This window comes from Fundulus heteroclitus, chromosome 3 (genome assembly GCF_011125445.2).
Source record: "Fundulus heteroclitus isolate FHET01 chromosome 3, MU-UCD_Fhet_4.1, whole genome shotgun sequence".
In the NCBI taxonomy this organism is placed as follows: Eukaryota; Metazoa; Chordata; class Actinopteri; order Cyprinodontiformes; family Fundulidae; genus Fundulus; species Fundulus heteroclitus.
In genome coordinates this window covers 21,942,647-22,003,594 of record NC_046363.1, presented here as the reverse complement: position 1 = coordinate 22,003,594, position 60,948 = coordinate 21,942,647, and the positions used below count along the sequence as shown (strand labels likewise).

At 40.0% G+C, this 60,948-nt stretch overlaps 3 protein-coding genes across 7 annotated transcripts in view; 2 read left to right on the top strand and 1 right to left on the bottom strand.

Annotated features, from left to right (window-relative positions):
* Positions 1 to 895: 895 nt before the first annotated feature.
* Positions 896 to 4,927, bottom strand: LOC105926302 (uncharacterized protein C7orf31). Its single transcript, XM_012862555.2, has 8 exons — positions 4,815 to 4,927; positions 4,654 to 4,725; positions 4,507 to 4,536; positions 4,217 to 4,407; positions 2,345 to 2,433; positions 2,087 to 2,261; positions 1,852 to 1,940; positions 896 to 1,774 (listed from the first exon to the last, which is right to left on the bottom strand). The coding sequence occupies exons 1-8, from the start codon at positions 4,904 to 4,906 to the stop codon at positions 929 to 931; spliced, it is 1,584 nt and encodes a 527-aa protein (XP_012718009.2). The 5' UTR covers positions 4,907 to 4,927; the 3' UTR covers positions 896 to 928.
* A 4,586-nt stretch (positions 4,928 to 9,513) lies between these two features.
* pde11al (phosphodiesterase 11a, like) lies at positions 9,514 to 35,610 on the top strand. Of its 3 annotated transcripts, none has more exons than XM_036132930.1 (20): positions 9,520 to 10,866; positions 12,433 to 12,591; positions 13,654 to 13,743; positions 13,847 to 13,987; positions 14,126 to 14,190; positions 15,423 to 15,543; positions 15,632 to 15,707; positions 15,790 to 15,857; positions 15,951 to 16,043; positions 24,252 to 24,302; positions 24,463 to 24,609; positions 24,705 to 24,812; positions 25,144 to 25,253; positions 25,332 to 25,422; positions 28,024 to 28,124; positions 28,313 to 28,390; positions 28,528 to 28,579; positions 30,752 to 30,826; positions 30,957 to 31,040; positions 32,056 to 35,610. In XM_036132930.1, the coding sequence occupies exons 1-20, from the start codon at positions 10,093 to 10,095 to the stop codon at positions 32,386 to 32,388; spliced, it is 2,817 nt and encodes a 938-aa protein (XP_035988823.1). In that variant the 5' UTR covers positions 9,520 to 10,092; the 3' UTR covers positions 32,389 to 35,610. The 3 variants fall into 3 exon arrangements, with proteins under 3 accessions (XP_035988833.1, XP_035988823.1, XP_021172079.2); XM_021316404.2 differs by having other exon boundaries at positions 9,522 to 10,866; positions 28,528 to 28,591; XM_036132940.1 differs by lacking the exon at positions 30,957 to 31,040 and having other exon boundaries at positions 9,514 to 10,866; positions 28,528 to 28,591.
* A 21,524-nt stretch (positions 35,611 to 57,134) lies between these two features.
* Positions 57,135 to 60,948, top strand: part of cbx3b (chromobox homolog 3b) — an 8,975-nt gene continuing 5,161 nt past the window's right edge. Inside the window, exons 1-4 of one of the 3 annotated variants that reach the window (XM_012862667.3) lie at positions 57,135 to 57,352; positions 57,713 to 57,853; positions 57,965 to 58,121; positions 59,241 to 59,395. In XM_012862667.3, coding sequence (XP_012718121.1) covers positions 57,714 to 57,853; positions 57,965 to 58,121; positions 59,241 to 59,395 — 452 coding nt within the window. In that variant the 5' untranslated portion in view covers positions 57,135 to 57,352; position 57,713. Of the gene's footprint in view, positions 57,368 to 57,504; positions 57,628 to 57,712; positions 57,854 to 57,964; positions 58,122 to 59,240; positions 59,396 to 60,948 lie in introns of those variants that run through there. The other 2 variants (XM_012862666.3, XM_012862665.3) reach the window with 2 other exon arrangements.

Here is a 60,948-nt window from a genome sequence, read left to right as displayed (position 1 = left end):
AAAAGAAGCCATTTACGCAAGTCTGCCAGGCTGTAACAGATTAAGAGCAAAAGAGCACTCCCCCCCCCCTCCCTCACACTCTTTTATAACAACAAGTTTGAAGGTTGCCACAGCACCTGTAATCTCTAGCACAAAAGAGCTGAATTCGATAACAGAGGCATGCGGTTCTCTGAGGTTGGCTCGGTTTTAATTTGGTTAGAAAACGTTTTGCCTCGCTCAGTCATTTCTTTTCACCCTTGTTGAAATTTAAATAGAAGACATCTGTTCATGCTAATGGTTTACGAGCTTTTCCGATATTGAGTTTGAAGGCTCGCTGAGAGACTGAAAGAAGGAACGCTCTGTGTGGATTCCTATAGAATGAGGTGTGGAGGCTTTTATTTAGGCTTTTAAAGTTACAACCTAAGCTTTTGCTCATTTCGATATGTCACACCCTCAAACTTGAACACACTTGATTCAGATTTTGTTTGACAAAAATAGTGCATACTATTAAGTGCAAGAAAAAGGACGCATGATTTTCTTCAGTTTACTTTTAATAAACTGTGTGTCATGTGATCTCAGTATGAACACAGCTGCTCTGTAAAGGGCTCCCAGATTCATCTGTGATTTATTAATGCACCCAGATTTATTAGCATCATAAAGACCAGACTGTGAAAATGTTTAAAGCAGGGTCAGGCTATAAATCAATATTTCACTGCTCATCCCATCATATAAATATACAAAGAGCATTACACAATTGTAGACCTACGGAAACAAGATGTTACACATTGCTCTGAACTGGTGGTGCCTGTCTTTCGCAGGGGACGGGGAATTCTGAAATTCTGTCTTTAACTATATATATATATATATATATATATATATATATATATACATGTTAAATGTTAGCTGGCTATGGCCAAATGTCACCTGGGTAGAAAACCAGTGTTCGTATTCATCCATGGATATGGTTGCAGTTGATGCCATAAAAGCTGTGTCTTTTCCCGGTGACTACATTGTCCCTCAGGTTCACAGCTGCAGGGGTGATGGAGCTGTGGAATCTTTGATGTGCCTCTGACTTGCTGAATGAGTTTTGGAGGCTTAGCACGGTCTCAGAGGCGTTTGCATGGGGAATACCCGGCAGGGTGTGAGGCCTCGGCAGGATGCAGGCGTTAGGGAAAGAGCTTAGCAGCTCTCTGCCTTTTCTCTTATCCTCTTTAGTTAATAACTCATCATGTAACTCCGACCCGAGTGGATTTTCAACTCTGAGCTGCTCCTCTTTGCTTGGTGGATCGTCTTTTTGCAGCTCCATTGACTTTCTCTTTCTCTCTTTCAGGGAATACGGCTGGTTGTTCAGGTTGAAGTGTTGCTGTGTGCCTGAGAGCTGGGCAGCAACATCTTGGCTGCTCTTTGATTTAGATTCATGCATCAGGCTTTCATTAAATCGGATTTTGCTATTTTCCCCCTCTCTGCCGTGATCAACAGCGCTTTCAGTCCGAGCTTGTTGCTGTTGTAAGAACTCCAGGGACGGATCAGTGCGCTGTGCATCTATGAAGGCAGTTCTGGACTCTGATTGACTGTGATCCATTTGGGTCATAACTCCTGCTTCATTATAATTAGACATGATCACCTGGGGCTGTTGATGGTTTATATAAGACGAAGTAGTGCTTTGATTTGCAGCTGGCATCTGGAGTCCAGCAGAATTGGGGCTATAGAAGCTTTCACTCAGTTTGCTCTGCTGTTTTCGTCCCCGTCCTCCTTTGGGTTTCGACGGAACAAACACAGGATAGGACCGTTCTCTCTGCAGGCAAAACAAAAATGACAAAAATCAGAGTTTTATTTAACACATAACTGTCAAAATTGTAAAATGTGATTTACCAGAGGCGCAGAGTGTGTATGACACCCTCTGAGGGAAGTGATTTTCTCCTTAAAATCATCTATCTTCAGAGGGTTTGTAGGCCCTGATCCTGAAAACAAATGTTAAAGCCACAAGACTGTTAATAAACTTTATGTGACGTTTGAATCACTAAATCATTCAAAGCTTTGGAGAAACGCAAACGTTCAAATCTGTGTAAAATGTCCAGATTTCTAGAGAATCTTTTTGGCTTCATACCAGTAAAGTCCATCTGGTAAGAGGTGATCCAGAGTTTCCGCTCCAGGTTTCTCAGCATGTTGCTTGTGCGTTCTGATAATGACAGATCCCAGGCCCGGAGTTGTGGGTTGGGCAATACTGTCTTAGGAGGAGCTGGGTAGAAAATTTGTTTCTCCCCCTTTGTTGGTTTTGGATGCTGGTGAAGGGGATGTAGGTTAAGTTGTGATCTTTACTAGCATCATTAGTTTTGCAAAAATACTGAAGCTGTTAAATGCTCACATCTAAAAATCCATTTTGTCCTGTCCATGAAACAGCCATTTCCCTGTTTTTTCCTGGGGTTTCCAAAATCTCGTGTCTGTACGGACCTCCTGTGGATATAGACAGGGAAGTGGGATGAATCTGATTTTATTAATGGTAGAATAGAAATACCTTCACTGTTTAAAAAATAGGAGATTTGGGTGTGATGGTGGCAGGAACAAGTAGTCCAAAGACACTAGACTTGCACACAAGATTCATAAAAAAAAAAAACCTCAATGTTAAAGTTAAGCTGCACCGCAGAAGACAAAGACTTATCAGAAAGTGAAAAAAATACTGTGCAATTATTAATAAATAACTCATATTCAGGTAAATATGAAACGTTCTAGTTAAAAAAGAAAAACAGCAGACGATTAAAGAATTATGTAGAAATCTAGGCAATTTGCATGAATGTACAAGCAAACACTGTCTGAGAAGATAAAAAGTGTGCAAATAGACAGTATTATGTGAGAGATAATAAGAACAAGCCACAACCAGTGGCTTGTTCGTAAACACTTATGGACTTCATTGGGAGCAGCAGAGATTTTAAAGACTGCAGCAGCTGGGAGGAAGGCTCTGTGGAAGCACTCCTTTGTGCATCTAGCAGCAAAATTAGGCAAAATAGCAGATTAATTATTTTAAAATGCTCAAACATTATACAAAAAGGACAAACAGAAGTATAAAAAAATCCCAGAGCAGATGGTAAGAGACATCAAAACATGAAAAACAGCCACTAACTTTTTACCCTGTGTTTTCCCTACAGGGCAAAGGTTCCCCTCTGATTGTAAAGGCATGTGTTTCACATGAACAGTAGGAAGAGCCTGCTGTAGGTTCTATGATGACATTTAGGGTTTTTTGGAAGCTTCTTTTTAGCATCTTGCATTCTGCTCCTGAGGTAAAATAGGTCCGAGAGTCAGACTTGTGCATGTTTGCAGTTGTTTTAATTATTCTCCACTTGTAGACTATTTTACAATAGTTAAAAATAAAATAAAATAATAAAATAAAAAAATAATTTTTTTGAGTCCTCTTTAATTTTCTTATCAAACTCAAACTGCTGCAGTGTTCTTTCTGAAGGCCTCAGACAGCTGTTTCAATCTCGCACAACAACATAAATGGCTGGGTTCAAATGGGCCAACCTATCTCAAATCATGTCATTTTAGCCATTTTAGTTGGGAATAAGTGTGGGGGTGTCTTAATACAGTCCGGCAGTTATGTTTAACTACATTTCACAGACAAGTTTCAAAGGTATTTTCTTCAGTTTTAATTGTCTTTTTTTACTTTTTCAGTGATTGATATCAAACATCTGTTTGATATAAATTTTAACAACACTGAAGGCGATGTTTTCTCATGTTTTCCATCCTCCAGGTAGGAAAACACATCCGATGCCTTAATCCTTTCACACGACTGTACATATCTGTTGGTTTCATTTTTTTGTGGTATATTTCAATTATGTCTGAAGTTTTCTTGATCTTGTCAAAATTTGAGCATGGAGCCACTTGGTGAGTAGGAATTATTTAATATTAAACCATTACAAAACGGGCAGCTGGACAGGAGGCACACAGGACATGGAACCAGAGTGAATGGTAAAGAAGATACAAGCAAAGTGAAAAGGCCTGACACTAACGTGGGAGTCCAAACCAAAATGCACAGAAAGCAGAAACACAGAGAAACAGTAAGAACCTCCACATGAAGGCATGAACTTATGTGGCAAGACCTAAACAACATTTGTAAAGGACCCGGGAAGGATCAGAAAATCAACACGAGTAAAACCAAAACACATGTAATCCATATAGGTTTGTAATAAATAAATAAATAAATAAAAATCACCTACAGGAACTCCAAACAACACCATCTCACCTATAGTTTTGCTGAGCAAAGTGACATCAGGAGCTTTGTTTGGGATGACAGGGTTTAAGAAAGTCTGGGAAGCAGCTCTGACTCCCCTTTCTGGGTCATCCGGGGAAAGGAACGATGGGAACATGGCAAACCGAGAAATGTGCGACGAGTAAGGGTGCTCTTTCAGAGTAGCAGTCTTTATCCTTTTCTCCCTGTAACATAATTTATAGGCATGGGTGAATGCAAAGTAGACCCAGAAAAAGGCAAGAGAAGAAGAATGAAGCACAAGTTTCTTGACAAAATATACTCACGAAACATTTATATCGGTTGGCTTTGGTATGCTGGGGGGAAAAAAATTATTCTGCATGAAACAATGTAAAATATTTTCAGAGCACCACATTACATTTATTGAACTTCTTTGTAATCAGTTTGTCTATAATAAATGAACAGCAACCTACATTTGGTCGTTGAAGTGAACGTTGCTTTTCTTTCTGACAGTGCTGGGGTGGGACGGCTGAGTGCTAATATGTCTGCAGAGATAAAACCACAGGAAATAAATATACTGCAGAGGACATTGACTCTGTTACTGTCTCTCTATGTTGGTCAACCCTAAACCTACTCAGGTATCGTGCCTCCATACCCCCAGGCTGTGCCTCCATTTAAATTAGCTGATGTCTTTGGCTCCGTGTAGCAGCTGGAGGGTTTACTCATATTGAATCCAAGGCCAGATAAGGGTTCAGGTACCGAAACAAGATGGGTTAGAACTATAGCAAAAGTGGATGTGTTGCTTTAGATATTAGCGACTGTAAAGCACAAACCTAGAAATAAGACATGAAGTCATTTTCACTCACCTGCTACGATGTCTTCCAGAATGATGGTGTTGCATCAAACAGGAGACTAAAACGTGGCTGTCACCCAATCCAACAACAAGAAAATGGAATAAAATGTGTCGTAAAAATGTTTGGTTTAGTCTCTGTAATTCGGGGACCAAGTTGTGTGGCTGCTCCATACCACGCTTCCGCTTTTGTAGCAGCGGGCAATCACTGCCCAGGATGTTCATCTTCCGGCCATCAAGTGTGGATCAGATAATATTACATGTTCACAGCTCGGTGCCCTCATACAACTAAACATGGGGGGGGGATTGAAAATGTAGCTGGCTCCAACCAGACACTGACACCAGATCCAAGCTGGTGTTTAGTTTCAGGGGTCAAGTTTCACTGGCCCCAGTTCCTAGGCAATAGAAATTGGGTTTAGACTGATACGTCCTTACTGGAAACCAAAATAAATAACAATGTAAAAACGCTGACAGATATCAGACACATTGCAGAAGTTTATATTTGCTCCCACATTACCTCACAATTTCTTTTGTTTCTTGGACTGTGGATGCTGGGGTGTGAGCTGTCCATGGTGCTGTCGGTCTGTCCGAACTTTCTTTCTTGTTTTTTTATGTAAAATAATATCAAAAAGGTGTCATTTACTGAAGGCTTTATATCAGTGAAAACTTTTAAAACATTTATGTTTGCAAAGTGCGACAATAAAGAGCTAGATGTTGTTTTAGGAAAAGTGTTATCACTTTTTAAATGGAGCTTTACACACACCATGTTTTTACAAGGAAAAGGGGTGTAGCCTGCAAGCCTCAGAACACCATCTCAACTGTGAAGCACGGGGATGGTAGCATTATGATGTTGCAGGTAGGACGGTTGCACAAAATAGATCGAATCTTGAGACTATTACATAAAAAAATAAGCCAATTTTAAGACATCTATTGACTAAAACAAAGTAAACCCTTCTATCATTGTTGTACCTTTTTTCTTCGCCAAAGGGTGTTTAAAAGGTGACTGCAGCTAAAACATTAAGTTCCCAGCAACATTTTAACATGTTAAAAGGTAGTTTCATTTCATTTCCAGAATCTGGTGACGGTGTTGGACTTATGGTTAACCATGTGTCTTTATTGTATTATGCTTTTGGACTCTGTGTGGAACATGGTTTCTTTGTTTTGCTACTCTGAAGGTTTCTACCACGTTCATCTGTTTCCACTGACAGGGTCCTTCATGTATTATTTGTGGATTGCGTGTGAGGTTTTGTGGTATTCACACAAAGAAAAAGTCCAGTTTCAGACGACAGAAATATGACTTTAGATCCTTTAAAGGAGCAAAACGTCTCAGTCATGCCTTTCCTCTTTAAATAATCAAAAACCTGAAAACTCCACCAACGCATTAAATCAATGTAGCTCCCTCTCTCTGGACATGACACAGACTGCTTTCCAAAGCACCAGAGCTTGTCTCATTTGTAACTCTCACAAAACCCGTATTCTGCATTTTGCTTTTTAATTGGGATTCTCGGGAGACCTTGTCCAAAGTCTTTGCAACACGCCAACAAGTCCTATCAAGAAGCCTATAAGCTTAGGTCCAGTAACCAATTACTCTGCGCCGCCTGGGCAGAGCCGCCGCTGTACGGATTACAGTTTATGCTGCTGTTTTACAAATGCAGGACAGCCTGCAGTGATCTTTTGCACAACCTCACATTGTTGTACAGATAAAAGTTTATTGTTCACCCTAACAACATTTGGGAACCGGGGAAATTTGACCTTGTCATCAGGCACACTTGTAAAGTTAACAATATCGTAGTGTTGTTCCAAAGCTGTAAAAAAAAATAAAATCCCATATATATTAAATAATTTTGTGGCTTTCGTGACACTGACATGTTATGCAATCACAAATGTGTCGTATTGGACAAAAATAACCTGATTAAATACAGAAAGGAGTTTTAAAAAGATGATTTTTTTTTTCAATTAATAGAAATCTCTGGATCACTTGCAAGTGGTATTAAAATACTGTACAAATAGCCTAAGAGTACCTTTTGGTTTCTCTTTTTATTTTTTATTTTTTCATCTTGCAAAGCAGTTTGAATATTAGCAAAGGATAAACAGAAAACAATAATATCATGAGACAAAAGGAACCTAAGGACCCTGCAAATGCCTGTGCTTTGAACCCAGAAAACACTCTTTGTGAGTAAAAAAAATAACAAAAAAACAACGACAAACACACGATTTCCTACTCTCATCCATTCCCTGTTAGGGACCCAGCTGGCAGCAAGCCCCCGCTGACCATCCTTTCTTGCCTTGTCAGTGGACTGCAGGCCTCCTGAAAGCAGTCGTGCAGACGTTTCTGATGTTTCTTTCATGCCAGCGAAAGACTGAAATGACAACCTGTGAACATGAACATCAAAGCTCACAGCTCCGGAGAATTTTCTTCAGATTAATATTCATTTTAATTTCATGTTTTGAAAAATAAAAGGGTGAATAAAAACTCCTTTCAATGCCACAGAGGTACAGAGGAAGCGTAGGCGTTGGAATGAATGCGAGTGTGTGCAGCTCCAAGGTTAAACACTGATTCCTTTTGCTTCTACAAAATATTAGAAACATTTTTCCCCAGGTCAATCAATCCATGGCAGCAATGTTATTTGAGCTGGAAGCACCAATGTTCTCATATTTATTTTAAAGCTATTCAGTTACATTACACAAGCCGGAAGCTAAGTGCCCTTGAGTTATTCAGAGCTGTTCATAAGGGAAAAGAAGATAGTGTACAGCATTTATCTATCTATCTATCTATCTATCTATCTATCTATCTATCTATCTATCTATCTATCTATCTATCTATCTATCTATCTATCTATCTATCTATCTATCTATCTATCTATCTATCTATCTATCTATCTATCTATCTATCTATCTATCTATCTATCTATCTATCAGAACTTTCCCACAATTTGTCAGTCTACAACAAAACACTGTAGTATTTTAGTGGGATTTTACATGATAAACAAACACAATGTTTTGGATCACCATGAGTTTTTTTGTCACAGACCCCAATACTGATTGTTTATTTATTTATGGACCTATTATATGACTTGTGGTACTTGCTCTCACATGTAATGTGGGCAGTATTATGGTGCAATGAGCTAACTGAAGCAACTATTTTGTTCTGTACTTCAACCTGTCACACAAACTCAATCCGTTTATATAGTTACCATGACAAATGCAATGTAGCAAACATTATACATGGCATAACACTGACAATTTTATATATATATATATATATATATATATATATATATATATATATATATATATATATATATATATATATTTATATATATATATATATATATATATATATATATATATATATATATACACACATCGTGTAAGACACCTATCCCTTGTGGGGTCGTGAGGGGTGCTGGTGCCTATCTCCAGCTGTCAATGGGCGAGAGGCAGGGTTAACCCTGGACAGGTCGCCAGTTTATATATACATATAATGGTCCACTTAAGAAGAAACACTGACAATCAGTCCCCCCCCCCCCCCCCCCCATCCCCAATAAAGGCCACTTCTCTGTTCCTCTGCTTTTTGGCTGACATTTTGGTCACTTTTGAATGCGGGCAGTGCTTTCACTCTAGTGGTAGAGTGGTAACCCGGAGTCTACAACCCACACAAGTGACTCAGGTAGTGCAGCTCATCCATATGCGCACAGCCCAACACTGTGCAGGATGTTTGGCATTTGCCAGAGAACAGCAAGATTGGCAAATTTCCCACTGGTGCCCTGTGCTCTTCACAGATGAAAGCAGGTTCACACTGAGCTCATGCAACAGATGTGCCAGAGTATGGAGACGCCCTGGAGAACGGTCTGCTGCCTGCAACATCCTCCAGCATGACCGGTCCTCAGACCCATTATGAGATCATATGTTGGGGCGGTTGGCCCTGGGTTCCTCCTAATGCAAGACAACGTTAGACATCATGTGGCTAGAGTGTGTCAGCAGTTCCTGCAAGATGAAGGCATTGATGCTATGCACCGGCTCACTTGTTCCCCAGACCTGAATCCAACTGAGCACATCTGGGACACCATGTCTCGCTCCATCCACCAACACCACGTTGCACCACAGACTGTCAAGGAGTTGGCGGAGTTGGCGTTAGTCCAGGTCTGGGAAGAAATCCCTCAGGAGACCATCTGCCACCTCATCAGGATCATGCCCAGGTGTTGTAGGGAGGTCATACAGGAAGATGGAGGCCACACACATCGAACCTGGTACCCTGTCAATAAATAATGTAAAATATTGGCTGATATGTTGGTATCTCAGTAAAATCGGTGTGCCTCCAGTTAAGTAGATTTTTTACATGTTTTAGAAACAAAAGAACATGAATTTTCAAGTCTTGCTACAGATTGGATTTATCCTTGCACTGTACGCTTAAGGTCATCGTGCTGCTGGAAGATGAACCTCTGGTGTCATTACTGACCTTTTCTCTGCTTCTTTGATTAAAGCTTTCCTATGAGTTTCAGGGAATTGCTAGGTCTTGGAATGTTTGCTGTTGTGCCATACTCTTTCCATTTTCATCAGATGAGCAGTCTGCTTTGTTCCATGGTCTTCATTATGTTGTTTCTCACTGAATCTATCTATCTATCGTGGCAGAATTAAACATTACAACCAGTTTTAACAGAAGCTCTGCTGCTCTGTCTCTCCGGTGACACACAATGAAGAGAGCAAGAGAAGCACTGCCCTGCATTTTTTTCCGAGGTTACTAGGAATAATATATAGGCGCTGCATTTTTGCACACCTCTGCATACTAGCCTACCCCACCGGAGTCCACCAGAGACACAACTCAGGCTCTGCTTTGACCGACAGCTTTGGATCACTTCCCAGCAGTCACCCAGTTCGATCTAAGCAACATGACCGTGAACCACACTCAGTGTTTGAGGAGAGTTTGAGAGCTTGGATCAGACGATGCTGGGAATGAATGTATAAGTACAGCATCTGGGCTGTAGCCGCCTCTTTTCCTCATCTGCTCTAAAAAAAAAAAAAAAATCTTAACTTTAGCGCGCTTTGTTTCTGCTTTGGCATCATGACAGCGTTTGACTTCGCGGATGTGGAGGCGTTCTTGGACAGCCACCCGGATCTGTTCGAGGAGTATCTGGTTCGGAGAGCCAAATGCGATCAGGTGAGCAGGTGGCTAAAGGAGCACCAGTCCTCCAAAGTGTCCACGTCCGAGGAGCGGCGCGCCGCCGCCACGGAGCCGCTCTGGCCGAGCAGCGCCGAGGGGCTCCGGCGCAGGTCGTCTCACATGGAGCTGCGGCGGAACTTCGCCCGCTCCAAAGCCACCACCGCGCACCGCACCTACGACGAGCATGTGAGCCTGAGCGAACACGAGTCCCAGTCGAGCATGAGGCGCCGTGCCCTCCTGCGCAAAGCCAGCTCGCTGCCTCCGACCACCGCGCACATCCTGAGCGCGCTGCTGGAGTCCAGAGTCAACGTGCCCCAGTACGCGTCCAGCGCCATCGACTACAAATACAGACTCAAGGAAACCAACGAGAGGGAGTTCTTTCTGGAACTAGTGAAGGACATTTCCAACGAACTGGACCTGACGAACCTGAGCTACAAAATCCTGATTAACGTGTGCATCCTGGTGGACGCGGACAGGTGCTCGCTTTTCCTCGTGGAAGGACCCGCTCACAAGAAGACGCTGGTGTCCAAGTTCTTTGACGTGCACTCGGGCACCACAGTCAGACCTTCATCCAGCACTCTGAACTCTAATGAAGTGCAGGTGCCATGGGGGAAAGGTATCATTGGATATGTGGCAGAGCATGGAGAGACCGTCAACATCTCCAACGCATACGAGGTAAAGGACAGTAGTTCATTCAGACGTTTGGGGGTTAATTACTGAATATAAATGTTAGGCCGTGTTTATGACAAAAGAATGCACCCCAAGTCATAATTCAGTGCAATACGTCTTGCGCATAATTCTAGGTTTGTGCAGAATCTGTCATCGGAAACCACGAGGAAAAATCCAAAGGTGATTCTATGATTTTAGCTTTTAAAGCGCAAAATAATAAATTCAAATACAAGCATTTCGTCTTTTTTGTGGTCAAAGACCTGAGTAGAAATTAATCTTTTATTTAATCTTTAAAAGAAAAAAAAAAGAAAAGAAAATTGGCGGCAAAAAGAAACAAGAATTTATCAATCTCCACACCTCAACCTGCAAGCAAAGACCGCATGTATGGTATGGTTTAATGTTTTCGACCTTGATTTCTCACTGAAAAAAAATGCTGAATAAAAAATAAAACAAAACCTAAATTTCAAACGTGTTTATTTTATGTTAATCTGTTCCGGGTTTTATTTGATAAACCAACACAGTAGTTCTGCGCATAATTGTGAAGTGGAAATGATGCATGTTGTTTTTAATGTCTTCTTAATTAATGATCATTTGAAAAATGTTATGTGACATTTGCATTTAAACCCCTCTTTAAAAAAGATCCCCTAAAATAAGTGCAAACAATCGCCCTCAGCAGTCAAATGAGCAGTAAATGAAGTCCATGTGAGAGGAATTGTATCTCGCTGTGAGTCCAGCTGTTCTGTTTTGCACAGAAGAATGAGTAAAATGTTCAGACATGTATAGATCTATCACTGTGCTTCCATGTTGAAACATAGTGATAAATCCATCCAACGGTGGGGGTTCTTTTCTTCACCAGGGTTTTCCGAGTTTAAAGCATTCAGATGGGCAAAGCTCCTAGAAAACTACTCCAAAACGCTTGCTGCTGTAATACCCACTAAACACGGTTCTACAAGTATTACCGCAGGGTTCCAGCTGAATATAAATGCATATGACAGTTTTCAGATTGTTATTTGTTAAAAATGTGAGATGTATCCTTTTTCCTCCTTTACAATTACATTACACGCTACTTTGTACTGGATTCGCTCATAACGTCACTAAAATAGACTAAGGCCATGGCTAATTAGTTCAAGCAGCATGAATTCTCTTGTAAGCCATTGCATATCTAGTGCTGCATAAGAATGAAACTCCACCCCAGTTTTCATTGAGAAAAGGGCCTCTCACTGGCCAGATCCTACCTTGTGCACAGCATCATTATCTCATGGCCCTGGGCTGCTGGACCCGCTGAGGCAACATGATGATGTGGATCCCCCTGGGGAACACTCCGGCATTAATACAGACACGTCCTGGCAAATGTTGCTAATTTTGATTTAGAAAAACATCTGCTTCTGGCAGAGCTGCAAATGTAAACAGCCGAGAATATTTCATTATCAGAGACAAAAGTGTGTAAAACCTGAACTACGGCTATGGGCTCAGCTGTGCTTGTTGTATGGCATGTTGGGGTTTTTTTTTGATTGGGGGCCTTTGTGCCAGCTGATAAACGTGTAACCTCAGTTTGTATGACCTCAATTCCAGGACCACCGCTTCAGCGACGAGATAGACAAGTTAACCGGCTACAAGACCCAGACCATCCTCTGCATGGCCATCTGCAACAGTGATGGAGAAGTCATCGGTGTCGTACAAGCTATTAACAAGAATCCAATGGGCACCCCTTTTACTGAGGATGATGAGAAGGTTAAGCTCTATCATGCTTGGGGGTGGTGGTGGGGGGGTGGGGGGGTTGAGGGAGGCAGTGGCTACTAGTAATTCGTAATAACCCTTTTGTGGTTTCTGCTGCGAAGAACATTTTGTAGTGTATGAATGTGCAACTGAAGTTTTAATACTCTAAATCGTCTTAATGGCTGCAGAGAGGAGCAAATTGTTCCTTCTGAAGCAAAATACCGGAAATAATGAGACAAGAGGTCAACCTTTTAGTCAAGCATGAAACATTAAATGTGTCTTGCAGCGCGATATAAACACACACTAAAGGAACATAGCTCCTATTTAGGTATTCAGGATTGTTCCCTTAGCAATTAACATAAAATTGCTTTTCACATTGTGAATGTGTTATACCTTCATTTGTGGTTTTACGGCTTACAGATCCCCCCCCCCTCCCCCTTTTGTTTCCCCAGTTTGCTGCTTAGCAACGGATAATGTTTAGCTTGCAAATTTTGTTTCCCTATTATTTCAGCTGAAGCTCTCATCTGTTTCTCTTTGAAAAATAAAGCAAACAACTTAAACAAAGAAAAACAGCAGATAAAAACAGACGCTTAAGTATTTGCAGGTCAGCCACATTTGCTGGAAACCAACTGCACCCAACGACAGTTGTGCGTCCACTAGGTGGCAGAATAATGTTTCTGCAAGCAAATGTAACAAGTTTAGCCTCAGATAAATATACATTTTTAACATTTAGGCCTTTATTTAAAAAAAACATATTATTGAGAATGGTATACATTACCAAAATAAATAGCCCCAGTGTAAAGAAAGCATGAGGCAACCTTCAATAAGAGAAAAAATAGGCAGATAGTCTTGATGCGCTAGCTAGCACATGAAGATAATGTTGAGCTAAAGGCTCTAAATCAATACTTCATTAAGAGGGAATCTATTTGTGCTGAGATGAAGCTGACTCCATCCCAACTTTCCACTGACATCACCACGCACTATTTCTGCTTCTCTCAACCAGTTTGATGCCCTTGAAATTGTCTCAGAATTGAGGTCTACATCCCTTTGACCACTTTCATTGCTGCTCTTCCTCAGGTGTTGCAGATGTATCTGCCATTCTGTGGAATATCGATTTTCAATGCAAAGCTGTTTTCTGAGTCTCGCAAGGAGTACGAACGGAGCAGGGTGAGAAGAAGTTTCAAAGAGATGCATTCTCAGAGCCTGCACAACTTTTTTTTTTTTTTAATGGGCTGTAAATAGCTGTATGGGGTTGCTGTCATCGCCACAGGCTTTGTTGGAGGTGGTCAATGACCTGTTTGAGGAACAGACCGACCTGGAGAAGATTGTCAGGAAGATCATGCAGAGAGCGCTCACGCTGCTGCAGTGTGAACGCTGCTCTGTGCTTCTCCTTGAGGACATCGACTCGCCTGTGAGACTCATATTTTGCAGATTCTGCTGATTTTACTTACCCCTCCTCTCAAAAATGTATTCAAACCTCTAAAGTAAACTATGCAATATGTGTATATGTGTAGTCTACTGGTTGTACTGATACACACCTTCTCTGTAGGTGGTCAAGTTCTCCAAGACGTTTGAGCTGATGTCTCCCTTGTGCAACATGGACAGAGACATTAGGTGAAGGAGCACAGCAAATATTAGAGTCTCGTGAAAGGGTTCATACTCTCCTTGGAATTTGGAATATTTCCAAATCATGTTACATTACAACCACAAAAATCTGTGTATTTTATTGGGACTTTATTGGTTAGATCAATGCAAAGCTGTGGTGTGCATTTGCATTCAGCCCCTTTTACTCTGATACACCTAAAGAAAGTCCAGTCATGTTTACAGGTCCACCAATAGGTAAATAGAGCCCACCTGTGTGTAATTTTATCACAGTATAAATCAGGGCGCCTGTAAAGGCCCCAGAGCTTGGTTAGAGAACATGAGTGAGCAAACAGCATCATAAAGACCATGAAACACTGCCGACAGGTCATGGATATAGTTGTGGAGAAGTCTAAAGCAGAGTTGAGTTAGAAAACAATATCCTTTTCACATTCTATAGAATATTTTTCTATCCGAGGCGCAGTTTGTATCACTGTTGAACCAAAGCCAGGAGGTTCTGAGTTCAAATCCCAGGCCTGGTGTCTTCCTGTATAGGATTTTTTTTCATGGTCCTGCACATTCGTGGGTTGCCTCCGGGTACTCTGGCCTTCTTCCCACACTCCAAAACTATGACTGTTAGGTCAATTGATTACTCTAGGATGCCCTTAGGTGTGTGTGTGTGTGTGTGTGTGTGTGTGTGTGTGTGTGTGTGTGTGTGTGTGTGTGTGTGTGTGTGTGTGTGTGTGTGTGTGTGTGTGTGTGCATGGTTATTTCTCCTGTGTGCATTTCTGTGTAACCAGCCGCTCACCCATTGACTGCTGAAGTTAGGCACTAACCCTCCCGTGACCCTGCAAACTAAATACATGATGATTCTGAGGGAAAACCCTAGCTTAGTTTAAACCGTGCCCATGTGTAGAATGACCCAGTCAAAGTCCAGACCTACATAAAGTAGAGTCTGTCTTAAGACTTGGCAGCTGAATGCAGTGAAAATAGTGACTTCGGCTGCCAGGCCCATCACAACTTGAGGGTACATTTGGAAAAGAGTTTATTGTTTTTCCTCAACTTCCCAACTATGCACTGCTTTATATTTGCCCATCACATTAAACCCTAAAAACTACACAGAGGTTTTGGTTGTAATGCTACAAGTCCAAGGAGTATAAAACATAGCCATTATTGTTATATTATTTAAATATTATATTATTATTAGTAGTAGTATATATATGTTTTCTCTTTTTTTTTTTTTTTTTTTTTTTGTGCAAAATTAGCATGGAGAAGTTGTCCTGCTCTGATTGGCTGATCAACAACAGCATCGCTGAGCTGGTGGCTTCAACAGGGCTTCCTGTAAACATCAGCGACGTTTGTCAGGATCCACGCTTCGATGCTGAGGTTTGGGGAAAGTTGTGTGTTTATACACCTCCTGTAAGAATCCTCTTTTTAAAATGCACTCAAAATATACTGTTTTCTGTATTTAAAGGCAGATCAGGCCTCAGGCTTTCACATCAGATCTGTGTTATGTGTCCCTATCTGGAACAGAACTCACCAGATAATCGGTAGGTTGAACCAGACTTTTTATCCATATGAAAAACACCTTTTCTCGCTACACTGAAGGATCTATGTGTGTTTTTTGGTAAGGAGTCGCACAAATTCTGAACCGCCTAGACAGGAAGACGTTTGATGATGCAGATCAGAGACTGTTTGAGGTCGATTTACACACCACTGCACAGTAAATCTTTTGGTTTGTTACTAATTACGTTTGATGTAGTAACACTTCCTTTTGGGTTTTTTTTTTACAGGCATTTGTGATATTCTGTGGACTTGGAATCAACAACACTATGATGTACAATCAGGTCAAGAAGACATGGGCCAAGCAGTCTGTAGCTCTGGATGTAAGCAAATTTTTTTTCCCCACAGTGCCACTATGAATACAGCCGTCTTACAGCTTTCCTTTTTTCTGTCATACTTAAATACTTCACATAATTAAATTTATTTTAATATCAGACAAAGATAACCAGAGTAAATACAAAATACATCTTTCAAATGGTAATTTCATTTATTAAAGGAAAATGCTTTCCCAACCAACCTGGCTGTTTGCGAGAAAGCAACAGCAGAAACCTGATGGCTGACGTGTCACCCTTTGCAGCTATTGAGTGTTTGTGAAAATCCCCGTGTGAGAATTTTGGATCATTCTTCTATGCAAGACTGTTTTAATTAAGCTGCATGAGAAAAATTATTACAGTTATTTAAAGTCAAGACACATAATTCATGTTCCAAGGTGGACTTGCTGGCCTGCTTCAGGTCATTGTCCCATTGCGTAGCCCAAATAAGCTTCAGCTTAAAGGGAACATGCAGCATGCAAAATCTCCAATTTTCTTGCCCTTACATACTGAATCTGCCATTTTTGTTTTTTTGGCACAATTTTGTAGTCCAAGCTCAAGGATGTTGAAGCTACAAGTGGATAGGTCAAAATATTTGGTTATCATGTGTATTAACCCACACAATTCATTACATTGTCCCCCAGTATGCTAAGAAAAGCCCCTTCCCACATCTCCTTGCACTGTCTCTCAGGCAGCTGCAGCCTCGTCCTGAAACCCTCCCATAGTCAGAGCAATGAGAGCAGAGCGGAGAGCCTCTTCATTTCCACATTGCAAATGTATCCTGCCCTGGATTACAAAGTGGGATAAAATATGTTTTTAATGTGTCTATTTTTTTCTCTGAAACTGTTGCACTAAAATAATTCCCTGAATTTGATTCACATAGCTATAATCCCTTATTCATCTCGTTTATACTGTATGTGCCTGTGGATAACAGTTCTTTTGGTAATTTTTTTGTTGTTGTATTAAAATTCATAAATTATTTCACAAGGTTCATTTATAGATCCAAACATGTTTATATATTTGCCTGTGCAAATTATCAGTTACCCAAATCTTTGCAACTGCAAACAGGCTTATATCAGAGGCAATCAGACTTTTGGCTCAGAACTGAGCAAATGTCCAGCTGCCTCCGATTTAAGTTTATATACTGAGAAAAAATATGTTAAATTGAAACATTTTGAGATTTTATTATTAAAGTAACATTTAACACCACATGAACACACAAAGGTACCAAGAAATAGGTACCACTGAGTACCGGTACCGATTCCCAGTACTGGGTATCGATTCAAATGTGAAAGGGGCCCATCCCTAGCTGTGGGGCAACATCAACGAGGAATTCAGACCAAAGCATTGCAGTTCAACTTTCTATAGACCAAAACTGAATGATTACAATGTGAAAATGAAGGCATTACAAAGCATAATATGTCCCCTGTAAGTCACAAACTCATCTCAGACTATCGGCTTCAGGATTTTTTTTGTTTGCCAAAGAAGTCATGGTGGCTTCAATTATGGCAATTCATCCTGAAAAGCCCCCTTAGACCGTCACATCCTTTTTTATGAATTGCTGTTAGTGGAAAGCAAGATGTTACGGTGCACGCAGCTTCTACACTTCCCCTCATTTTAATCTTATTTTCATTATAGGGAAACGTCTTTTTGATTTTATTTTATTTTTGCAGGATGGAATCTGATTTGCAATTTTGTTTCCTTTTGTTCAGCAGTGGTTTTTATCTTGAAGCTCTTCTTGGATGCTGTGCTTCTCTTGTCTCGCTCATGTTGTTTGATCGTTAACACTGACCTTAGGTGGAGCAAGTGAGGCATGCAGGATTTTAGATGTTCTTCTTGGTTCTAGTGTGACTTCTTGGATGTGTTGTCGATGCACTCTTGGAGTAATTTTGTTAGACTGGCGACTGCTGGGAAAATTGTCTTCATGTTGTCAGTCCGGTTCAGTTTAAGGGATTTCTTGATTTTATAGGTCTGGCAGGAATCATGCCTGGGTGTAGCCAGTAAAATTCAAAAGGGGTAATATTTTTGTCTAATATTGAATATTTTTTGTATAATATTGAAATTAGCAAAACCATACGAAACCTGTAAGGCAGCAACATGTTTTTCATTCTTCATCTATTTAATTTATGATTCGCATTATCTCAAGTTTTACAATATAAACACTATTACAGTTTTTATAGGTTGCTTTGACACAGCAGTCAACTCAAAACCCACATTTTTCAAAACAGTTAACGCAGAGACCTAAACAGTGGCACCAATGGTCAAAATTGCAAATTTTGTTTGCAAAAGGCTCCAACTCTGCCAAAACATTTAAAATATGAACCAAAAGCAAAATTTGCCCTCAAACCACACAACTTGCACACAAATGTTTGAGCCCTTCCAATCATTCGTTACACAAGGGGCAACAAAATACAAAACACCACACTCAATGTGAATCAGTGCAGCATTGCTGGTTCATTGTAGCCAAAGACTGTACGCAGCTTACATGGCAGCGTCATTTGTAGTCAAATTTGCCTTTTTGCAAAAAATGGATCCAGAAGCAAATATGTTGTGATGCAAATTTTATTGATTCTTCATTCTTTTTTTCCAGATACAGTTTTTATTGGTTGCTTTGACCTGTTTGAAGAAACTGGCAACCTCTCAGTTTTCAGCATCACCACCTCAGCAGAGCAAAAGACACCTCTTGCAAATGAGTTAACCCATTTTCATTGGTTTGACTCATTTTCCCCACCCTTTTGCAAAACAGTTAACGCACATGTCATTCATGCAGTCCAAACTCCATTGCTTTAGCTGTGGTAGCAAAACAGAAACCATATGTTCCAAGCTCTTAGAAACTTCTTGCTCAGAATGAAATCACTGAGGCACCCGATTGACACCTCTTTACACAATTTTTTAATTTGCAGTCAGTTTGCAGGCTTTACGTAAAAGGTGCCATGTTGTGTGTTGTTCTTTGCAAGCATGGATGTTCTAAGGCAGATGCGAGTCAGAGTAAGAGGTAGATGGGTCAGGGGAAGAAGATTATGAGGAAGAGGAGTCCGTGTACGAGGTGGAGGTGTAGCTGGAAGGACTCAAGTTACAGATGAAATTTGGGCAACTATGATTGATCGTGTGGAAAATCATGGCCTTTCACTTAGAGGGGCGGGACAAAGAGTCCAACCTTTTCTCAATAGAAACAAGGTTGCATCCATGGTAAGAGTTTTTCGACGGGACAGCAGGTATTGCTGCTATACAGTATATACATCTCTATCTATTCCTATAGAGGAATTCTTCAGTGCATGGAGCTGGAAGGTATATGATCACCGCCCCTATGAGCAGATGGCCTTGCTCAATGCAATGACTGCTGCTGCCCATGATATAGATGCAGAGGCATGTCAAGGATGGATCAGGCATGCAAGAAGATTTTTCCCTAGGTGCATTGCAAGGGAAAATATTGAATATGACGTAGATGAGGCCATGTGGCCTATTCGTCAGGACAGAATGGACTAGAAGGAACAAACAGCCCTAGTATTTTCTGTTGGAATCTTTCATTTTTTGGAATATTTCATTTGTTTATCTGGAAAAAAAGAATGAAGAATCAATAAAATTTGCATCACAACGTATTTGCTTCTGGATCCATTTTTTGCAAAAAGGCAAATTTGATTACAAATGACACTGACATGTAAGCTGCGTACAGTCTTTGGCTACAATGAACCAGCAAGGCTCCACTGATTCACATTGAGTGTGGTGTTTTGTATTTTGTTGCCCCTTGTGTAATGAATGATTGGAAGGGCTCAAACATTTGTGTGCAAGTTGTGTTGTTTGAGGGCAAAATCTGCTTTTGGATCATATGTTAAATGTTTTGGCAGAGTTGGAGCCTTTTGCAAACAAAATGTTTAATTCTGACCATTGGTGCCACTGTTTAGGCCTCTGCGTTAACTGTTTTGAAAAATGTGGGTTTTGAGTTGACTGCTGCGTCAAAGCAACCGATAAAAACTGTAAACAAATGAAATATTCCAAAAAATGAAAGATTCCAACAGAAAATACTAGGGCTGTTTGTTCCTTCTAGTCCATTCTGTCCTGACGAATAGGCCACATGGCCTCATCTACGTCATATTCAATATTTTCCCTTTCGATGCACCTAAGAAAAAATCTTCTTGCATGCCTGATCCATCCTTGACATGCCTCTGCATCTACATCTTGTGCAGCAGCAGACATTGCATTGAGCAAGAGCATCTGCTCATAGGGGCGGTGATCATTTACCTTCCATCTCCATGCACTGAAGAATTCCTCTATAGGAATAGATACTGATATATCTGCATATACTATATACAGTTTTTATTGGTTGCTTTGACCTGTTTGAAGAAACTGGCAACCTCTCAGTTTTCAGCATCACCATCTCAGCAGAGCAAAAGACACTTCTTGCAAATGAGTTAACCCATTTTCATTGGTTTGACTCATTTTCCCGCCATTTTGCAAAACAGTTAACGCAGATGTCATTCAAGTTGTCCAAACTCCATTGCTTTAGCTGTGGTAGCAAAACAGAAACCATATGTTCCAAGCTCTTAGAAACTTCTTGATCAGAATGAAATCACTGAAGCACCTGATTGACACTTCTTTACACAATTTTTCAATTTGCAGTCAGTTTGCAGGCTTTACGTAAAAGGTGCCATGTTGTGTGTTGTTCCTTTTGCAAGCATGAATGGTCAACGTAAGGCAGATGAGAGTCAGAGTAAGAGGTAGATGGGTCAGGGGAAGAAGATTATGAGGAAGAGGAATCCGTGAACGAGGTGGCAGTGTAGCTGGAAGGACTCAAGTTACAGATGAAATTTGGGCAACTATGATTGATCATGAGGTAAATCATGGCCTTTCACTTAGAGGGGCGGGACAAAGAGTCCAAACTTTTCTCAATAGAAACACGGTCGCATCCATTGTAAGAGTTTTTTGACTGGAGAACAGGTAATGTTGCTATATAGTATATGCAGATATATCAGTATCTATTCCTATAGAGGAATTCTTCAGTGCATGGAGATGGAAGGTAAATGATCACCGCCCCTATGAGCAGATGCTCTTGCTCAATGCAATGTCTGCTGCTGCACAAGATGTAGATGCAGAGGCATGTCAAGGATGGATCAGGCATGCAAGAAGATTTTTTCTTAGGTGCATCGAAAGGGAAAATATTGAATATGACGTAGATGAGGCCATGTGGCCTATTCGTCAGGACAGAATGGACTAGAAGGAACAAACAGCCCTAGTATTTTCTGTTGGAATCTTTCATTTTTTGGAATATTTCATTTGTTTACAGTTTTTATCGGTTGCTTTGACGCAGCAGTCAACTCAAAACCCACATTTTTCAAAACAGTTAACGCAGAGGCCTAAATAGTGGCACCAATGGTCAGAATTAAACATTTTGTTTGCAAAAGGCTCCAACTCTGCCAAAACATTTAACATATGATCCAAAAGCAGATTTTGCCCTCAAACAACACAACTTGCACACAAATGTTTGAGCCCTTCCAATCATTCATTACACAAGGGGCAACAAAATACAAAACACCACACTCAATGTGAATCAGTGGAGCCTTGCTGGTTCATTGTAGCCAAAGACTGTACGCAGCTTACATGTCAGTGTCATTTGTAATCAAATTTGCCTTTTTGCAAAAAATGGATCCAGAAGCAAATACGTTGTGATGCAAATTTTATTGATTCTTCATTCTTTTTTTCCAGATAAACAAATGAAATATTCCAAAAAATGAAAGATTCCAACAGAAAATACTAGGGCTGTTTGTTCCTTCTAGTCCATTCTGTCCTGACGAATAGGCCACATGGCCTCATCTACGTCATATTCAATATTTTCCCTTGCAATGCACCTAGGGAAAAATCTTCTTGCATGCCTGATCCATCCTTGACATGCCTCTGCATCTATATCATGGGCAGCAGCAGTCATTGCATTGAGCAAGGCCATCTGCTCATAGGGGCGGTGATCATATACCTTCCAGCTCCATGCACTGAAGAATTCCTCTATAGGAATAGATAGAGATGTATATACTGTATAGCAGCAATACCTGCTGTCCCGTCGAAAAACTCTTACCATGGATGCAACCTTGTTTCTATTGAGAAAAGGTTGGACTCTTTGTCCCGCCCCTCTAAGTGAAAGGCCATGATTTTCCACACGATCAATCATAGTTGCCCAAATTTCATCTGTAACTTGAGTCCTTCCAGCTACACCTCCACCTCGTACACGGACTCCTCTTCCTCATAATCTTCTTCCCCTGACCCATCTACCTCTTACTCTGACTCGCATCTGCCTTAGAACATCCATGCTTGCAAAGAACAACACACAACATGGCACCTTTTACGTAAAGCCTGCAAACTGACTGCAAATTAAAAAATTGTGTAAAGAGGTGTCAATCGGGTGCCTCAGTGATTTCATTCTGAGCAAGAAGTTTCTAAGAGCTTGGAACATATGGTTTCTGTTTTGCTACCACAGCTAAAGCAATGGAGTTTGGACTGCATGAATGACATGTGCGTTAACTGTTTTGCAAAAGGGTGGGGAAAATGAGTCAAACCAATGAAAATGGGTTAACTCATTTGCAAGAGGTGTCTTTTGCTCTGCTGAGGTGGTGATGCTGAAAACTGAGAGGTTGCCAGTTTCTTCAAACAGGTCAAAGCAACCAATAAAAACTGTATCTGGAAAAAAAGAATGAAGAATCAATAAAATTTGCATCACAACATATTTGCTTCTGGATCCATTTTTTGCAAAAAGGCAAATTTGACTACAAATGACGCTGCCATGTAAGCTGCGTACAGTCTTTGGCTACAATGAACCAGCAATGCTGCACTGATTCACATTGAGTGTGGTGTTTTGTATTTTGTTGCCCCTTGTGTAACGAATGATTGGAAGGGCTCAAACATTTGTGTGCAAGTTGTGTGGTTTGAGGGCAAATTTTGCTTTTGGTTCATATTTTAAATGTTTTGGCAGAGTTGGAGCCTTTTGCAAACAAAATTTGCAATTTTGACCATTGGTGCCACTGTTTAGGTCTCTGCGTTAACTGTTTTGAAAAATGTGGGTTTTGAGTTGACTGCTGTGTCAAAGCAACCTATAAAAACTGTAGCAACATTACCTGTTCTCCAGTCAAAAAACTCTTACAATGGATGCGACCGTGTTTCTATTGAGAAAAGTTTGGACTCTTTGTCCCGCCCCTCTAAGTGAAAGGCCATGATTTACCTCATGATCAATCATAGTTGCCCAAATTTCATCTGTAACTTGAGTCCTTCCAGCTACACTGCCACCTCGTTCACGGATTCCTCTTCCTCATAATCTTCTTCCCCTGACCCATCTACCTCTTACTCTGACTCTCATCTGCCTTACGTTGACCATTCATGCTTGCAAAAGGAACAACACACAACATGGCACCTTTTACGTAAAGCCTGCAAACTGACTGCAAATTGAAAAATTGTGTAAAGAAGTGTCAATCAGGTGCTTCAGTGATTTCATTCTGATCAAGAAGTTTCTAAGAGCTTGGAACATATGGTTTCTGTTTTGCTACCACAGCTAAAGCAATGGAGTTTGGACAACTTGAATGACATCTGCGTTAACTGTTTTGCAAAATGGCGGGAAAATGAGTCAAACCAATGAAAATGGGTTAACTCATTTGCAAGAAGTGTCTTTTGCTCTGCTGAGATGGTGATGCTGAAAACTGAGAGGTTGCCAGTTTCTTCAAACAGGTCAAAGCAACCAATAAAAACTGTATTATATACATTCTAGCTATTAAAAACTAAAAGATTTTTACTTTAGTATGCATTATGGACCCTCTGATTAACACTGAATGTCACAACGGCTATTAACATTAGCGTCTCCCAGCATGTTCGGCTCTATCTAACCTGAGCGCTCACATTATCCTCAGAAAAACATGGTTCTGCTTCTCCCCAATAAATATTTCAGCTGCTTTTAATAATTCACAATAAATACATCAGCCTGTCTGCTCAACCCATATCAAAGGCAACACCTCACTGTGTTCACCTCACTTAATTCGCTTCTTTTTAATCACCAGGTGGAGGCTTTTTGACATTAGTTCACCAGAAATGTGACACTGATCTGATCCTGATTATGTAAGACGATAAGCAGGGCAGGGGAAGGATTAGGGGGAAATATTTATTATGATCTGTAGTGGTGAAAATAGTTGGATCCTGAATTTGAATCAGTTTGCTGTATCTCCTATCTCTGTGTAACGTCTGCTTTTTCAGATGTTGTCTTACCACGCCACCTGCTCCAAAGTAGAAGTCGACAGACTTAAGGTAACCAGCAAACGATGTCCTTACAGTACTTTTATGAATCCAATTTCAGTCCTGACAGCAGAAAGCCTGCCAGTCACGGAGGAGTTAATATTGGGGTTAAAAGGCTGTGGTTGATGTTCTCCCTGGTTTGACTGACAGCTCTGTCTTCTCCCTCCTGAAGGCTGCAAAGATCCCCCTGAGCAGCGAGCTGGGCATCGACGAGTTCCACTTCAACGATTTTTCCCTGGACAATGACGCAATGATCACCGCGTCACTCAGGATGTTTCTGGAACTTGGCGTGGTCCAGAAGTTTAAAATCGACTATGAAGTGAGCCAGCATGCCCGGCAAGATATTTTCTGTATAGTGTGTGTATTAAATGATATATACTGGAGGGTATGAAATGAGCACCTGTGTCCTTGCAGGTTTTGTGCCGTTGGCTTCTGACAGTCAGGAAGAACTATCGAACTGTGGCGTATCACAACTGGAGGCATGCTTTCAATGTGTCACAGTGCATGTTTGTCATGATCACAGTAAGTTTGGGGACACATATGTGTATGATTTCTGGAAAAGGATTTCAATGAACACTGGAACAGCTTTTTCATGATCTCTTTTCTACATCTAGCACAACCATACAGCATGAAGTCTCCTCTCCTCATTCCCCTTCATTCTCCTCCCCTCCCCCTCATCCCATATCTAGTAAAGTCATTCAGTTTGAAGAGGCTAAATCTGTCCTTCGTCCACACCTCTCATTAAAGCATGCAGATAAATGCATGGATATCCTGCTAATATAACTAGGCCAGATTAACACAGAATATGTTTTAAGCTTGACTTCAATTACCTTAATGAGTGACCTTCTTGCAGACGGCCACTTTCCAGGATGTGCTGTCAGATGCAGAGATCCTGGCCCTGATGGTCGGCTGCCTGTGCCACGACTTGGACCACCGAGGCACAAACAATGCCTTCCAGGCCAAGTGAGTGAACATAAACCCGCGTGATTACGAATGGATTTGCTTATTAGTAACTGAACCACTGATCCGTTATTCCTCCAGGACCGGTTCTGCGCTGGCCCTGCTGTATGGGACGTCCGCAACCCTGGAGCATCATCACTTCAACCATGCCGTCATGATCCTGCAGAGCGAGGTTAGTTAGTTATTAGGATTTATTTTTTGTTTTAATAGCACCAATTTAATTAGAATATGCTTTTAAGATACATTATATTTAAATCAGGGGGAGACTCCTTTCTGAGGGATGGGTTTTAAACCAGATTGGTTTTCTTTCTGTTATAGTGTATGGCCTAGTAATTATACTATCACAGGTTCTGTCAGCTGGGAAGGAAATGACCTGTAAACAGTAATTAGATCCCTCACTCTGAGCTTTAGACACAGAAGGCATGTTCAGTAGTTGTAAAGCTTCAACAGGAAATCACACACTGGTTGTCCCCCTTCTTGCTCTACAGGGTCTTCTTTAACCGTTCCATACTAAGAGACATAATGAATGCAGCATCATGATAAAACATAAAGCCCCGCCATAATGAGTTGAATATGGCAGCACTTTGATCTGCGCAGAGCTCTGACTTGAAGGCTGACTGCACAATAGCTTCCTGAGCAGAGAAGGCAACCATCCTTTCACTGCAGACGTCATGATGTATTTTTCTTTTGTAAGAAGTCGAAGCACAGACTATCTCCTCCTATATTGTATAAAACTTTGTGTTCAGGCTGTAAAAGAAAAAAGAAAACAAATGAAAGCACATTCAGATGTCAGTATGAAGAGAAAACCTATTTATTCTAGACTGGAATGAATGGTATCAGCAAAATTATGGGACCCAAATTTGAGAGATAAGCAGAACCAGATATAATGAAATCCCATCCTGTAAACTTTGTCTTATAAAGTAAGGTTTTATTACTGTATGATTGATGAGAATATGACTGAAAGCATTGACATTTTTTCATAGAAAGTGCAGGCCATAGCCAAGGAGAAAGGAATCCATGCCTTGAACAATCCACATTTTGCTACATTAAATCTACACACTTTAATCCATTTAGTGAAATTTTGTGTGATATAATTGTTTTTCTTGCAGTTTCTGTTTTTTTTTTTCAGGATTAAATTGAACTAACCCCCCCCCCCCCCCCCCCCAAAAAAAAAAAAAAAAAAAAACTATACATAGCGATGAAGATACAGCAGTATTGGTAATTAACCTTTTTATTAACACAAATGAAAAGAGACTAAAACATTGACAGGAGATTAAATCGAATCAGATTTAGGTGTTGTGGAATGGGCAACGTGGTATGATGCAAAGTGAGACTTTATGTTCTTGGGAGGAGATGGAGGACAGGAGTTTCTGTTGGTGATTCTCTCCATGGTCTGCAGCTGCACATGTTTGCAAGAATGCAAAAAAAAAAAAGTCTACACAACTGAAAGGAAAGGGAGAATGTGAAGGCTTCAGATTGGATGGCATATTTATGCACAGAATGTTTCCTGGAAACCCTGTACGAGACAAAGCAAACATGTGGATGGAGGTGATCTGGTGAGATATGACTAAAACTATACTTATTTGACCTACACAGAAATCTCTGTCAGCTGATGAAAGCTAACAGTGTGCACAACCCCATCCCCACTATGACGCATGGTAGTGGCAGCATCAGGCTGTGGGGATGTTTTTGTTCAGCAGGGACTGGAAAGCTGGTCAGAGTTGATTGTCAAATGGTTGGAGCCAATGCTGGGAAATCCTGGGGGGCGGGGGGGGGGGGGGGGTATCCTTTTAGAGGCTATGAACATTTGGAGAATGGGCTGGAGCTTCAGCTGCTAGCAGGACAACAACTTTGGATTAAAGCATGCTCGAGTGCTAGTGGAGTCCAGTCAAAAGTTTACACATAAATCTCACTGATGGAAGAAAATGAGAGCAAGATTACGACAAACTGCGTGTTAGTTTGTGAGTTTGAGATGATCTGTCTTAAAATCAAACCAAATCAACTGAAGGTCTTGGCTGTAGTGTGAAGAAATGTGGAGAGAAGTTCAAGGAGCATGAACACTGATCACCAGATTTTCTAGCTAAGAGAGTAAGCTTGGTGCTCACAGTAGATGCCTAACTCATGCTAACTCAAATTAAATATCTGTTCTTCAAACTAAAGGTAGAACTGCTTGGACTCTGCTGGACAGGTGTAGTGACAGCTACCTGTTTCACCATGAGACGCATCAGTCACATAACATGCCCTGCCACAAAAAAAGAACAAAACAATACCAATATAAGACATGTTTGTCTCTGGGGATGAATGCATCTGTTTAGCGAGAAAATATATGCAAATCATCTGAAGAGCAACAACTAGAAATCCATATATGCTGAAGCAAGGCAACTTTATTCTCCGACTGTCTCTGGCTATTTATTAGGAATGTGTTGAGACAACCGGGAACAATGAAACCCCCTCCAGCGCAGTTTCTCCTAAGGAACAGTGCTGTACACAAACTGCTGACTGGCAACACCAGTAACCACTGCGCTTCGTCTCAGGGGTGGATCAGTTTGATCACCAGCCGTATTCTGCATTGATTTATTTTAACCGAGGACAGAGAATAGCCATGCGCATTGCTAATTAAGTTGCTAATGGTGGCTTCGTTTGACAGTGAGCGATGGCTTTACCGATGCTCCAAATTCAAGGGGGGGGCTTTTTTTTTTTCTGCCAGTTTTTTTTTTTTCAAATCCACCCCTCCCGCCCTGCTTACGATTGTGTTTTTTTTTTTCTTTTGCAGGGACACAATATCTTTGCCAACCTCAGCTCTAAGGAGTACAGCAACATGATGCAACTATTGAAGCAGGCGATTCTCTCCACAGATCTCACTTTGCACTTTGAGTAAGTGGTCTTCTTTAGAGCTTAACTCCTTCAAAGCTAAAGTTAGATAACATTTTTTTTACATATTTCATGGTTTTGGAAGATTTAACATCATCTTATTTTATTAAAAACACACGCTGTTTAAATAATGAGTCCATTTTTGTGTCTCATTGTTTTGTGCATGCTTGACTGTCTCTTTATTCAAAAAGGCGCAGAACCAAGTTCTTTGAGCACGTTCTGTCAGGAGAATTCAGCTGGGCGGCCGAAGAACACAGAGAAGTCCTCAGGTTTCTGCACTTGTCTATCCATCCATCCATCCATCCATCCATCTGCACTTGTAATAAATAAAAATACTCAAACTGTAAATAACAATATAAAATTCAGAATATGTTTTTTCTATCTCTGCTCCCTGCTCAATCAACAGGTCCATGCTGATGACTGCATGTGATTTGGGCGCTGTCACTCGTCCTTGGGAGGTATCAAAACAGGTTTGAGTCGCCCGTGCATGCTGGGATTTGTTAATTCCTAACCAGTATCAGGAGAATAAATGTAATCATGTGTCTGTAGTTCATAGGTGTATTTAGAAGGAGTTCGGATGAGAGATCTATGCTTTAAAGGCGAGGCACATTGCAGCTGTCAACACAAGCAAAGCTGCAGTGCTCAGAGGCAATTAAAAGAAGAAAAATGTTGTTGTTGTTTTTTTTATCTTTTCCTCTAAGTCCTGGGCCAAGCATGTAAGCCTCCTAAAGCTTCTTAATAAACTCCAATTAAGTTAGTTTGGTTTGCTGGGAAGGCGCCACAGTCCAGTTATTTCTCTAATCCATTTAGCTGGCTAATCTGCTTACTGTTGGTCAGACACGGAGAAACGTTGGATTTATTTGCAAATGGTAAATACGCATCCACCCTGGGCCTGGTTGATGCTCCCTCTTTGACACTGATGTAACCTAACAGCAAACAGCAAGACCAAACAGTGAACATATAGGGTGGGGAAAAAACACTGTAAAAACAGACAATCTCTATAAACAACTGAGAAACCAAAGGAGAAAAGAGTAATATTCACAACAAACTTTGTAAACTTTAAAAAAAACCAGAGGGGACATGAATGTGAATTTATTCTGCACTTTAACTAGTTCACTAGGCTCAAATGGATAAATCTCCCTTTGCAAGCTGCAGGGCAGCCTGATGTGTTCTGTAGCCATGAATAAAATTGTTTTACAAATAATGGATATTTCTAGGCAAAAGAAAGAAGTAAAGAATTCAGAGAGAATGCTCCTTATTCATTATTCCATCCTTCTTGTGTTATTAGTGGGGACCATAGACAGTGAAGGAGACCCTTACCATGTTGTTATCAGCACCATGCTTGACAATTGGCCCAATATTCTTGACTTTGGAGGAATCAAGATGATGCTTTCAAACGCGAATCTCGTCATTGTGTCCTAATTATTCAGTCTTTGTCTCGCCCAACAATAACAACCTTTTTATAGAAGACATTCAGCTTGTCCAGGTGGAAAGCTGCAGTCTTTGTTAATGTGTCTTCACCCTGGTGTACCAGCAGGTTCCAGTTCAGGATGGGATTGAGTGTTGGTGGTTTCTGGGTAGTTCATGGACATCCTGCCTGATTTCTTTTCAACTGAATGTGGCAACTTTGGTCAGATGGTTGAACCTCAGCAACGCTGGTATTAAGATGAATGAAGGAGGCTACCATTGACCTCTGGAAAAGCACGGAAATAACCCTATCAAAAATGTATGAACTATGCATAAACGATGGGCCCTGTACCACGAAACCAACCAGTTTAAATGAGTTCTACTAATTCTGTCATGAAGAGTGATCACCTACCCAAACAGAATTATGCCCAGAGCTTATTGCACTATACACCTCACCAAATACTAATGATGCCATTTGTAATATATTTCAGCCTGTCTGTATTATTTTCACCATATAGTGGGTTATAAAAAACCTTTATATAGTTCAAACACATCCATCCAATTCTTGGTTTGGGGTGTTAAATATGTAATGTGGAAAAAGATGGTTTGTATAAATGTCTGACCAGATCTATATACATTTAATGGACACGTGCAAAACAGGTACACACCCTTAAGCTTATTATTACTCAAACATAAGTTTAGGAAACACTGTAGAGCTTTTTGGTTTTAGAGAATAAGAAAAACATACATACGATGAGTTGAAATGATAAAGATAAATATAGGAAAATGGAAAATTACAACAAAACAAACAAAAGTAGAACAATAAATCCAGATCAGATACAGCATTTTATAGCAAGATTAGAAAACCAGCAATTGTCTAAAGTACGTTTTGGGGTATATAAGCATTTTTGGAGCACTCTAATGAAAACCCTAGATTTCTAAGATGTTATAAGTTGCTGAAATTTCAATTGAATATTGTTTTGAGAAATATTTTTTTCTTGGCTTACATGTGCATCTGGCTTTTGCACTGATTGTTGTGATTTTGCAACTCGAATAAATTTCAAATCTTTGCTTAGATTAGTGTACCACCAGAGTCGTACGACAACGGTCTAAACCATTTTACTGTGAAGGTAGTTTTTAAATACAGCGATCAGCTAGCTTAAATCTTCTGATGTTGCGCCATGTATGAGTAAAGTAACAGTTGTCTCCGCTGGTGTCGGCAGGTTGCAGAGTTGGTAACAAGTGAGTTCTTTGAACAAGGCGACAGGGAGCGGTCGGAGCTGAAGCTGACCCCAGCAGTAAGTGTCAAATAATATGAAAGTCCTTTCTGTCACTCTAATGTTCTGATCTAAACATATTCTGGAACAAAATGGTTCTGACAAAAAGGTTCTGGTTGTAGGTGACAGAGAGTTTTTACTTCCCCTGTAGGCCATCTTTGACCGTAATCGCAAAGATGAACTACCTGCCTTACAGCTTGAATGGATTGATGGGATCTGTAAGCCACTTTATCAGGTGGGCCGCCGCCACTACAACTACATTAAGAGCGCTGTATCATTCATACAATATGTTTTATTGGGGTTTTATGTGGGGACCAACACAAACTAGTGGATCGTTCTCAAGTGAAATAAAGGGGATACATGGTTCTCTGATTTATTTTTCCAAATAAAAGAATCAAAAGTGTGGCAAGCCGTTGTGATTAGCCCTCCTGAGTCAATACTTGTTTGATCCACCGTTCGCTGCAGTTAAAGCTAGCAGTGTACAGTATCTACACTGCTAGCTTTGCACACCTAGAAACTGAAAGGTTTGCCTCTTCCTCTTTACAAAATGGTTTAAGCTCAGTCAGACGTGATGGTGAGTGTCTGTGAACAGCCATTTTTAACTCGCAGTTGAGTTTTGGTCTGGACCTTTACTCGGCCAATATAACACATGAACATAATTCAATCTAAACCATTACACTGGAGCTTTGACTGCATACTTTGGAGCATGGGTGTTTGGCAGTGTCTAGTCGTTTTTCTCTATGTCTGTTTTTCTTTTCTTCCTTACATTTAGATTTATCCATTTCCCCCAACAACTCTGACCAGCTTCCCAATAGCATAATGCTGCCAACACCATGTTTCTGGGTGTTGTGCTTTGATGGTCAACTGTGGTGGTGGTGGTGAACTTTAAACTTCAAGAATAATTTTAGGACTGTCTTGCAAAAAAATGGCTTTTATCTTGCTACTTCTCTTTAAAGGACATGTTTGTGAGGTTTATTGTCCAGTCAACAATGTCTTCTACCTGAGCTATTGGCCTCTCCAGCTCCTCCAGATCTAATGAAATCTAATCTACTTTATGTTGCTGCACATCATAGAATATTAAGAAAATACTTAGAAAATGTTGTCATTTGAAATCTCTGAAAGAAGACAGATATTCGGTAATTGCAACAAACTGTTTTGGTTTTTTTGAAAATGAAATGCAAAAATAAAAAAAAAAACACATATCTTCCTGATCTGTAAAAAAAAACCCTACTCTTTGGTGTCCCCCTCAGGCGCTGCTAAAGCTCAACAGGAAGTTGCAGCCAATGGTGGACGGGATAGATGGCAACCGAGTGAAGTGGCAGGGACTCTGCATGTCCTATCAGCAGACAAGAAGAGCCTCAGAGTCCAGTCAGAGTACCGACCTGGGTCGGAATACCGACTCCAGTGAAGACACGGAAACCTTCGAGCTGCCGAAGAAGGCCGAGAAAACTTCACAGGTTAAAAATGCCGAGTTTGGGTCCAGATCTGATTGCAGAGAGGTTTTGAGGTTCAGAGCCAACAAAGAGGCCTGTAACGGCAAAGCAGCGTCAGACGACAGCAAGACGTTCTCTGGAAAGAAATAAAGCAGGCCAGTTTGATAATAGGTGGATTTAATAAATGCCTCTGCGTTTCCTGTCATTTTCTAACACAAGCGCCCACCCATAACAAGATAATAGGGTGAAATGAAATGCAGATTTCATCAGCTGAGCCTGCTGCAGCATCACTGTGTTAAACTCAGGAATGATGGGCCTAACCCCAGTTTGTCATAAATCCATTTAGAGGGCAGTGTTCGTACAAATGAAGGGGTGTCATCACTGAGATAAGAAGACTGCTGAAACCAAAGAGGGACACTGATTACTGTAATGTGTTTGTAAAATCTATGTCCAAATAAAAAAAATAACCTGAGGAATGCCTTTAAAAACATCAAGGAATCACTGTGACATGTCACATACAGCGAACTGCACAATAATCTGTGCCACTGGTAAAGGTCTGTGGAAAGCTTTCAAAGACATGCATCTTTTACTGCAGCAGCATAAAATAAGGCTGGAAATAGAATATTCTAACCTTAACTTTAAGTAAAACTGCTGTGAGGGAAAAAAAACATGTTTAAAAATAGTTACATTTTTTTATTTTAAATTAGAAAGAATTGTTTTTATACAATCAAAGATTCCACAATTATTGGCACCCTTACTGTAAATACTGCACAATCTCTCTGTTGTTGAGGATTGGGTCCTTTCTAATGCTGTCTTCTCTTCTCCTCACCCCCACCAGTAATGTCTGTGTTGATTTTGTCATTTGTTTTGGATCTTTGTTCTGTCAAAAGATCCAGTGAGAACCCATTCTCAGTTTAGTGGTAGAGGCTATTACATTTTCACTTTAAAAGATTCATCATGTCAATGTTTCCAGAGCCTATGGAGGAGGAACAGATCAAATCATTGCCCTTTATTATACAGCAAACCAAGCTGCAGTGTCTGCTGCCAGAAAAAGCTCAATGAAAATGTCACCTGACCAGAGTATAAGGTTCCAGTTAAAGCTCTGGTACCATTTAACAAAGTCCACATGATCGGTAGAATGAAAAAGGCCTTATTTCTGGCTTGCCGGCCTGTTAGCGTGTAGATGAAGGTAAGCTAGTCAAGGCACTTCTTGCTGTTTTTCTTTCCAAGATGAAATTGTGGATTCTTACAAAACAGGTGTGATAGCAGCAGCTACGCGTGCGTCCTCCTGCGCTGCCATGTTTATGTTGGTTCGGCTGTGGGCTCATTAGCTCTTGCTTTAGTCGCACCAGTATATTTATCCTCCGTTTACGTCACTGTCCTAGCTCCCACTACACAATACACATCCCCACTAACTTTTCCACACAACAGTAGCCTCTATGCTGCAGTATCCCCATCTTGCTTGATGTGTGTGTTTGCACAATAAATAATCATCCTCATCCAGACCTAAAAATCTGAAGACTTTCCACAGATTCTCAGTTTATTTTACGTCCTGACTTTGGCTCCACCATTCGAACACACAAATATCCTTTGATGTTTTTTCACAGTACAAATGTACTCAAATTAAAGGGTGTAATTTTTTCTTAATTTCTCAGTGTGCCACGACACAAAAAGCTGAATTTATTTTATTGCTTTTTATGCATCTTCACCAGGATGTGCCAACAAGTGTGTAGGGCACTGTAAATCCTGTCATGAATGTAAACTGGAGCATGACCATGTTCCTGAATGTCATAGCTAGGCTGTCTTACTTTAGTTAATGAATATTAGCCTGCATGAGCTTATCTACTGTGCTGTTCTTTGACAGCCAGCTTGTTCCCTGAGTTGCATGTGATAATTCTTGCCTTTCTATATGGATTACGTGTAGCTCATTGAATCACACTGTCTAGAGTGTTTGTGCATTATCTCTGAATTTGCTAAACAGTCAAGACAGGAAAATCCAAACGATTCTGAGACTTATTTTAAGATCGTGTAAAGGAATTTGCAACAGTTCTTTGCAGCAAATGATATTTTCTTTTTGTGCATTCAGATCAATATTTTGAACTACTTCTGTTTTGTTCTCGCCTCAAATCTCCTTACAGTTAACTGTTGCAAGCAGGCTGAAGTGGAAAAACTACCTATTTGAAGTGCATACATAGCCACATGAGTTTCTGAGTTTGACTCTGAGACTTGCCTTCAGATAATTTCTGTGATCTTTAGATACAATAACTTCAATGTTTTGTCTGTATGTACTGTATATATTTTTCTTCATTTGGAAATGCATGCAGGTTTTGTTGTTACTGCATGTTTGATGTTGACACTGGTCATCCTGAGGCCTTTGATTGCCATAAGAGATTTGCTTTGCATGCAAGTGTACTGGAAATCCTATTTTTTTTCTGGTGTATTATATTGTTGCTGCTCTGTTATTGTGAATGAGAGCAGCCATAAATCTATACTTCGAGCTGCAGGCTTTACCCAAATTATAAGCTGGTGAGTTTTCATACTCTGGACCCCATGTGAACGACAACCCCTTTAAAAATAGATTCCTAAACAGGACAAGAATGTGATTTGTGTAAGAGAAAAAAGAAAAAGAAGGTTGTGAGACTGAAATGAGTTTGATAATGGAAAGTGATGGATTGTTGTCACGTGAAGTTAAAAAAGGCAAGTTAGATGTTATTGTTGAAAATATTTAATTTCAATTCAAAGAAGCAGGTACTGATAAAGTTTATACATAAAGCTGTGACAATTATGCTGATACACAGTAATATGAATCATGCTTGCTATAAGGCTGTTCTGTGTAAATCAATAGGTGGGACGTTGCCTTAATGTGGAATACTATTCATGGCCACAAGGGGCTGTTTAAAGAAATATTTTTTATTGACAATGTCATTTAAAATGCATTAAGTTATTTAATTTAACTCTGAAATAAATACATTTTTCTGTGCAAGTGTCTAGTTGTGGCATTAACCGATTTCACTCCTACAAATGAGCAAGCCGTTGGGCCTAATGGTTATTTAAAATTTAAAGAGATTTCAGGCCTCGAAGGTTGTGTTTGTGGGGCTCGACCAGATTAATATTCATGTTTGCGATCCTGGTGGAGCAACATTCACAATAAGAAGTTAATTTACCCTGAATCTGAGTCTCGCCTGTTGTCATTATTCCTGCTGTTTGCAGAGTATCTTCCACAGATAACTTCCCTGACAGTTTGTTTTAATCAGGTTTTAGCTCTCTGTACTGTTTGTACTGCTGAATTATTTGGTAAATTGGACTGCTGATGACCAAGGTGATGCATTACCCAGTATTTTTCTGTAAGTAAATGCTTATTTTCGTAATGTTTCCCGTTGTCATACTCTTTATTTGCATTTTATCACTGAGTTATGAGTTTAATATTGCGTCAGCTGTTTCTTTTTTCATCTCAGGCCAATGGTAAAAAAGCTAGGTTTTGCTAACTCCTAGGTTCTGTCAATCTCAACATGATTTAAATTTCCACTATAGTTGTCAGCCCCCAAATTATCCAAGACTAACAAAATCAAATTCAAAATCTTAAAGCCACAGCAACAAGTGCACAAACCATATTATTGTATATTGTATTGTTTAACTGAAACTAATTTGGATTTTTTTTATATTTATTTTGTTTAACCACAGTAAGACAAAAATCAAAGAACTGCAGGAAATCATGTCTTTTTGTGGATAGCATGTCTAGGTTTTCTCAACTAACATTTTTGGCTCCTCAAAGATCAAGTTGTGCCATTTACAACCATAAACTGCAGTACTGTTTCTTAGAGGCTAGCACTTGCCCAGGGTGTACCTGGCCTATCATCCTTTGACCTCAGGAGATAAGCACCAACCCCTAAACAAGGCAACTGCAACCTTATTCAGCCTCTGTTGGGCTTTCCTCCTGGATTAACCCCAATATTTAGCTCTATTCATCTTTTTAACAACTCTTACCAGTTTCCCTTTCCCCACCGAAGAAAAATATCCTTTCAGCATGCTGCCTCCAGCATGTTTCACTGTGGGGATGGTTCGTTCAGGCTGTTGAGCAGCAGTAGTTTTCCACCATACATAGTGCACACACAGCGTAAACCGTACTGAAGACATGCCACATTTTATTTTTAAACATTTTAGTCATCATATATCCTTTTCCTTCTGCATCAGAAATCCTCATTAAAGTATGCTACAGTTTGTTGTTGCAATGTGAACAAATACTTTTGTAAAGTACTATTCATATCAGATCCTATTTGCATTTCTGAGGCTCTGTCTCTGTCTCTGTGATTGCATCATTGACTTTGAATTTAATGCAGAACAGGAAATCTAGTTTTTATACCCTGTCTTTTAGGGCGCACACATAAAAAGGTTAATTAGCATTTTGGGAAACATCTCACAGAGTGAAATGGGTTTGTGAGAAACTGAGAAGTCATGCTTTTTGGGCTTTTGGTACGTTCATCAATGACGCATCACGGCATCCACATTCAGAGCATGATGAGAGCCACGTATTTATAGAGTCTCTTTCCCAGGCCGTTCTTCATCTGTGGATACTGTTTGATGTTGGTTTTAATAAGACAGAGAGGTGAAGCAACAGCAGCAGTAGAAATGTGCAAAATGCAATGTAGCTCAGTGTGCGTGCAGCCGCCAGCTCCTGAGCTCCCGCTAGAAGAACTGGGCCTTAATGTATAATTTAACACGGATTGAGTTTATTCTCCTCAGGGTTGATGATCAGTGGGAGAGTCTGCTAGAGAGAGGAGGGAGAACCTTCCAACCTCGTTTCTGACACAGAGCTTTGATCTCTCTCTCTCTCTGTCTCTCTGTCTCTCTCTCTCTCTGTCTCTCTGTCTCTCTCTCTCTCTCTCTCTCTCTCTCTCTCTCTCTCTCTCTCTCTCTCTCTCCATTCCTCTCTGGTATTTTAATTTTTTTTCTCCCTCTCACACACAGATGCTCTGGCTTTCAGTCTCTGAAATACTGTACTTTATGTACAGCCTCTGTAAAAATTCAAGCCACGGGTGAAGAACCAACACCCTGAGTAATGTTACACAAAATGTAACCCACATTAGACAATCTGTTAGCTTATCTATTATTGATTAATAAAATAGCTGTTTGAAATCTATAAGGCCTGTGGGTTAAAAGCTTAAAACTAATGAGTTAAAAACATGTTAAAACAAAAGAATGTATGAATGTGCATTTTCAAGATTTTGTTTAACAGCCAATTAAAAAAAAAAGTGGCTTTGGGTAACCTTAGCTAGTCATCTCCTCCCGACGTCATTATGTGATGGAAACACGTATGGGTAGTTCTATTTAAATCCGGCCCTTCAGCCTTTCATAAAACAACTACAAAAAAAAGCAAGTTAGACAAATGTATAGCCAAAATAAACGCGTATGTCTCATGTGTACATGTATAGTAGCCACAGCTGCCTTGGGGCAGACTGACAGAAGAGAGGCTGCCATACATCAGCTCCACCAGGACGTCTGACCATCGCCAGCAGGCAATGTGGGTGAAGTGTCTTGCCCAAGGACACAACGAATTAGACTGTTGGGGCAGGGGATTATACCGGCAGCTAACCGGTTACAGGACGACCTCCCCAACTTTTGCACCACTGTTACCCCTAAGTACATGTTTATATAAACTTAAATGAGCAATAAGTAAGATATTTACTGTCAAATCAATCAACATCGTTCTCATTTGTCATTCTGGATGGAAGAAAATTCCCTATAAACAATCAGTCCTCTCCATCAACAATATCTTAGTCACGTTGTTCTCCTTTCAAACCTAGACGTACGGTACGGATCTACTTCGGTGCATTGTGTAGCCTGTGTTTACTTCCTGGTTACTGAGCCAGTCAGAGAGTTCCCAAAACTGGGAACCCTGGGTTCCCAAAACAGAGTGCAGTATTTGGCATTTTATTTAGGTCAATGAGCAGCAGCCGGCAAATGTGAAAGCCAGTAAGAGAAGCAAACCAGAAACAGAACAGAATACATCATCATATACCTATCCTGTGTAAGTAAAATCCAGAGCAACAACAAACTGTTGAGTAAATGGCTGGTTTCCGAGAAAGGCATTGTGTATGTGTTGTTCAGCTTTTACCCACTAGGTGTCATTATTACTTATTGTTCCTTTAAGATTATTAAACTTACCCAACACTGATGCAGACGAATCTCTATGGCACTGGTCTTCTTTGCAGGTACAAACAAGGGTTGTATTACTCTGCCTACAGGCGGTTGTGAGCAAAATAGTCTTCCGCCGGTGGAAGTAGTCCTTTGTAATTTTTAAAATGTGTATATTTTGGTCAGAATTTGATTACCTAAATGCAGTGTATAAATTATTATTCCCATTCTTCCATGTTGAATTGGTTTAAAGAAGACAGTTTAACTCTAAAGTCCCTATACAAATAAGTTTATTTCTTTAGCTCCAACCTCATACTCCCACCCTTTTACCCTCTCCTTTTTTCAAATGGAGTTCAATTAAATCTTACAAATGTCCAAATAGTCAACACAATGAATAACTTTGTTTTATTTTCCCACCTTTTATCCTCTCCTCTTTTTCAACTGTTGACTTACAGACTCAAGTTAAATCAACATATACAAATCTGACAAATTTCTCAAATAGTCAACTCAATGGATAGCTGTAAGTTTAACTTTTTAAAACTCATAATGTAGAGTTGAAAATCTAAAAATTGGCAGAGCTTGTGGTGTTAAAGAAATGTAAGTGGGTTTAAATAAATGAGGCTGCTATGTTTTATAGTCGTGGATCCACAAGAGTTAATACTTTAGTAAATTTGTGAGCCACAGACAATTTGAATAGAACGTAATCTTATTGCCCACAGGATGGTAGGACAAACCGTAACGCTTTCATAGATCATCAGAAAGGTTTTTCACATACCTGCCATTCAGAGGAAGATTGTATTGCCCTATCTCTTGTACATCTTCGGGTTTGGGGACTCATCCTCTGGGCTCCAGGCATTCCTAAAATCATCTGAACTGGCCTGATTCAACCATCATATGTTCAATATTTGAACCCTACCGTGTTTCAGCTCTTTTGTTTCTTGTAAATGAGCGGCGTGTCAACAGTTACAAAAGCATTCATACACCTACTTCGTACCCTGAAGGATGTCTCCTGAGGTTTATAATGATTACAAACTGCACTTCCTGAAGTAGACTAGAAATAATAACACGCAATCTCAGAACCAATGTTCCAGAAATAGTGTAGCCCTGTTTCACTCTCTGTTGGTCATTTACTTTCCATAATAATAAAAAAGTGAGCTCCATTTGTTTCTAAAAAATAACCCTGTTGTGTGTTAAGCTGATGGGCCCCAGCAATGCATATTAAATAAGCACATTAGTAAAGTTTCATGTAAAAGGACCCATGCAGGATGTTTAGCGTAATGAGAACAAATCCAACAATTTCACACTGTGAATCAAATTGCATTAACTTTTTATTATTTTGCATTATGTCTTTGTGCTTCTTGCAGACTTTGCTTTGACAAACATTGCACATCACCAAAATAATGCCAGTCAAAGATGGTGGTGGCAGCATCTTGCTATCAGATGGAATGTTTTGCTTTTATCAAGGTGAGATAAATACCAGTCAGTTTTGATGCAAAGTTTCAAGTTCTGTGTGGAGAACAGATGTCTTCGCAAATGCATGGATTTGGAACGTTTTTGGCACAGAGTGGGCGACTATTTCCAGGTCAAGGGATTGTGTCCTGAAAGACTAGAACAAGCACAAAAGAGCAAGCAGAAATCTAATTAGACAGTGCTTCAAACAGGATCAGTTCAAGGTTGACTCGCTTAGGAAACCAGTTTATTGCTCATTTTTATTTTATTTTTTCACTTTTCCCCTGTTAAAGATTTGCTTGTTATTAAATAAAATTGTATAGGATATACACAACATTTAAGATCAAAATCAAGTTTCCACCACACCAAAGGGCGTTTTTTTTTTTTTTTCACCTCACACTAATCAATTTCAAATTAGCTTCTTTTGGTGTGTTTATGTTATTTTCGTTTATTATTTATTCATTTATTTGCAATTATAAAATTTGTATAAAGTGGTTTTATAGCCATTACTTTAAGACATTATAGCCAGTGATTGCTTTCATTCCCCTTGCATGTAAACACCAGGTTCTCTCGTAATATGCGTAATGAAAATATTGCTGTTTATATAATCTCAGAAGTAATTTTCCATGCACAAAAATTGTTAATTAAAGGGGCTTTTAAACACCAGATTGGCAAGATTAATTTTGCAAAATGTACTCCGTTATCACCGACATGAAGATTGTCTTTCCACAAAGAGATCTACTGCATAATAATAAATTATTTCTGGCCTCACGTTTGTCTGGTCTTTTGAATCCGGTGAGAGTTTACTTCACATTGAACTCTCTTTTCTTTGTTATACGGCTTCTGCACTGAGTGATTAAAGAACAGAAATGTTTTAATCATAGCTCAAGTGACACGGAAATAAAAACGACTACACTGGGACTGAGATGTTTTTTTTTTTTGTAGAGCCCAGATTTAATCAAAAATGTACAAAAGACATGAAGGACACATTTTCAGCATGACGTGTGTTGAGTTACAACCTTGTGTTTTATTGCTGACATTTTTTTTTTAGGTCTTAAGTGCTGAAATGCAGCAACAGTCCTCTTAAAAGCAAACCTTTGAACCTTTCCAACTCGCCTTCACTCTCCTCCTCTCTCTCTCTCTCTCTCTCTCTCTCTGACTTTGGGTCATCAGATAAGCTGTCCAGAACAGATGCTTGTGGTTTATTATCCTGACAGATACATTAGGATGTTTAAAATCGGATACGTCCGCGGGCTTACGCTGTGGCTCTGCCTAAATGAGGGCTGTAAAAAAATGATCGATGTCTGAAACGAGTCTGACAAACAGGAAGATATATCTTCCTCCTGCTGTCCTCCCCTGACTGACCAGTTCACTGTCAATCCCCTCTGGGTAGAGGATGTTCCCATGTGTTGAAAATGGCTGATTCACAGCAGAGGTTTTTTTTGTAGGATCACAGACAGTCAGAGAATTAAGAGTCTCAGACGTTTATGCTTTCCCTTTGTCATAAAAGCAGAGGTGTCAGCAACTGTGCCATTAAAAGCAGTTATTTCTAAATATTGTGTATGTCCTGGTCACTCAGTGTAGTCAAATGGGATATTAATTTGAAAAAAATAACTCAGTGCGAAATCATGTTGATGTAATAACACATTTTTCAAAGCTTTCTATCATAGCTTTAACAAGTTTGTCAACTTTTTCTACCACATCTGCATATTGTACAAGTCACGCTGAAGCTAAAGTGCAAAAAATCAAGAGGAATATTGCAGAGACAACAACCAGACGGTCAAAAACAAAGGAGGTGTTCATTGGAGCATACACCCCTCAGCATCAGCAACCCTGGAGCAGAGAGAGTCTATGAGTTAAAATCTGTTTTGTGGTTTTTCACACCACTTTTTAGAATGCTAGTCTCATTGTGTAGAATGCATTATGAGGAAATAGGACTGAGCACAGCAACGTGAAACCATGCAAGGCGCATAGTAGGAGGATCTGACGCTGAAGTGAAGGACGCAGGAGGCACACGTGTGTTAGGGAAATGATTACTGGGACAATTAGGAACAGAAAAGATTAATTCCTGAGCGGAACCAGTGAGCAGGAGGCTTGAGGTAACTGAAAAATACTTCAGCAAAATAATTAAACACTGCAAGAAAACACAGAGGAATTCCCTAAACAGGATGAATGTGGGCAAACACAGGTATAAGTAAAAGAATAATTAGATAGAATGTGAATAAAACAAAACATACTAAAATAAACGCAGGACACCCAAAACCAAAGTGATAACCAACCCAAACTCATCATAGCTTACTTCTGGTTGAATGTTTATTGTTGATCTGCTTTAGGCCATGGCCCACCTCAGCCAGAGGCCAGGGGAAGAAACAGTACAGCAGGTGGGCATGGTTAAAAGGAAAAAAAAGTTTAATGATAACACTAACAGTAAATAAAAAAAAAATAAAGGAATTTACAAAACTTAAGGTAAAAAAGTCTAATTAAGTCTGCCATCCAGAGTCTCATAAAGATACATTTATAGACTAAATATAGGGCTAATAGTTGTAAAAGGCACAGCTTAACCAAGGATATGAAAGGAAGACAAGCTTTCACTTTGCTGGTCAAGGTGGTCAGATGAGTTTCTGAGAAGTCCAATCAGAGCAGAGGGAAAGTTTCAAACTTTCAGTAGGCAACCAGTCTTCAGCAGGCAATCACAATGGTGAGCCGGCCAATCAGCAACTAGCAGCAACCTGGAGCTGCAGCTCCAACATAAATCTGCACGGAGGAATGACAGCACTAAAGGAGATAACTCAAACTTCTGGAAAATACACCTTTCCCATTTAGGATTATAGAGTTTTTGATTGCTCAGTTAAATAATTAATAGCGATTTATGTTGTCTTGCTATCTCAAATGTTTATACACCCATGGGAAATTATTTTTGTCTCAAGTGCCTTGTGCCTAGTTGCTCCTTATAATGTCTTGCTAAAACATTATTGAACTTTTAAAAACATTATCCAATAAGATCTGGGCAGACAACTGGCTCAACTGGAAACATTGTCCCCTGGATACAAAACGAAGTTAGCATGAATATTGCTGTATTATCATCTGTAGCGAGCAGTGAGGGAACTCAAGGAAATGAAGTGTTAGTGTAAGTTTTAACTGTTGAGCAGGGCTGACACACCACATTTTCCTTAGTTCTGCTTCCCTCGAGTGGTCAATTGGAGTAATGTCGAAAGAGCTCATTTTAATTCAATTCAATTCAATTTTATTTATATAGCACCAATTCATGAAACATGTCATCTCAAGGCACTTTACAAAGTCAAATTTAATCATATTATACAGATTGGTAAAAGATTGCCTATATAAGGGAACCAGTTGATTGCATCAAAGTCCCGACAAGCAGCATTCACTCCTGGAGAAACGTAGAGCCGTCTGCATTGTCCATGGCTTTGCAGCAATCCCTCATACTGAGCAAGCATTTAAGATTTCTATTTCTTAAGAATTGATTGAGAAATATCAACGACAAAAACCGTGTAACAACCAACCCTGAGAATATAGTTAATTGAAGTTAGTTTTAGAAATGATCAGCGAAGATGCAAAACCTTCCATGTATTTGGAAAACCGCAAAGTGGGGGAATTGCAGACCTGAATGTCCTATCTCAGTAAATAAAACAACAGGCTCTCCAAAGAGACAGAGCAGGACAAGGTGAAGCTATGGTTGACCAACACCATGAAAAAAAAGAAAGAAACAACTTAAGGAGATGATCAGCCTGTCCTCGTAATAACTGTGCTGACAGCTGGGAGTGGTCCTCGCTGATGACAGACTGGAGCTGGATTCCCTCAATGAAAAGGCCTTTAATTGTCTGCAGGAGCTGCTCTGGTTTGGGCTGAATGGCTGTCAGCTCTGTCAGGGTGATGGAAGGGTGGTTGTCCCCCCCCCCCCCCCCCCTCCTCCCCCCCTGATAGAAACAAACCCCTTCTGGTGAGCTGCAGGCTCTCAGGGAGCAGGACCTCTGCCACGCAGCTTCTAACCTCTCCCCGAGCAGATAAAAACAACCTCCAGACAAGTAGTGTAAAAGTAATCTAATTGCACAAGCAAATTCTTGAATCCAGATCCAAACAATGGATTGACCAATTTTTCTCAGCCTCCACACCAGAGGAGGTTTTACCAACCAAGGGGGCCTTGGGTGAGCCTCTCCAAGCCATACTCTCTGTTAATTTCCTTTTTATTACATAATTTATCCGAAAATTTAGCTACTAAAAAATAGCAATATGATAACAATTGATCCAGATAAGTGGATGGATAAAAACATATCTTTTCTTCATTTTTTAAACTTTTATTTAATTATTTATTACACATATTTTAGAAAGTACCATAAGTATTTTACATAAAAAGATATTTTAATGCGGATTATGTATAATCTGTTACTATGCCCACCTGTGTAAATACAAGAAATCATTGATCAGAAAAGCAATTAAAATCATTTTTATTGTGTTTAATCTTTTGTCGTTTTTAGTATCATCTTTATATTTTTTTCTTCTTTTAAAGTATTTTGATAGTCATGTGCGTTACTGTGTTGTTTTAAAGTGCTTTATAAATAAAGTTGCTATGGTATGGTAAAATTATCATAATCAGTAGTCATTTTCGCACTGGAGAAACTCAGATACAACCAGCCACAAGGGGGCGCCCATTCTCAATGTCTGGGTACGCAATAAAGTAAGGGAGAACTCTGAAGCCCCCGTCCCCAGTATATACATAACTCTAACCTAAAGCTAATTGACATATTAGTGCTAAATCTAACCCCTAGCAAAAAAAATAAAAATTTAATGCTCAGCTGCAAGTACAACAACAACACACACACATGCACACACACCCTCATCCTCCATCAGGCCAGAAACTAATTTAACCCTTTCAGACAAAATAATAAACACCATTTTGAACAGAAAAGAGCAGGTGTCCAAAAGCAGCAGATCAATATGGAGTAAGAACCCCATATTGCTGCATTATTCATTGGGCTAGATTCTATCTGACGAATTGACAGAACCCTCATTCTGTAGATAGATCATTTCAGATACAAAACCCCTTCTAGTTTGGGGGTTTGTTGCTGATCTCTACGTTTTAAAGGAGGTGATAATGAATTACGGCCTCTTAACACACCATTGGAATTAGATGTTCCGTGACAGAAAGACCTCCTAACTCTAAATCCCCAATGTTTTTAATGAGAAAACAGACCAAAAAAATAAATAAAAAAATCAACTGTGCGTGCAGACATTTTGATGTAATTCAACTCTCGGCTCAGTTGGGGAGTAATATTTATCCCTCGCTCCTCTCCGACTCGCAGATGCAGAGTTGGAGTAAATCAGCTCAACTCTAATTGTTTACTCTGACTTTAACGTAGCCCTGAGCTCTTCGCCATGAATCAGCATCACATCAAGGGGGCCCTCTCTACTGAGGTGGTCTGCTGGAATGAGGCCTGCTCGGAGGTTTGTGTGGGCGCACGGCCAAGGCCTGACTTCGGAACATGTGAATCCAAACAGGAAGTCTCTGTCTGCATTAATATAAACCACCTGTAATCGTATTTTCCACTCTCATTAGAAGGCTTCGCTTGAAGAGTAAGGTTCCCAGAATACACCATGAATAACTGGTACCTGTTTATTGGTTGATTTTATCTGCCTGTTTTGAATGCTATTCTTAGGATATACTTACAGAGGATACATTTGCTATTTTGATATATCATCAGCACTATAAATGTGGCCATTGATATTTTCCATCTAACTTTTGGTATTTAAATTTAGCATTGGATATGTGTTACAAACATATATATATATATATATATATATATATATATATATATATATATATATATAAATAAATAATTAATTTTTTGGGGAAACTAACCCAAAAAAAAGAACAATTCACATGCCTTTTGGGTCTGATTGTTCTCATGCGTTACTGTGAGGACAAAAGAAAAATAATAAACAAATGGAACCCAGCATCTCATAATAGAAGCGTGTTTTGGCAAGCTTTCCTTTATAACGCCTTTTCCCCCGTCAACTTTAATTATTGCTCATATAAAAAACACCATTTTGAAATGTTTTAGAGAAGGATTTACCTAAATATCTTCATTCGAGACCAAATTTCGAGTCAAAGCAGGACATGTCTTTGTCTTCAGCTTGTATATCTCTTGTATATTCAAGATGTTGTGTTGCAAACACAAACTTTAATATTTTTCGTTAGGATTTTATGTTATGAACAAGCACAAGGAACCGTATAATTGTAAATAAAAGGATAAAATTACACAAGGGCTCGACAATTTTTACAAATAAGAATGTAAAAATTGTGCCGTGGACATCTTTCAAGCCGCTTTGGTAGAATATTTTGTCAAACCACTTTTCACTGCGATAGTATAGGTGAGGTTTGCCAGCTTTGCACATTTTGTTGTTTGTTCTTTAAAAAATAACTCAACCTCAGTCAGATCGGATGAAGAACATCTGTGAACAACAATTTTCAAGTCTAACCGCACAACCATGCTGTGATCTGCTGTGTTAGGGGCTGAAGATGAACATCAGACTCAAGTTCTTGGCACTGTTCAACATCTTGTCTCCCATGTATGACGAATAAAACCTATATTGGTTTGTATGCCCTGAGCTTAGTTTCATCCATCTCCCCATCAACTCCGACCATCTTCCCTGTTCCTGTTGAAACAGTGCATCCCCAGAGAATGATGCTGCCACTACCGTGTTTAACATGGGGATGATTTGTTTAGGACCAGGTCCAATGTATAGTTTTCCAGAGCGCATAGTCCCAGAAAGTTCAGCTTTTCTCTGTGGTGACAACAATTCTTTGCTGTATATCTGACATGGCTTGTGGCCAAGTTTCTTTCAACAATAGCTTTCTTCTTGGCACTTTTTCAAAAAGGCCAGATTTGTCGTATGCATTGGTCATAACTCTCCTGCGGTGATCCCCTCTTCTTCCACCAGAAGACCGGATCACTGCAGCTCCTTATGGACCTCTTCTTCTATACATCTCTGATTGATAGTGTCCTTGGTCAGCCTGTCAGATTAACCGGGTCAACCCCGGGTCAACTGTGTCTTCGGGCGTCTACAGTTGTTCCAACATTTGATAATGGACTGAACATGACTCAGGGAGATGTTGAAGCTTAAAAATATTATTTCATGCCCTAACACTGCCTTAAAGTACTTCTACGGCAGTCTTAAATTCTAGAAACAAACTTTAGGTAAGCTTTGGTCAAAGCCTTTGGAGTAAAATGTTATCTAGTTAGTCAGAATTTAGTAGTCATCTGTAGGCATTTAAAGTTTAGTCTTGTTTAGCTGACTTAACAATGTTCCTCAGCTAAAGTATGAAGTCATAGAGGAAAGCATATTTTAGGGCCACGTTCAACTTAAGGGGAACATGGTTCTTTATACCTATAGGAGCCAGATTTGTCATAGAAACAATCTTAATTAATGTTGCAGTTGCAATAAATACACATTAACATTTGTTATCATAAGCAACTATTAAGTCTCAATAGTTGTTGTTTTTTACCAGCTAGTCTCACCTTTCCTCATGACTGAAATTAGATATGCTTTCATCTCGCTTAATTTTTTTAAATCGTTTTTACTAGTTGATGAAAATGTAATTCCTTTTCATCATTCTGTCAGTTAATCTGTATAAGTTTTTAATAAAGACTTATAAAGACTATGGCTATCCCTGACCTGCAGGACGTGTTCTTTGGTCTACAAGATGTTCTCTAACAAACCACACAGAAATGTGCCATGGTCTCCAGATTTCTATTGGTTAAAAATCTTCTTTTTTTTTAAACAACCTTTTCCTTACCCCTTCACCATCGGCCTGTCACATAAAAACCAAATAAAATACACCTCTGTTATGGTTGTTAGGTGACGACATGTGAACAATCTCAAGAGTTAGGAAAACTTCTGCACATCACTCTACACAGTCAGATTGGGTAAATCAAAACACATTGTGTGAAAGGAAAACTTTTTCCCGGTTGACCTGTCTTTCAGACGCGTAAAAATTTGGGTTCAGTCTGAGCTTGCAGAGAAATGTTTTCACGGTCTCTTTTTTTTGTTTTTTCTTTTTCGCTGGCAGCTGAGGGCCTTTATTCATCGCTCCAGGTCAAGGTGAAACATGAGATTCTCGGGCAGGAGTCCCACTGCAGCAAAGGTCCCACATTCCTTTAAAAAAATACGGGCATCCAGCATTGTTTATTATTATTTTTTTATGGTTGTCATGAAGCAAGCTGTGCATTGCCCCATTTAAGTATGGATATGCACGTTATCAAATCTATCTCAGCTTTTTAAAAGAGAACTTACTGGATTTTAGGACAGAATAATAAAAAAAATAAAACTTCCACAGACTTTTTAAAACTCTTTTTTTAATGCAAATCACAAAATGTGACTATATATGACCTGGTATGGCTGCTTGAACATAAATCTGTGTTGCTCTTTGACATCACAGCCCAACCCCAGAGACAGAGAGGCAAAGGGTATGAAGGCATTGGATGGGGGGATGGTTTGAGGAGCTCAAGACTTTGTGGCAACATACCACTGCGACCATCAAAAGCACTTAACGTCCTAAAACACAGCAGCCCTGTTTACTGTCGGCGCTGCAAAAACAAAGGCGGGAGCCCTTGTGTCTCCATACTAACAAGGTCCATCTAAAAGCCGGAGGACAAATCCAAGCAGGCCCGTGCGTGCCACTCCGTTTCCCTGCTGCTGAGAGCTCGTTTCCTGTGTGTCAGCCTCAAGATGGAGGCTTCACAGCCACAATTTTACCACTTGTTCTCTATCCCCTCTGCTTATGACGTTCAGCTGCAAACAATTTCTTCTCAAGGCTCGCTGAGTAACAGTTTCCAGATCAAGAATCCGACAGGGTTCAGAGTGAAAAGGACGTTTTTGGAGGTTGCAGCCTAAATCAGCTTCATGTTTGGGCAGACCTTGCCTGTAGTTCCACCCACAGGAGCAATTTTGGTTTGCCAGAACTTTAATCTCATATAGAGAAAACAAGTTGTGCAGACTGATCTTTCTAATCAACAAATTGGTGTGTGCTCAGTGTAGAGATTTATGCTTTAGGAGAGAATAGTGTCATCCATGTAGTCAGTTGTGGCTATGATTTAATTAAACCTATAACTTGTTTTCAGTTATTTCAAAACCCTTTTCTCTTTTGATGTAACAAACATCAAGAACACACACCAGCTGTGGAAAACAATCTAAAATAAGCACTCCGCAGATTGTTATTATAATTTTTTACAATCAGATTTAGTTCAAAAACTTGACTTTTCTTCAGGTGACCCAGTTGTTTTTGTTGGTTTAGATTTACTGTGATGCTGAAAATCAAAAATTTCTTCATACTCAGCTTTTTAGCAGACATATCAAAAGTGTTGACACATGAAGTATTTATTTTATTTTGTCAATAGTGCCATTTAATTAAAGTAGGCATACAGGAAGGTGGGTCCACAGGTAGATGGGTCGCGTGAGTTACCCCTGCACATCCGAACAGACTCTTTAATTGGCCATGATTGAGTACACAATTTACAAATTTACAATATCTACGGATATTTGGTAGGTTATACATATATAAACAGCTTGTTTTTTGTTTGTTGAAAAAGAGAGGTTGAGACTTGTGAACTTGTTTTGTTTCGCAGCAGTGAAGCTGACTGATCAGCCTGTAAGGTTTCCATTGTTTTCATCAGAGTAGTGAAGGAAACTGCACGCAAAATCTATTTCTGGAAGAATCCCGTTAAACTTTGTAATAATATACAACTATGTCTGGTGAGATGTCTTTTTTTGTAAGTGTTCGGGGAAAATACCGTCAGTTTTCATCTCTGTAATGAGTTTGGTGTATTTTCTCTCATTCTTCTGTCTGTCACTTTTATTCCTCATATAGAGGAAAACGTGTTTAGTTTCACTGGAAGGTGATTGACAGCTAGGAATGGAACAGCTCAGCATTTACAGAAAATAAAATGGAAGGTGATGCGTGATAAAAAGCAAGCTTCAGAAAGCAGCAGCTGTTTCCTTCCATCAAAGGTTAGTAATATAGTGAGTTTACCTTAAAATAAACACAACAATTTGTTGAGGTCAACAAAATTTTTTTCTCATTTATTGATTCACGTTAAGTTCTCCAGAACGGTTTTCACGCCTTTTAAAATAAATTAAGCTAAATTAATCAGCATATTAAAATTTCCAAAGAAACATGTTTACATTTTGTCTGTCAAAAATAGGACTGGCAAACTAAGTGGAAAAAAAACAGGACTTCATTTCAAACTCTTCCCTTGCTCTTTTACCCAGAAAAAGTGTATCAGAAAAGACAATGAGGGGAACAGCTCAGAGAGAGATAGAGAAAATGAAAAGAACAAGCAGGGGAATGGTTTGTTCCCTGTGGGTAAAGGAGGAGTCACTTGTTACCGTTCACCTGCCAATCTGAAAAGTTATTGGATGTGATGGGCTCCACACTGAGGAGCTCCAAGCTCCCAGCCAGGAATAAAAAGGTCATGTTTATGCTGAAAAAAATCCTCAGAGTCCAGAGTTATTACAGACACAGAACTTGTGCCAGGGATGATGATCCGTACCGGTTCTCTATGCATAGGCTTCCAATATAAAATAAGAGACATGGTTCGAACTAATGTAATCAAGTTTTTAAGGTTTGGATGTGCTGCTTACATTTTTAGCTATATTTCAAAGTTTTTTTTTAAAGTGGCAACTCTGATGCCTTAAAAAAGTACGTATAGCTTGATGAAATCATGGTTCAAATAGTTGAAAAAACATCTTGCTGGGGGGAAAAGCAGGGCTTACATTAGAATTAAAAGCTAAGTAAAAGAGAAAAACAAGGTTTGGAGCAATAAAGAGGTTAAGTCTTCAAATGTTCAAATGTTAGTGACAAAATCATTTTATTTTGGGGGGGAGGGAATTCCCTGTTTTAAAGACATCTATATTGATACTTTAAGGAGAATAATTATCTGCAACAGCCTGCTCCAAACTTGCTTAACAATCCGAAATCTTTAAACCTCAAAATCTTCTCAGAACAATTGTCCACTGTTGTAACTGAGATGGTCAAGTAAAAGTAAAAATGTAAAGTAAAAGTAAAAATAAAGTAAAAATGATATATACAACGTCCGTGTATATATCATTTTTACTTCTTATTTTACTGTATTCTTATTTTTTGTCTGCAACATCAATACCAAGTCAAATTCCTTGTAAGTGCAAACCTACTTGGCGATTAAACTTGATTCTGATTCTGATTCTAAACTTGATTCTGTCAAAGCGGGCCGTCCCAACACGTGTGCATCCATTTTGCAAAATCTGCTGTTATTGCCATGATGAAACGGGAATTTCTGTTTCAGACCGCAGTTTAGCAAAAGTTCAAACTCAGACTATCTTCCATTAACATGCGATTGTAATAACATGAGTTGTGTTTTTTTTTTTTAGGCATCTGTGCTTCTGGAGGTTGCGTTGATATCTGTGACCAATTACCAGTTCAGATTGCTAATTAGTGACATGATTTGGTGTTTGAATTGCTCCCTCATTTTGCTAAAATGTTTAACGTTTTTGCATCAAATGCAACCAAGAACAGAATTTATAAATTTAAAGTCTTAAAAAGATGTCTGTCCTTTTATACATTGATAGAGCTGCGTTATGTAAAATGACATTTGACACTGAAAGTTGTGGGTTTCAATGTCAAAGGTCAATAGCTTCATCCTGGCACCTTTCGACGTGACCCTGGGAGATGCACTAATGACTTCTGATTTATGATTTGTGGTGAGATTGTGATTTTATTTCCTTAACATCCAGGGGAATAATAGTGAATATCAATGTGACTGTGAATCGATGTGAATCAGTATGTGTCACATATCCTGATGCCGAAGCAGCATAGCTCCGCTTCCAGTGTCCATTCCAGATTTGGCTCAGAGGTGTACCAAAAATCTGTGTTAATGCCGACAAGGCTACAAGAACTTGCATGATTTGTCATTTTATCCTCAATTCAAATATTAAGTTGAAAATGAAAAAAGGGGCAGAGCAGACACGGGTTGCAGGCACTCTGCAGAAATGACCGGATGCTTTAGTCAGCATCCTTACTTGGCCAGATCTTAGTTTACAAACATTGTTTGTATTTTATCTAAGTAATGCAAATTGACTGCCATAACACTATTGTGCTAAAATCCAAATAAGTACTTCAGTCTGTGGAGAGATAAAGTTTTGAAATAGACCTGATGCTAAGTCATCATAAACCATCATCTAACAGAGGCATACACAGAGACTCAAATGAAGTACATCATGTTCTATCCATACTTAATTAATGTTATTATGAAACATAACCATGATTACACTGAACTCCCTGTGTGGTATTTAGTAGCAGCATTTATCACAAACACAGCCAACTTTAAACCCATACAGTTAGTAACGCACTAAATACAGTTTCTGAAAACCAAGACAAAAAGTACATTCTTCATGTCCAAGCAGGAAGCTTCCCTGTCCGAAAAATGAACTGTTTATGTTTTCCTTTTAAATTACTTTATTTTTTATTTAAAAAAGAATGGCATCAAGAGTTATAGAACTTTTAGCTCACGTACTTATAAAGCTTCTAGTTAGAGTGGCTTAGGTTACCCTGAGCTATCTCTGTAGTTATGCTGCTATAGGCTTAGGCTGCTGGAGGACATCAGGGTCTATTTTTCTCACTCTGCTGAGTTCTCCTACTGTTCTCCAATTTCCTTTGTTTGTTGTTATTTCAACTTTTAACTTTTGTTCTCTGTCATTTTTCTCTTCATAGTAGGTACATCTGGTCTGGCGTTCTGTTAGCTGTGACATCATCCAGGGAAGACGGCTCACCCGTTATTACCATATAACATAGAAAGGATTCCTGGATCAATGTGTGCTTCTGTGCTTTTTGTGTCTCTGCTCTGTCTTTTCTAACCCCCAGTCGGTCGAGGCAGATGACTGTTCACACTGGTTCTGGTTCTGCTGGAGGTTTTCCTCCCCATTAAAGGGGAGTTTTCCTCTCCACTGTCGCTTCATGCATGCTCCCTATGAGGGATTGCTGCAAAGCCATCAACAATGCAGACGACTGTCCCTGTGGCTCTACGCTCTTTCCTGAGGGGTGAATGCTGCTTGTCAAGACTGGATGCAATTTATTCAATTCATTTATTTATATAGCGCCAATTCATGAAACATGTCATCTCAAGGCACTTTCCAAAATCTGCTGGGCTTCCTTAGACAGGAAACTTTTTGACCAATCTGTCTGTATGATTTGATTGAATTTTACTTTGTAAAGTGCCTTGAAATGACATGCGTTGTGAATTGGCGCTATGTAAATAAAATTCAATGGAACTGAAATTAATCTGCGGAGACAATGTCTGGCCAACCATTATGGGCCTCGTGGACTAGAAAGGACTGGGCAAATTTTTTGACCCACTCCTCCCCCTTCCTGAAGGCTTTTTCCTCCCATATCTGTTTCTACATTTCATGCAAAGGGCCATTTCTTGCGGCGATGAATCAATCCAGCTACACCTACAATCGTTCACTGCTCCAAACTCTACATTCAGATACTTTATTTCGGGTAACTGGTTGTAAATCGAGAGTCCCGGTGGACACTGAGGGGCCCTCCATGTGAAAAAGAAAGCCTCCAAGAAGGCTTGGCCTGAGCACACAGTCCTCTACTCAGCCCATCTAGAGACCCTCACAGCGTGATCCCACCATCTGGACTCTTTTCAGCTGTGGCAGGGCAAGTTTCAAGACCCATCTGTGGAGAGGCGGCATTCACAGTGGGCGAGAGGAATGTGCTTTTTCTGGGAGGCAGTGTTGTAGATTGTAAGGGATGACGTCCTAAAGTTATATATCTTCTTACTCTGCATGCCGGAGCTTGTCATTTTTTTTTCAGCAACTGTATTTCATCTCCAGTGCCACGGTCAGTCGTGGGTTCAGCCTGCTGCACAAAAATGCCTTAAATCATTTCATTATGTTGTCTTTGTTACACTTAAAATGTTAGTGAGCTGTGTTAAAACTACTTTTTGAAACTTCTAGCTTCCGAAGCAATGATAGGAATAAAATATATCGATTAATGGACACTGTGTTCCAACAGTGATGTTTTTCCTTTCTACCAGAGGTGGACCGACCCAGGTGGCTGTCTTTGGTGCAAAGATCTTTGAGTGATCTGTACTGTAAATCCAGACAGGACTTCTCTGCCTGCATTAATGCCATTCCTGCGCCTGCAGAAAGACCTAAAGCCAGTGAGCTGTTAGGTTACCATCGCAACTGGGAAAAACCTCTCGAGGGGGTGCTTTAAGGGTAACAGTGGTTCAGCTCATGTCCTTCCACAGTTTCTGGAAGAATTTACACACAAGTCTACAAAAACAACATGTAGGTTAATATTTACAGTCAAATAGATGACTTTGTAGACGGTCAACCCTGATTTCTGTAAAGTGACAGATGGGAGCAGCTGCGGCTGGTAATAAGAATTGATCTTCAAAGACAGTAAACTCTACTTGAAGACAAATTTTTCTTTACACTCCTTCATGACAGCAAATTTTTAATGCCCCCCTCTTTTTTTTAATGGAGAGCATCCAGCCTCTTCTTAGAAAAAGGTTTTACTCGTTTCTAGGTTGAGAAGCACCTCTCTGTTTCTGCTGTGGTCATAGGTGTAGCGATGATCTTTAAAAAAGTGTAAGTTTCTGAAATTACCTCTGCTAGATTGTTCTTCATGAGCCACTGGAATAGGTCCACAGCTTCACAACAGGCTCTGAACTCATCTTTGCTGTAGATCTTTTTGGGGTGGGTCGTGGCTGAGCGGTTAGAGCAGTGTGCTTGCACTCAGAGAAGGATGCAAGTACCTGGTTTGATCCCTGGTTCTATCCCCAGTCATTGCACTCTGGGTCCCTGAGCAAGACCCTTAACCCCTGATTGCTCCCCAGGCGCCGCACAGTGGCAGCCCACTGCTCCCCAAGGGGATGGGTTAAGATGCAGAAGTGAATTTCTCCATTGTGAGATCAATAAAGTTCAATTATTATTATCAGACCACGTTCGGTCTTAATCTTGCCTCCATTCAGCTTTCGGCAAGCTTTCATGTGACAGGAAGTGACATGTGATGTTCCTCATACCTGTCCCCCCCTGCAGCAAGGTTTCACAGACATAATGGTCTGTGAAGGAGAAGCAGTCCCTGGTGTGTCCCAGAAGGGTGTTGCAGGCCTACAAGAGAGAAGAATACTGAATATGTATCATTAATTTAATTTTGACACTTTTACCCTCTTTTGCTGTATGATTTTGGAAACTTGCTATTTAGACTACAGCAATTGGGATATGATGTGCAATATTTTTGAATACACGTATATGATGTTTTGTAGTTTTTGAGGACCTCCAAAGCCAGACAGTGGAAGTTCAAGGTGGGGTTAATTATGGCCATATTGCCATTTATGTCTGTGCCTGGCTTAGGTATTGTTCAGGTTTAACCTGGAAATTACATAAGTCGTGGTCAAGACAGTGGAAGTGCACTTCGAGCTGGGAGATAATGGGTCAAGAATGCAACAGATCTTAAATCATTTTGGAGTTTTAAACGGAGCTCATGAGAAAATGAGAAAAGCAAGAATTTGACTTAAAAGACACTGGGTAGAGTAAATGCAGGAATATTGCTCAAAAACCATCTAAATGCATAATTATCAACCCCAAGCAAACAACAAATATTTCCCACTGTATGTGGGGATTACGTGTGGGATTACAGTTCTCACAATAAAATCTGCAAATAATTCACATGAGCTCTGGTCCCTGTCCTTCCAGGGTGTTTAACCTCCTTTCTCAGCAGCTCATGTATCCTAATCCAATGCATTCATGTTTCACCCAGGAATCGCCCTTGGCTTTTTTTCTCAGGGATTTTGAAGCCACTTTTAATCACATCTCAAGGCATGCAGCAGTTTTTTCTCATATTGAGAAACTTAACAATTCTCCCCCCCACACAATATAGAGATTTGTGTTGTGTTGTTACAGCTTTCTTAAGTAACTTTCAAGAGCAAATCCTCCCCTTGTTGCATAATTCTTCCTTTATGACGAAACTGTATTAGAAACAGAGGCACACCTTCAAAGTAAGGATCGTGTTTGACTGCCAGCATCTCATGCATAAATCCAGGCATATTAGAGGCAAAAGAGCTTTGAAAGAGAGAGCCTAAAAATCCTAAGCAGTGAAGCAGCGCCCCCCAGTGATAGTTTGAAGAAAACGGACTTGGTTTGGGCATTTGGGCTGTTGTGCGTGGTACGGCCTATTTGACCAATAGGCAGCGCTGGTCTTTGTCATTGGTTAAATTTCCGCTGTCAATCAAACCTCCTCAACTCTTTCCCCCCCCGATCTTAACAGTTGCCCTCAAGAGTCTGAAGAGGAAAGACCTCCTCAGAGAGAGCCACATTAATTCATACACATTTGACCAGCTAAAAACAAGCACTTATGTCACTGGAGCAGACGAAAATCAAGAAAATAACAACACATATTTAATTATATTTGTAAAGAAAAGAAATGTAGGTAATTTATGTGGAAAATAATTTCAGGTGCATTATTCAAATGATGATGGAGAGTACTTTTAGATCAAACAAACTTTTTTTCAAACCACTTAAAAATGTACCAGCTGTAATAGCACATTGAATTCAAAGTATGATATTTTACTTTTTACATTAACCTTGAAATTCATATATTTCAATTAGAAAAACAAGCATAACATTTAAAATGATTACTTGTACATAATGATTATATTTCATAAAATACAGTATATCGTGATACCGTGTGTATAGTAGTCACTTCTAATTCTAATTTGATTTATTTTCTTCTCATTTACTTTCCCTAAAACTAATTTACCTCAGTAAATTGAGCTTTTTTTCATTTAATATAATTTAACGTGGTCTCATTTTACTTTAATTTGCTCTAATGCTATTGGACTATGTGGATATGTGCTTTGTATCTAAATGTTTTTTTTTTATATATATATATATTATTCATCTTACTTTAGCAAATCTTACTGTCAAATATACGCCTGTGATAATAATAATAATCTCGCTTTCTCTCTCTCTCGCTTTCTGTGTGTGTGTGTGTATATATATATATATATATATATATATATATATATATATATATATATATATATATATATATATATATATATATATCACACACATTAACTAGGAAAACTGCCCCCTGCGGTACCCAGCAGACACCCCTGGGTGGCAGGGCAGTTCCGGACCGCCGGACGGGGACGGACGAGCCGAGCGGAGCGGACTGCCCTCTGATTGGTCGGCGGCGTGCGCGTCCCCGTCGTCTCCTCCCGGTTTCCCTGGTATGACCTCTTCCCTTGGCAACCACTTCCTCTGAGCATCAACGGCCATCTTTAATTGTAACTCATTCATGAAAAAGTTGTTGTCGAGCACATAAAAAAACGCGCAAACCGACCCGTTTTCGCACCAAGCGGCGTCGACGGCGCTGTTTGCGTGCGGCTGGCGGCGACTCGCACAAAGCCGAAGCAGCAGGCCAGCAGCAGGGCCAGCGCCGCGGAAGACTGTCCGCAGAGAATAAGTAAACACCGAGAGCGTACGTTCATGTTCTTCGTTGTGTCATGCGGTCCATCACGCTTGGCTCTGCTCCGTTCATGTCTTCTGGCTGCTGTCTGAGAAATAGGCGCATAAATGAAGCGTCGGGGTGAGGGAGAGGGGGGGGGACATATGTGGATTCTGGCATCATGCTGCGTGTCCAAAGTGAAGTAAGAGCGTCGGAACAGCAGGTGGAGCGGCGCGCCGTAGTGATCGTTGTCTGAAGGACACGCAGCATGCTGATCACTGCCATGTTTTTATGTAAATATCAAAGGGTCTGTTGCGTCGATAGAGATGCGACCACTTGCGTCTGTCTATCGGATAACATCTACTTTAACTTGTGCAGGATGAGAAAGAAGCAGACTGCCAAACAGAGGAAGACCGAGGAGACTGCAGAAGTCCAAGAGTTTGTGGTGGAGAAAATAATTCGCCGGAGAATCTGTAATGGCAGAGTGGAGTACTTCCTGAAGTGGAAAGGCTTCACCGAGTGAGTGAGACGCTGCAGAACCTGTCGGGTTACTTTTTTTTTTTTTTTTTTTTTTGCCCCATGATCGTTAGACACACACCTCCTCCTCTTCCTGCGTGTAACAACCCACAGTGCAGATAACACGTGGGAGCCTGAGGACAACCTGGACTGTCCCGGGCTCATCGAGGAGTTTCTGAGAGACGCGGATCTGTCAGGGGAGACGGAAGAGGAGCGAAGCGAGCAGCAGTTCATTCCCAGAGAGGAGATGGCAGAGCAGGAGACGGAAATAGTGAGTTTTCTTTGTGTGGAAAAAGGTGGTGGATATGTTTATCCGTGAGTTCCTGTTTCCGTGTTAAGTTCCTTAATGTGAGTAAGTTTTTTTTTTTAAAAAACAACAGCTTCAGTATTTTATATTTTAAGTATTGTTTAGTATTGAAGGAAATTGAGGAATAAGAATCTAGTCAGCTGACCCCTCTGGGGGTTAAAGATCCTGCTACAACATGAAACTATAAAAAGGTGGTGGTTGGTTTTGCAATACAACAGAAAGTGAAAGCAGTTACACACACACACACACACACACACACACACACATATATATATATATATATATATATATATATATATATATCTTATTTTAGCAAATCTTATTTTAGCAAATCTTACTGTCAAATACACACCTGTGATAATAATACAATCTTGCTTTCTCTGTCTCTATCTATCTATCTATCTATCTATCTATCTATATATATATATATATATATATATATATATATATATATATATATATATATATATATATATAAATAAATAAATGCGTCGGTCCTGAAAGTTATGGACAATTTGCAGGTCTGGATAAGTATGAAATAAAAAAAAAAGAGTATGGAAAGATATTTATAGTCCCAGACTTTATTACCTATCTTGTTGTCTAATTGTCATCAAACCACCACCTGTTTGTTAGTCCATGGATCAGAATCAGACTTACTTTAATAATCCCAGGGGGAAATTACTTTTGTTACATGCCCCAGAATACACACATTGTTTTATTTTTATACATATATATTTACAACATTCCACACAAGTTAATATCATATCACAATAGTCATATCACTTCACTTTGGAAATCTAAGTGAAGTGATATGACTTGTGCAAGAACAGTGCAAAGGATCCATTCATCTAGGCTAAAAGACATAGTTGAAAGTAGTTGAAAGCTAGAGTGTAACAGGTAAATTAATCCATTCGTCTAATTAGCGGAGAAAAAAAAAAAGGACAGAGCTTTGGAGTTTGGAAAAGTGAGAAACTCTGGTCTGAAAGATTTGCGGGAGTCCTGGTGAGACCACGTTCAGACCGGTTCCTTACTGGTTTCTTCTAACTGCTGTTCCCTCTTTGTCTTTTATCACTTCCCCTGTAGTCCTGCGTGCGGTCCCAGCAGCAGAGCAACAACAGCGTCCTGAAACCAGATGACGAGGCATCAGACGCCCCGACCAACCTCAGCACTTACCTCGAGCCTGAATGCATCATCGGCTCCACGGACAGACAGGGAGAGCTCATGTTCTTAGTCAAATGGTAACTTCTCAGCTTCCTCTTTACACTGACCTAGCAAAAGGTGTTTGGCCAAAAAAGGCCCATAGAGCGTGATGAACCACAAGAGCAGCAGTTGTTTCGAGCATGGTCAAACCTCCATGCTGATATACCGGGGTGGTTCATTGTTACGGTGGGACGATGCATTCACGAGCCTTGTAGCAACAGTCTCAGCTTAGCAATGACGTATCGCCCACGTACGCCCGCACGGTTTGCTCTTGGCAGAATTTCAACGAGGACCGGTGAGACTGGCCTTTATGTATGCCAAAACCCGTCATACCCACCCTGGAACGCTTTTGGCACAGTGTCGGCCCTGTGCAAAGCTTGGCCGTTCTCACCCCAACGAAAAGGATCTCGCCAAACTGCTGTTACGGATAATCCACTCTCAAAGGTGGAATGTCTAGAATTGTTGCGCATAGAGATTGTTGTGTGCTGCACTGCCGATGTAGCAGGGCTCCCAGGAGAAACACACACATCTCCAAAGTGCACCTAAAATTTAGAAACGTGGGTTGAGGAGAAGGATGAGGGGGAAAAAAGGGGGCGAGCTGTAGCAACTCACGGGGTTTATAATGACTCCAGTCATCTAGAGGCTGCCGTCCGGCTACATTTTGATCTGCATCTGCTTTAATGCACTCAAAATTAAATGATGCAGATGTGATACCTGTGGCGGCAGCAGTGCGGTGAGATAGCCAAGAAAGCAATAGACTGGGCGGAGGACCCTATGTGCGTAGCCCTAAAAACACAGTGGAGTCACACTTCCCTTCACTCTCACATTAGATTTTTCAAATTTGCTGCAACCCAGCATCGTGTGAATGATTCACAGCGGGCCTGGAGGCAGTATAGTGGTCCTAATCCAATGAGAAGGGGGGGATTTAATTGACTTAAACCTGGAATCACCTTGACATTTTCCACAGTGACAGCCTTTGGAAAGCACTTCTGACCCCAGCGGACGGGCTTTGGTGTTTTTTCGTTTTACTCAAAGGTTCTGTTCCACACACTTAACTTCCTATAATGTGTGAATGTGCAGTCAGTTGTTTTTTGTCATTACTTCCTCGTGCTCATTCTGCTTTTTGAGGATGGTGATGTTCAGTCTTTGTTGAAATGGGATACATTTATGAACAAACAGATAAAACTCAAAGTGCTGGACATTTAAACGGCTCCTGCCACTGCAGTCCACCCACCCGCATAGCCTGGTTGTTGTTATGCTAAAAGGCTGTTGTCTTTTAGCCAGACCAGTCTATTCATACGTAATATCTATCTTTCTGTCTTTTTTTTTTTTTTTTACTCTGACACCAGCTGTTTGGACTTGAGAGACACAAGGATTTTTAGAGATAATTTTTTTTTCATGCTTGGCTATGAGGGAACAGGAAGATTTTTTATTTTTTTTTTTTTTTTGACCAAATCTAATCCAATCAAAACTTGAGTTAAAGGGGACATTTCATACAATATCCACTTTTTTTTATCTCTTGTTGTGTACTTTGAAGTCTCTAGGAATGCAGAAGATGTGAACGTAGTCTGTCCAGGAAGTGCACAGATAT

What these genes read in the sequence shown, in the direction of transcription:
- LOC105926302 (XM_012862555.2), bottom strand. Translation starts at nt 4,906, where the DNA reads ATGAGTAAACCCTCCAGCTGCTACACGGAGCCAAAGACATCAGCTAAT. An exon ending in GTTCACTTCAACGACCAAAT is followed by an intron (nt 4,537 to 4,653) that starts GTAGGTTGCTGT and finishes TTTTCCCCCCAG; the next exon opens with CATACCAAAGCCAACCGATA. An exon ending in TTACCAGATGGACTTTACTG is followed by an intron (nt 1,941 to 2,086) that starts GTATGAAGCCAA and finishes ATTTGTTTTCAG; the next exon opens with GATCAGGGCCTACAAACCCT.
- pde11al (XM_021316404.2), top strand. Translation starts at nt 10,093, where the DNA reads ATGACAGCGTTTGACTTCGCGGATGTGGAGGCGTTCTTGGACAGCCAC. An exon ending in AACATGGACAGAGACATTAG is followed by an intron (nt 14,191 to 15,422) that starts GTGAAGGAGCAC and finishes GTGCAAAATTAG; the next exon opens with CATGGAGAAGTTGTCCTGCT. An exon ending in TCTGTAAGCCACTTTATCAG is followed by an intron (nt 31,041 to 32,055) that starts GTGGGCCGCCGC and finishes TGTCCCCCTCAG; the next exon opens with GCGCTGCTAAAGCTCAACAG.